At 42.3% G+C, this 72,089-nt stretch overlaps 1 protein-coding gene and 1 pseudogene across 2 annotated transcripts; both read left to right on the forward strand.

Moving 5' to 3' along the window:
• The first annotated feature begins 44,883 nt into the window (after positions 1–44,883).
• LOC114268635 (acid phosphatase 1-like) lies at positions 44,884–52,593 on the forward strand (annotated as a pseudogene). Its single transcript, XR_014357319.1, has 3 exons — positions 44,884–45,261; positions 50,604–50,799; positions 52,298–52,593. The product of XR_014357319.1 is annotated as an acid phosphatase 1-like (transcript).
• LOC145813798 (uncharacterized) lies at positions 45,276–46,610 on the forward strand. The gene is made up of 3 exons (XM_082909913.1): positions 45,276–45,291; positions 46,146–46,408; positions 46,452–46,610. Exons 1-3 carry the CDS (start codon positions 45,276–45,278, stop codon positions 46,608–46,610), a joined length of 438 nt encoding a protein of 145 aa, XP_082766039.1.
• Positions 52,594–72,089: the final 19,496 nt, after the last annotated feature.

The raw sequence follows: 72,089 nt of genomic DNA on the forward strand, positions 1-72,089 counted from the left end.
GATTGGGGCTGTCACTCCGAAGCGGTCCAACGGGCATGAGTACATTCTGGTAGCGATAGACTACTTCACGAAGTGGGTTGAGGCCCAATCTTACGCGGTGTTGAAGGCGTCTCACGTTGTTAAGTTTATCAGGAACAACATTATCTGTCGTTACGAGGTCCCGAATGAGATTATTTCGGATAATGGTTCCCACTTCAAGAAGGAGGTGATCGACTTGTTGGAGAAGTACAATGTGGCTTTTCATAAGTCATCTACAAATTGACCATAGACCAACGGTGCAGTTGAGGCCGCCAATAAGAACATCAAGCATATTCTGCAGAAGATAGTGGAAACCTACAGGGACTGGCCAGATAAACCGCCATTTGCTCTTTGGGGTTACCGGACTTCAATTCGAACTTCTACTAGGGCGACTCCGTATTCCTTGGTTTATGGAATGGAGGTTGTTCTGCCTATCGAAGTTGAGGTTCCGTCATTACGAGTATTGGCTGAGTGTCAGATAGCTAAAGTAGATTGGCAGCAAAGTAGGTTCGAAGAACTCATGCTCTTTGATGAAAGAAGGCTGAAAGCACTGTATCACGTTCAAGGTTATCAACGGAGAATTGCCAGGGCTTTCAACAAGAAAGTTAAGTCCAGGAATTTGAAGGAAAGGGATCTAGTGCTCAAAGACAACTGAGCTCCCATTCACGACCCTAGGGGCAAGTTCAGACCTAATTGGACTGGTCCCTACATCATCAAGTCTATCTGGTCGGGTGGAGCTGTCGTTCTGATGGACCTAGATGGCCTAGAGTTTTCCCAACCGATCAACATGGACAAGTTGAAGAAATATTATCCCTGAGTGCCTCGCTAGGCCAAAAACCCGAAAGGGCGACCTAGGCAAAAGTTAGAGCACAAAAAATTTGAAATAATAAAAACTGAGCTCGCAAGGTTGAAAAACCAGAAAGGGCGGCCTTGGCAAAAGTTAGAGCGCAAAAGGAGAGTGTTAATACACGAGTGAACTTGAGCCGAACTACGTAAGGCTTGATTCCCATCTTTGGGATACGTAGGCAACTTCATCCTGAAGTCCAGCCATAAACACTTCCCCAATCAACTTTGTCCATGTGATCTTGTCGGTCATCTTTGTCTATTCTGCATTCAAGAGCTCGGTTGTGATCTCCAGTGCAGTGCTATTCAGACTAGGGGCAACTTTCTAGTTGCTGAGGATCCGGGGGTTGTACATCTCAGTGATAGATCTTGGGCGTGTCCAGTTGTGATCCATATTGAAAATGGTTTTGAAAAGTTTTAATAAAAGTTGATTTTGCTCAAATTAATCTTTTTACGACTTAGACCATTTTTTAGTACCCACAACCTTCAATTACATTGATTTTAGTACAGAGTTCTCCTACTCTTGAATACAAATTGAACTTGCTTTTTATTACATTCATAAAGAAAACTTGAAAGTACTGATTAAAGCAAATAAACTCGGGGCATAGTCAGGTGTTCCTGCGCCCCCTCCCAAAGCTTGTCGAAGCCTCTGATGCTAAAGTAGGCCCAACCTACGCCTCTTCATCAAGCCAAGCTATGCATTCATTAGATAGGGTGAAACTGAAGGTGGGAGTGGGGGCCAGAAGCTCTCTCGTCCTCCATGTTGTGGCATACCGAGCTAGCTGTGTGCCTTAGATTGGAAATGCAGCAGGGTGCTCTATCCCCTCAGCTGGGCAAGTTTGATTATGTCCAAACTGATGCCAAAATCGGAATGGGAAGTAAAAGACACAGTGTTAGGCTGATCAACTGAATCCCGGGCTGGCGAGACATGCTGTAACTCATCACCGGCAGATTGAGCCAAGGGTAGCGCCAAGCAATACTGGTAGCGGATAGACTGCACATCCATTCGTACCACCATCCCTCATCAGGGGCATCGACTAGACGTTGCCGGAAGAAATAGCCGTGAGCTGAATATGCTGGGCATGAGTCCACAACCTTCAATTTATCCATCAACTATATATGGAGAGGGATGAAAGAAATGAAAAATTAAAGAATAGAGAGGTGTACGTTGAGAGAAAAGTGAAAAAAGGGTTTTGAGAGAAAAACTGAGCCTGAGGGCCAAGTGATGTGAGAAATATATGTGAGATAGGGTGAGAAACATTACCTGCAGCAGTAGTGGACTCCCCGCGAATCTAGTCGTCTCTCGACGATGAAAAGCATCCAAACCCATTAATGTCTCAGCCAGTGTCATGGCGATGCAGCTTTTTCCCTCTTTCAAACCTTGGGCAATCTCGATCAAACGGGCGCTAGATCCTCTGGAGCCTGAGGCAAGCAAGAAATGGGACAGCATGCACAAGAAAAGCGCATGTCGCTGAAAACCTTGCCAGTGATGGTTGCCGGGGTCACCGGCATCAGAAAACTGATAAACCAAGCTCGAGATGTCCAATTCCCCATCACAGATCAAAGACCGAGCATCATGCATAGTGAGCCCGCACATCCGTCCTATGGCTTGGATGTGGCCAAAGCGGAATTGCGGCAAAATCTCTTCCTCGCATTCGGACTCCATCAAATCTTGGAAATCTTCGAAAGTGGGACATACTTCTTGTCCGCCAAAGCTAAAAACATGTATTACCGGATTCCAAAACCTTGCCGCGGCATGAAGGAGCGGAAAACGCAGCGGGGTGCGGCCCAGCGTGAATAGTGCATTTATGCCGAAGCCCCGGAAGTTCAACTTTTCCGAGCCATCCAAGATAGCAATCCAATTTGTGAGATTTTCGACAAGAAACGCCTCCATTTTGGTGCAAAACTGAGTTAGAATGAGGGAACCCCGAAGTTGGAACCTTTATGAAGGATAAGGCACTGTTTGGAGGACAAGTGTCAGAAAACTGGAGGTCCCCAGGCCAAGTGGTCGGCTGACCACTTTTTCTGGTCAGCTAGCTAGTTCTTCTGGTCGGCCAGCTACTTTTTTGGTCTACAGGACAAAAAAAAAAAAAAACTGGTCAGCAAGCTCTAAAAGTGGTCGGCCATGTGCAAAAATGTGGTCTCCAGCTCTTTCTTGTCTCCAGAAGAGAGTCTTTAGCTTTCTTGAGAAGAGAGTCTTTAGCTTTCCTGTGTGTTGAGAGTACTGAAGGTCTGAGTTCGCCTATGTTTCGGATGCGTTCTGTCGCTTTGTTTGTCCAAAATGCATTTGCTTATCGAGTTGTTAAGTTTTGATTATCGAGTTGTTGCGATTTGTTTATGGAGTTGTTGCTTTTTGCTTATCAAGTTGGAAACTTGCTAAGGTTTTGTTGTTTCTTAGTGAGTTAAGTTGTTTAGTTGTTATGTTGGTTCACTACCTGACTTGGCAATATACGATGTTCAAATTCCATTCAATCTCATTTTTGTGCAAAATGGTGCGATGCGATGCATAGAATACAAATACAACACTTTTTGAACAAAAAGCTGTTTTCATTCCATCAGAGCTTCTTTTTACAACATTTAACACAAGGTACAAGTTTTGAAGAAAATAAAACTGCCTAATGCTGTACAATGTGCTACAACTACATGTAAAAAGGAAAATAAAGCAGGAACATCTGCGTCAGTGCTATCAAGCTCAAGATATCAAGCTCAAGATCGAGAGGCCCTCTTCACCCTCTTCAACTGAGCAGCCTCTGCACCACTGTTGCCGGCACCACCATCTAAATCGGAGTTTCCGTCCTCGGAATCCTCCTCGGCGTCACCTCCGCCCTCAAAACCAGAACCAGAGTCATTATCTCTGCCTGCAGATGTCTCCGACTGAGGATGCGAAGACTCCTCCTCCACACTGGACTTGTCATCCTGTCTGGCAGGTGCTCTACGTCCTCCTCAGCTGTGAGTCGAGGCCCCTCTCCTAGCTGCTTGAGAAGGCCTCAATGGCCCGGACCGTGGCAGTGGAACCTGAAAAGGGCAGTTTGAATACATTAGCCAGAGTATGTATATTAGATGCAGATACAAGTATGATGCATGGAGTGTGTGCATGCAGATATAGTATATGAATGTGATGTGTTAGATGTGCTCTACACATGCAGTCAATCAATGCAGTGAAATATTTAGTTTCGGCATGTCATCAGAAGTATGGTAAAAACAAGGAAATTGAAAAGTACCAGAATGTCGGAGACGTACAGCAGCGTCTCCCTCCGCAAGACCATGCTCTCGAGTGAGGCCACCACTCTGAGCAACCCCTCAGTATACTCTCTGGGAGGCTGTGGATACAAGTTCAAGTCATCAGTGAATGAATGAAGGTCTAAATATCTGAGTGATAAATGAAAACTGCGGAGCATACCGGTGGTGAGTCAAGGTCGCTGACGTATCGATGATCGGGCATTGGAGGCTCCAATGGAATCTGGTAAGAAGTCCCATACTGCCAGCCCGTCAGCTCGGTCGAAAGATCTGGCCACCCAGCATACTGGCAAGTCGGAGGCATCCCTCTACCTCTACCTCCTGAACTACTGGCCCTGCTGGTTGAGGGAACGTCTGTGGCTCGAGCATGGCTTGATGATGGCATATCATCAACTCTCCTCGCAGGGGTGCGAACATCTGTCAGAGGGGGCATCGGGAATGTGTGGACTTATGTCGCGTACTCCTCCTACTCCAAGAAACGGACTGAGTCGGCACCCATCTGTAGACACCCCATTTTTGACCGTCCTCAAGACTTGGACGTCACCGTTTGAACACTCGGTGATTATCCATGTTTGTGTTCGTTTGGAGTCCCCGGAGGTCTTGGCTCGCGCGCCTTGCCTCAGGATCCCCGAACTTGACCGTTTAGTGTCTGATTTCACACCAAACACTTTTGTCTTGCCTTTGAGAGGCAGGGTAGGGCTTGTAGACCATCCCCACCCATCACCGGCAGTGGCTAGAGGCCACCGGCTGGTTTTTGCTGCCACCGGCAATATAGTTTGCCGGCCGGCACCTTTTGTTGCCGGTCAGCACTATTTTGTGCCGGTCGGCACTCTTTTTGGCCAAGATGGCATTTTTGGCCGGCCGATTGCTGTTCATCTGCTTTTGCAGATATTTTTAGACAGCTGTATTGCTTTTGCTCCCCTCCATACACGTGTATGGAGGGATCTCCCTCTTGTAAAGCTTGTCTTGTAAGCTTTACAAGACAATATAGAGAGAAGCTCTCTCTTGGAAGAAAAAGGGGAGACTTGGTTAGAGACTTAGGATATTTTGAGAGCAAGAACAGCCATTGTTAGGGTTTGAGTTCTAGGGTTAGAGTTAGATACATTTTCTATCTCTCTTTCCCTCTCATTTGTGCTCTAGGTGTTTTGTGTCTTACTATTGCACACAAACACCTAGTGTTTCACCTTTGTCTAGCTTTTGAGGTTCTAAGGGACTGTTTTTGAAGTTTTGGTGTTGGATTCAAGCCAAGGAGGACCATTGGAGCATCTTTGTTGAAGAAGGCTTCAAGGGTAAGAAACTTACACCATTATTCCCCTTTTTTGCATTGATTTTCTACTTATCTTAGAGCTGTTTTTGTGCTTATTGTATAATACAAAAAAGTTCTGTTTTTAAGCCCTCTTTATTGTTTATTAAGAGTGTTTTATTGTTTGAGGGTGGTTGACCCCCCTTTAGGCCTTAAAAGGCCTCATTTTGAGCCATTTTGTGCTAGCTCCGGGATTTTGGTGTTGGGGTCTCTTCACCACTGAAATCTTGAGGGATTTCAGTGGTGAAGATGATGCCTTGAAGTCCCAAGAAGGAGAGGGCCACCCCCTCTCCTTGTTGTCCTTGAAAAGGGCATGTTTTGGCCTCTTGAGAGAGCATTATGCTTGAGTGTGTGTTGAGCATGTTTAGGTTGTTTTTCATGCTTATATATCCATAATATAACATGATTTTAAGTTGGTTTTGGTACTCCATGCATGCTTAGCATAGTTGCCATGTAATGCCTTGTTTATGCCTTAATGTGCCTTAGGTTGTTAGCCTTTGTGGGAGCATGTTTTAGGCTTAGTCTTGTGAAGATTATGTGCTTATTTTGCCATGTTCTAGGTCTGTCCTAGGTTGCTTGGGTCGAATTTGGCATGCATCATATATTTCCTTTGTATTTAGGCTTGTTGGCCTTGAGCATTTGAATGTATAGCATGGCATCTTTGCATTGTTTTGGTGATTTGGGACCACCCTACACGCTATTTCAGTCCCATTTTCATGCTTGTTTGATTGCCTTGCATGTCTCTTTAATGCTTTGGAAGCATGTGTTGCATGCTCCATGTTTTGGTCATTGTGTATGCCTTTGTATTTGAGTCACTTAGATGCCATCTAAGGAGTCCTTTGGCCTTGTTTTTTGACATGCTAAAAATCTGTTTTTAGTAGTTTAATGCATGCCATGTTTGTTGTGATAAACGTGCTTCAAAGCTTCATGACTTGCTTCAAGTACTTGGACCATGCTTGCATGCACTTGCTTGTCTTGTTTAATATGATTTGGCATCATTTTATAACATGATTTTAGAGCTCATGTTGCATGCTAATTGTTCATGATTGTCCCTTTCAAGTGTGCTTGAGGGTTGTCTAATTTGTGCCTAAGTGTTGGGCCTTAATCATGTGTATGTGTGCATGTGTTTTGGCTTCTTGTTTTGGTCATTATGGCCACCGTTTTAGGCCTTATTAGAGCTGCCTAATTCATGCATAAGACCACCTTAGCATTAGTTTGCATCGCCATATGTATGCTTGTATGCTTGCATAAGTTTGTTGCCATGCCATGTTGCATCCTTAGCTTGTATGCCTAGGTTGCATTGCATCTTGCATGCATGCTTTGTTCCTTGAATTGGTGATAGGAATTGGGCCTTGTTTGGTTTGATTGGTTTGCATTGCATTTGAAATCAAAGTTGCATACTTGGTTCTTTGGGCCATCACGCATGGAAATGCGTGATTGGTGGTCCAAGAATCGAGGCACATGCCCCTTTGAGTCATTATCATGATAAGGGACATGGTTGGTGCATATATGCCTTGAATTGTGTTGCCATGCTTTGCCTTGCCCTCTGCTGCTGTGAGTTGCAGGTTCTGCAGGAATTTACTGCCGGCCGGCAGTATTTAGTGCCGACCGGCAGCCAATCGATGGCCGGTGGATCTATTTTGTGCCGGTGACTAAATGCTACTGCCGGTGGAAATTCTGATCAGCCGATGATATCCCCCAGTGTCCTGAGAGGCATCCCTGAGACTTTGGCAGTTTTCAGAGGAGCAAAGCAGGGAAAACAGAGGCAAACTATGCATGGCAGTGCGATTCCGAGCCAGTCCCGAGCATGTGTTGCATCTGGCCCTCGCCCCGAGGCGGTTTACTGTTTTTTCTTTAGTTTATTTAATTTGTTAATTAAATTAATTAATTTGTAATTATTAATTAGCTTGCGTAGTTAATTAATCTGTAATATTTATTTGGTCCCTCCGAGCGAGGGCAAATCTGTAATAAGTGTGTGTGGGTGGTGTGTATGTCTTCCAACCTCACTTCTTTCTTCCCTTTTTATTTACCTGCTTACGATGGTAGATTAGGGCACGTTTAAATTAGCATACCTTATGCTATGCATGCGTGCATTCATGCATTTGTGCTACATGTATTAGGCTCGGTACATCACGCTAACTGCATTTGTACTTCAAATTCCAAATTGAATATGTAATAGTTGATCGCATTTCATATGCCATGCTTAGATTAGCCGAGCCTATCTAATCGCATCCTGTATGTGTTGCATTAGGCAATTTAACATGAACTAGGACACGCATGTCTGCTAACTAGTTTACTGTTTTGGCACGGAGTACGATGTAAGTATTTATGCTTTAGCATTTCGCATGCGTGTGAATGTTAACATGACAGTATGCTTGCCATGTGGCTAGATGCTTATGCGATAAACTGTTTTAATGCCTGTGGGTGGAGGTTGGATTGTTTGAGTTGGAAAAACTCGTTGAAATCCGCGTTTTAGCCTACTTGAGAGTAGCAAATTCCAAAGCATTTTCAAAACAAACGGATATGCAATGTTTATTTCCAAATTAGGCAATCTAGTCTATACTTGTTTGCTGCGCGCATAACATAGTAATTCTAGGCTAATAAATGGAATAAGAACACATAACGTTTTCAAAATCGGATATCATGGTTAGTAGAGGCCGGTCTTTGGACCGGGCGAAAGGGGGTGCTCATAGCTGACCTTCCCCGATCGTACTCGAGCTCCCGAGCCGAGACAACTCCGGTGATGACGGACACGTGGCCTTCGGCACCGAGTCAGGGTTTCCTAAATTTCCCCATTTTAAAATATTTAGGTGGCGACTCTGTATCTGGCAAAGCAGTCCATGTTTGGCACTACTTTTTTTCAAAAATCTGTTTTCTCAAACGATTTGCCAGATTTGGACTCTTTGGTTCAGATTAAGAACCGTGACAAAATCGAGTCCGAACTGTAGTAACCCCAAATGGACAGAACGGGACTTAACCCTCTCGGGAGCGTTCGGGGGACGTCTACACCATCATAAGGTCGTTAGTCTTCCGGGGGGTAGACTCCCTATGGACAGCATGTCCAGTAGAGGCATTGAAGGTATCTCCTGGGTCGGATTGCCCATCATCTGGCGCATGGAGCTCTCCTCGAGGAACTAGGCTCTGCCAACTAGTCCCTCATACAAAATCCTGTACCAGGAGGCGCCCCATGCCCTAGCGAATCGGAACAGGGAATACCCTGGCATGGCTATCCATGGCTACCAAGTAATCTGCGGATATCAAATGCATGAATTGATCAGCTGTCATAAATATGCAAGATGAATAAAAACTGAAAGCATGAAGAACTGAGAGTTCTGGTTTACCTCCGTCGCCCGTACAATGTCAAAGTACTGTCAGAGATATAGTAATGTCTCCCGGGGCTTGGACCGGCACCGATCATCGAATCTGTGTGAGTATGGTATCTCAAGCGGGGCCTCAACCTCCGGCTCAGGAGCGAGCGTCGGGAAGCAGGAGTAAACCCATAGCTGTGAAAGGTAAGACAATGGCTGTCAGAATACAGAATGTATAAAAAATGCAGAATGCTGAGTGTAGAATGCGAATACAGAATGTATAGAAAATGCAGAATGTTGAGTGCATAATGCGCTACAGAATATACAGAAAATACAGAATGTTGAGTGCGGAATGCAGAGTATAGAATGTAATGTGTATAATGTGTGCCGTGTGTAGTGTACAGATAATAAAACGCAGAAATGTAAATCAAGAGGGCAGAATGTACCTCCCAAGCTCTCCAGTAGCCACCTACTATGCCCCCGTGCCCATGGGAGGTCGCGCTCATGTAGCAGTAAAGGGTAGCGAGGCCAGCGCCGCCCCAATTATACTGACTGGCCTGTGATAGGTCTACCAGAGCGCTCTGCAGATATAGCCCAACTGTGTTCCCCCTGTCGGAGAACAATGTCGTCCCGAGTAGGAACATAAGGAACCCCTGGGCATACTGCTCTATCTCCTTAACAGTCTCAGGCATAGTCCTCCTGTACTACTTGGCAAACCAGGTGTACCTGACGCTACCTGATGATCTGTCGATCTGCGGATGTGCTCCGAGAAGATAGGTCCAAGCCGCCTCCCACTCACCCATATCCCCAGCGTATGAGATCGGCCGACCTCCTACGTCGAGGCCTGTCAACATGGAAAAGTCATACGGGGTCATCGTCATATCCCTGGTGGCTGAGAAATGAAAGGAGTTAGTGGTGTCCCACTATCTCTCTACTAGTGCGCCCAGAAGGGTCCTGCTCGCCGAAAGTCGCGATACCCCTATACAAAACGGGCCAAACCCGGCCTCATCTACAATATGCCGAACAGCATCCGGGAGCTCCATATACCACTCCCTAGCAATGACCGACCCGTAACCCCGTGTGAAACGGGAAGATACCTGCGTGTAGAATGAACAGATGTAATCAGTTTCAAAACAAACAGAATGCTGTGTTATGAACTGTGTGTTCAGATTGAGCAGTGTTATGAGCCGTGTGCAACTAAACCGAATACTGTGCTATGAACTGCGTGTTCAAATTGAACAGTGTGCTATGTTATAAGCTGCGTGCAAATAAACCGAATACTGTGTTATGAACTGTGTGTTCAGATTGAACAGTGACCTATGTTATGAGCTGCGTGCAAAATAAACCGAATACTGTGTTATGAACTGCGTGTTCAGATTGAACAGTGTGCTATGTTATGAGTTGCATACAAATAAACCGAATACTGTGTTATGAACTACGTGTTCAGATTGAACAGTGTGTTATGTTATGAGCAGCGTGCAAATAAACCAAATACTGCGTTATGAACTGCGTGTTCAGATTGAGCAAAATACTGTGTTATGAACTGCGTGTTCAAATTGAGCAAAATATTGCGTTATGAACTGTGTGTTCAGATTAAACCAAATACTGCGTTATGAACTGTGTGTTTAGATTGAGCAAAATACTGTGTTATGAACTGTGTGTTCAGATTGAGCAAAATACTGCGTTATGAACTGTGTGTTCAGATTGAGCAAATACTGCGTTCTGAACTGTGTGTTCAGATTGAGCAAAATACTGCGTTATGAACTGTGTGTTCAGATTGAGCAAAGTACTGCGTTATGAACTGTGTGTTCAGATTGAGCAGAATGTTGTGTTATGAACTGTGTGTTCAGATTGAGTAGTGTTATGGGCTGTGTGCCCAAAATGAGCTGTGTGCCCAAATGTGCTGTATGCCCAAAATGAGCAGTGTGCCCAAATGTGCTGTGTGCCTAAAATGAGCTGTGTGCCCAAAATGAGCTATGTGCCCAAATGTGCTATGTGCCCAAAATGAGCTGTGTGCCCAAATGTGCTGTGTGCCCAAATGTGTTGCGTGCCCAAAATGAACTGTGTGCCCAAAATGAGCTATGTGCCAAATTAACAGAGTGTTGTGTTGTAAGCTGTGTGCCAAGTCAGCATTGTGTTATGAATAAGCTGTGTGCCAAGTCAGTATTGTGCTATGTATGAATTGTGTGTTCAGAACGAGCAAAAATACTGTGTCTGAGAATGTGTTCAGAACGAGCAGATAGAATACATAGTAAAAGCATGAAGTGTGCAAGAAATGCAAAATGCATCGCAGAAAATGCAAAGACGAAGTATGCACCTCTCACGCATGATGAGATAGGTGAGAGTCAAGCTCCCGTAGCAGCAAGTCTACGGGTGCTCGCCGCGCAAAATCGGTGAAATAATGGAAGGTGCTAGGAGGAAGGATGTGCTCCTGCAGGTGGTACCCCTCCAGGTCAAATGGCCATATCCTCGGTGGCAACGGTATAATGTCGGGCTCATCCTCTACTCTCAGGGAGCCTTTGCCGTGCAGAATATCGTCGGCCATCTAAAGAAATATGCAAAAATGAGCGGAATGGGTCAAAATTGTAAAAAGTCAACAAAAGTCAACACACGGGAAAAGGTGCTAAACTTCGAGACAAACATACCTCAAGTCATGAAAATGGAGAAAGAAGCTTCGAAAAACAAATTCTAATTGGTTCAAAACGAAGAGAATCGAAAGTTTTTGCGAAACAATTTCGCGTGGGGCATTGGAAAATGTGTATAAAGTGCAGATCTGAGAGAGAAAAGGGTCTAGGAGCAAAGGAGAATGTGTTTCGGCCTTGTGTTTGTGAGAAAAAGTGATTTGGATGTGTATACTTAAAGATCCGGCCTTGCAAAGACCAATCTGTCCCTGTTTTGCTAAATTGGTTGCTGGTCAGCCAGCCAGTTTTTCTGGTCGGCCGACCACTTAAGTGGTCAACAACTGGTCGGCCATTGATGTAGGTGGTCGGTAGGCCTCCTGGATGGTCTCCAAGGTCCCATTGTTCTCCTTGTGTATTTTGGTGATGATTGGAGTCCTCGGCTCTCGAGAAAGTACAAGAAAAGTACACTTTTCGGCGCAAAATCGTCCCCGCGGGAACTTCAATTCAAGTCTGCGATGCGTAGCTCATCGTCACTCATCAAGAGCAAGGTGTATTTTTGAGTGCGTTATGATCCCTCCGAGAGGTAAATCGGAGGTTCCGGTTAAATTAGTCTTGTTAAGGCTTGTATTTCCTTATTCGGCATTTTGTTTCAAACGTACTATTGAAGTTACACTTTTCTCGCATTGTTATGCATGTCTCGTTGCATTGTTATGACACTAGTTGCTCGCATTGTTATGCGCACACTTAGGTTGTATTGTCATGCACCCCTCCATCCGCATTGTTATGTGCACACTTAGGTTGCATTGTCATGCACCCCTCCATCCGCATTGTTATGTGCACACTTAGGTTGCATTGTCATGCACCCCTCCATCCGCATTGTTATGCGCACACTTAGGTTGCATTGTCGTGCACTCCTCCACCCGCGTTGTCGCGCATACTTAGGTTGCATTGTCATGCACCTCTTCACCCGCGTTGTCGCGCATACTTGCATTGTTATGCACCCGCACTTTTCACTTGCATTGCTATGCACTTTTCACTTGCATTGCTATGCATGTTTCCATCGGCATTGTATATGCACGCGTTTATCTTGCATTGGAATTGTATCATGTTATAACGTTGAGCATGTGTTTCTAACTATATTGTACCTATTGAGTTTCTTTCTCTTGCAGGCACGATATTGTATGTACGGTTTATTTGAAGCTGGCATGACCAGACGGTATTGTATGTACGGTTCATTTGAACTTCTCTTCCTTCTCCGCGTGAGACGCAGTGAGACTTGTATAATTTTCTTACATCCTTTCTGCGTGAGATGTAGTTTGGTTTGTATTCATTCGCTTGTTTAAACTATTGCATTTATTTTGCACACTTGCTTCATTACAGCTTTCTTTGCATGATCATAAGTTATGTTCGGTATTGTGCATGTCATTTACATCTTGCCCCTGCCTGCGGGTGCATCTCTTTGTTGTCTTGCCTGTTTGTCTAAGTCTTCGGCCTTGTCAAAAATGGGTCGTCTCTGGGCTTTGACATTCACTCCCGTCACTTCTTGACTTCCAAGTTCTGTCAAAGAGGGGCAACTGTAGACACCCCATTTTTACCGACCTTAAGACTCAGACGTCATCGGTTGAGTGCTTGGTGATTGCGCATGTTGTGCTCGTTTCGAGGTTTTGGAGTTTTTGGTTGAGAGCCTTGCCTCCGGGGCTCTAAACTCTTTGTGCTTTGGCTCGGTTTGTGGACCGAACCTTGTTTTCTCCTCCTTGGAGGAAGGGAGAGGTCTTGTAGACCACCTTTTTGTGGTCGTAGACCATTTTTCATGGTCGTAGACCACGTTCCTCGTTTGGAGACCAGTTTCTAATTTTTGGAGTCCTCGACCGTGCGCCTTGTCTCGGGACCGCTTAATGTTCTCCGTTTGGCTTGGTTTTTGAACCATACCTTGTTGCCTCTGCCTAGAGGGACACTGTGGTCTTGGAGACCACTTTTGATGCCCGTAGACTAGTTTTCGAGGCTCCCGGCCGCGCGCCTTGCCTCCCGGACTCTTGTATTGCATCCTTTTTGGTTTGTTTTTGGTACAAACCTTGTTTTCCTTGTTTGGAAGGTGGTATAAGGGTGGGAGACCAATTCTTCCCCTTGGAGGCCACTTTCCTTCCTGCCATCCAGTTTTCTGGTCGGGCAACTGGTTTTCTTGGTCTTTGGACCACCTTTTCTGGTCGGCCACCACACCATTGCCTTGCTTTCAAGTTGCAGACCATCTCCCCCCAATGGCCGACCACTTTTTGCCCTGGCCGACCACTTCCACTGGTCGGCCGACCAGTAGAAGTAGCTGGCCGACCACTTCAAGTGGTCAGCAGCTTTCCATCACCTTTTTGGAGATATTTTGAGGCCAGCTATTACAGCTTGAAGGCACAGAAGCCATCCTCCATACACGTGTATGGAGGGATGGCTTTAGGCCAAAAGCTTGTCCAACAAGCTTGTTGCTTGTTCTCTATAAAAGAGAACCTCCCCCCTCCTCCTCCAGGTTCAGATTTTTGTGCTTGAGAGTTATACATACATCTTTGTATCTATCTTGCATCTTCTCTTCATTTTTGTGTTCAAAAGTGCCTTTTTATCACACTATTGCACACAAGCACACACTCAAACACCATCATTTTGTTGCTGAGGCTCTTAGAAGCTGGTTTTGGTGTTTTTGGAGAGGTTTGAGCTCAGAAAAGCTGCTGGAGTTGTAGCTTCAAAGTTGTTCTACAAGGGTGAGCTTCTAACCCTTAAATCCCTTGATTTTGCTTAAGCTTTTAGCCCTATTTTCATGGTGTTTTAGGCTTAACTTCCTACTGCAAAAAGTTCTATTTTTCAGTCCTTAACATGTTTGTTTAAGGTCATTTTTGTATTGGGGGTAGTCTACCCCCTCTTAGGCCTTGTTTGGCCTTGTTCCTGTGCCATCTTTTTAAGCTATTAGGACCACCTTGTTTTGACCTTCTCACCACTGAAACTCAGTGGAATTTCAGTGGTCGAAATGGTGTTTTAAGGTCCCAAGTAGGAGAGGGTCATCCCCTCTCCTCGTGTCTTGTGTGCTTGCTTCATTTGCCTCATGTTTGAGCGCGTTTGTTAAGCTTATGTTGGCCATATCTTAGCATGTATTTGGAGTTATTTCAGCATGGCATACCACTATTTTGAATTGGTTTTGTCATTCTTTGCATGCTTCATACACTTGTAGTGTATTTCTCACAAACTAGTCTTGTATGCTTCATGAAGTAGCATGCCTTTCTAACTTGTTTTGGGTCCATCTCAGCATGTTCTTGGTGATGTTTTGCCATGTCATACCTTTGTTAAGGTTTGGTTTGGTTGGCCCTTGCATGCTCCTTGCACTTGTAGTGCATTTCCATTCACTAGCCTAATGTGCATCATGTGTTTAGACCATCATTCTAGCATGTTTTGGCTTAACTCTAAGAAGATTTTGTCCATGCTTTAGCATGCTCTAGCTCTGATTTGTGTTGTTTTGGTCATGCATGCCATGCTTTGTATAGCTATAATGCATTCTAGCTTGTTAGCTTTGTGTATCGAGTTCACTAGCATGCATTGCTTGGACTATTTTCATGATTCGGCATCATTTGAAATGTGATTTCAGTACATGTAATGTTGCCATACCCTCACATCTTTCACTCTATCCATCCTTTGAAGGGTTGGTTCTTTATGCCTTAAACATGAGTCATTGCGTATGCCTTCATGCCTAAGCTTGCGAGCTATCATTTCAAAGTGTTTTTGGGTTTATTTTGCCATAATATGACTCTGATTTTTGTTGGCGAAGCCATCTCATGCTTGGTCTTGGTAGGTGTAGCGTAACCCTCCCTTTTGGCCTTGCATATTCCATGCTTCATGCCCTTCATGCTAGCTTGTTTTGGCTTCCTTCCATACATGTTTTAGCATCATTTTGACATGTTCTAGGACTGTTTTGGGTTGCCTTGACCATATGCTTCATGTTTTGCATAGTTGTAGTGCAATTGGCCTTGCTAGCTTCAAGTTTTGAGCACCATAGCATGCTTTATTTGTGTTGTGTACATGATTTGACATCATTTATCATGATATTTCAGAGCTTATAGCATTGCTATGTTCCCACTTTATTCACCCTTTGAGTGCCTCTAAGGGTTGTGCATTTGTTGCCTTATTTATGGCCTAGCATGTATGCCATCTTGCCTAGGTCCTTGAGCTCCCATCTCAGCATGTTTTGGTCTTCGTTTAGACCTATTTGAGCTCCGTCCGTGATTGGCTCATGCGTTTGTACCATGTATTGCATGCCCCCTTTGTAGTCCTCTTTGCTAGCTTTAATGCTTAAGGACCTTTGCATGCCATGCTTATGTTGTTTGAATGATTTGGCATCATTTCTTGCTTAATTTTAGTGCATTTAGTGTTGTTACACTTCCACATTTGTCACTTTTTGAGCACTCTTGAGGGTTGTGCTCTTAGGCCTAGTGGATAGGCCAATGCATGTGCATGCTTGTATATGCTTTTGTGCATTCCTTTTCTAGCATTATGGCCACTGATTTGGGCATGACTGAGGTCTGTCCATTTTGGTTTAGGTCCATCGAGCATGTTATGTGAATGTTGTTATATTGCCTCATGTTGTTGCATGCTTATGTTGCCTTGCATTGTGTATACATGCATTAGCCTTGACAGCATGCTCATGCATGCATTAGTATTGTTTGCATGTCATTAGTTTTGTTAAGTTGATCATGTCACATTGCATTGAGTATGCCATGTTATTCTTTGCATTGTGTACGCCATGTTATTCTTTGCATTGTGTTTTGCATGCCTTGCATTGCATGTTTGCATGCTTAAGTTGCATTGCATGTTTGCATGTTTGAGTTGCATTGCATTTGCTTGGATTAGGTGTTAGTCCAAACACGAGAAAAGAGGGACGTTTCATACTTGAAGTGATGAAACGTGCCTCAATTCTCGGTCGCCGACGCTCTTGATCATACATGATAGAGTTTAAGGCATTTATGTGTTTATGTGTGCATTCATTTTATATTGAATTGTGCAATTTGGCTTCTCGGCCATCATGCATCGAGATGCGTGATTGATGGCCCGAGGGTCAAGAACCACACTCACTTGAGCTTATGAAACGATAGGGAGGGTGGTTGTACACACATACCTTGCAAATACATTGCCATGCCCTTTCTTGCTCTCTGTTGCAGCAAACTGGAGAAGTGCAGCAGCAACTGGTCGGCCGACCAGAAAAACTAGCTGGCCGACCACTTTTTCTGGTCTGCAACAAAGAAAAGTGGTCGGTAGGTGGTTGGCAACTCTAGAAAGTGGTCGGCCATGTTCTTACAGGTTCCCATGGTGGAGTTGAAGCTTTGTGAAGCTTTGTGCAATGTTCTGAGGTCAAATGAAAAACAGAGGCAAATTGGGGCATCGCGTTAGATTTCCGAACGAGGCGACCGAGCATACATGCACTCCTCATTCCGAGGACCTCTCTTACTGCTTTCCTTAGCTAGTTTATGCTTTGGTTCTATATTTAAGTAGTTAATGTATTTAGCTGCTTATTTGTATTGTAATAACTAGTTAGTTAACTTGTTAGTTAATTAGCTTTGTTTTGTAATAATTAGTTTAATTAGCTTAGATTAGCTAGTTAACTTCTTATTCGGACCCTCCGTGAGGGCCAACTGTTATAATAAGCGTGCGTGTGTGTGATGCATGTCTTCCAACCTCCATTTCTTTCTCCCTTTTACTTAACCACTTACGATGGTTAGTTTAAGGGCATATTTCAATTAGCATACCTTATGCTTGCATGCGTGCATCATTCATCTGTTTTGCATACATTGGGCTCGGCGCATCATCCTAACTGCATTGCATTTCAATTCTAAGTTGAATACATGTATCAAATTGTCGTATTCACATGACATCTTAGAATAGCCGAGCCTATCTTAGCTGTATTTTGCATGTGTTGCATTAGCCATCTTAACATGAACTAGGATCATGCATGATTTCTAACTAGTTCTCTATTTTGGCTCGGAGTACACTGTGAGTGTTTACGCTTTAGCATACTGCATGTGTCTAAATACTGCCATGTTTAGCATGCTTGCCATAAGGCTAACTGCTTAAGTGATTAACTGCTTGAATGCCTGTGGGTGAAGGTTGAATTGCTTGAATTAGAACAATTCATCAAACTATACGTTTTAAGCCCACTTGAGGGTGGAAAAATCTATGACTTAGCCTACTTGCGAGTAGCAAACTTCAAATCATTTTCACAAACGAACATGCAATGTTTTGTTCCAACTTAGGCGATCTAGTCTATACTTGTATGCTGCGTGCATCACATAGTAATTCTAGGTTAATAACCGGAATAAGAACACATGTGTTTTAAAAAACATAATATCATGTTAGTAAAGGCCGATCTTTGATCGGGCGAGCGGGGGTGCTCATTGCATGACCTTCCCCTCTCGTACCCAAGTTCCCGAGCCGAGGCAACTTTGGTGATGACGGACACGTGGCCTTAGGCACGAGTCGGGGTTTCCTAAATTTTCCTAAAATAAAATATTTAGTTGGCGATTCTCTATTTGGCAAAGCAGTCCATGTTTGGAATTTCTTTATAAAAATCAGTTTTCCAAAACGATTTACCAGAATTAGACTCTTTGGTGATTTATCAGTCTCACATTGCACTTTGTGAGATTAGATTCAGAACCATGACACGAGTCTGAACTGTAGTAGCCTAAGAACAAAACGATTCGTGCCCTCACGGCGCGGAGAGCGGGAGTTCTTGGGGCGGTCTACAGCCACCTGCCGACCATCGTCTAATCTTACCATCCACAAATGTGGCTTGCCGACCACTCGTGAGAGTTTCGAGGCAGTTTTGTCCTTTCATGAGTGGGTCTTTAAGTATACACCTCCATGCTTCATTTCCTCGCACCCAAACCTCCAAAAATCCTCTCCCTTTCTCTCTAGGTGTATCTTCTCTCTAGATTTGTGCTTTACATGTGTTTTCCAACGCCCACGCAAACTTTTTTCATAAAACCCTCTTGATTCTCTACACTTTGAACCAATCAGATTTTGATTTCGTCGTTTTTTCTGCATATTCACCACCTTAGGCTTGTTCCCCTCGAGCTTCTCTCGGATTTCGTGTACTTTCCCAGATTTTGACTTTTTCTCCCATTTTTTCTCTCCTAAGGTTGACTTTTTTTTCCAAGTTTTCCCTCTCTTCTCCATTTTTCTTCATTTTCACCTACTTTTTACCCATTTTCCAGATGACGGACGATATGCCTCACGACGAAGCTCCTTTCGAGGTTCCACTTGTGTTTCTACCTATAGCCGAGGTAGAGGAGCCAGCAGTTGCCAAGGCCAGCGGGGCAGTAGAGGATATTGAGGCTGACCTTGAGGCAGAGTTCGCTCCAGAGCTCGAGCTAGAGCCATTACCACTGAGGGTGCGCCCATTTGATCCGATGACGTATCATCCCTGCACGCATATACTACCGTCTAGAGGCATCAGATGTTTCAGTGACTTTGCTCGTAGCGCGCTAGAGGACTTCCTACTAAGGGAGCCAGACTCCCATCTTTCTTCCAGCGCAATTGAGGTATGAACTCTGTTTTCATGCATTCCTGCCTTTCCTTTAATTATATTTCTTGCACTGCCAACTCCTTCCATCTCTTTGCTATCGGGGAGATGACGATGACTCCCTACGACTTCACCATGCTCACAGGCTTAGGAGTAGGGGGTGATCCGATCCCTTTTCAACACGGATATGGGCAAGTAAGAGGCTGCTTGGATCCACCAGCTGGGAGAGCACCCACCCCTATACCAGCCAGCCATGGTGAGATACAGTTGGTTCGCCGAGTAGTTCCGCAGGAGCAAGCCTGAGACACCAGAGGAGATAGAACAGTATGCATGGGATTTCTTCATATTTCTCCTCGGTACCACATTGTTTTCGAACCGATGAAACACCGTAGGTTTATACCTGCTAAGCGCCCTGGTGACACTGCCCCGGGTGCAATTTTATGATTTAGACAGAGCTAGCCTCGCCACCCTCTACGGCTATATGAGCTCTACTTCCCGGATGATGGAAGAGCGGATTGGAGGTTACTGGAGAGCCTGGGAGGTATATGCCACACCTTTCTATTTTGCACTTTATGTTCAATATCTGTTCAAAACTTATGCTTTCTGCTTTGTAGTTTCTATTTCATATCTGTTCATGCATTGTGCTTTCTGCTTTGCACTTTCTGTATTTGTTCATGCATTGATGCCACTGCGCTCTCCTTATAGTTGTGGGTTTTTGCCTATTTTCCAGCTCTAACTCCGGAGCCTACGAAGGAGATTGCCCCCATGGTATCATATTCACGACGGTATGATGGTAGGTGTTGGCATCAGAGCTGTAATGACACGACCTTTGTTTTCTTCTACTGTTACTTCGATACAGTGGCCGCTGACGAGGTAACCCAAAACTCACAGTCATTTTTGCTTTATTACTGCTCTGATTCATACTTTAGCAATTGACGACGACTAACAATCTGTACATTCTCTATTTGCAGATCACATGGCAGCCCTGGGTGACGATGCCAGCTGGTGTGAGAGACCAGTATGCGGGGGCCTTGGGCACATCTCGCTTTCTGATTTTGTTAGAGGGCCCAGTTTGCTGGGCCTGGTTTTGAGCAAGCAGTTTGTACGCCAGACTGCGGGTTCGCTCAATCCAGTTGTTCCGATGCCATCCCTAGTGTCTATGAGGATAGTAGATAACCTACTGGTTGATGCGATCATATAGTTCATGGTAGGCCTAGACGCTGACTTTTTCAGAGGAGAGGGCGACTACACGACATTCATTCAGACCCATCTTATGCCTTCTCTGATGGGCGTTCACACAGGCAAGGTGTGATATCCCTGTCCTGTAATATGTTAATTGGTCCTTAATATGAGTATGGTTATGTGTTTAACATGATTTTGTGTGCCATTATGTGGTTTTGAATTTCTATCTGTTCACCGTAGGAATATTTGTTTGATTATTTGTTTTGGGAATTAAATTGAAGGCCCTATCGGCCACCGAAACCAAAATTGATTACGCCATTGTGATTAGCGTAATTTTTAGAGCCTACGGTGAAATTTAATTAGAAATTGATTCGGATCAGATTAAATTGATTTAATTAGTGAATTAGTGCTCTATTATTATATATTAAAATAATATAACAGGAGGGGCTTTTATATGAGCACTACACACTCAATTTTTCTTCTTTAGCTTGACTTGGCTGATTATAAACTATAAGGAAAAGGAGAGGGTCGGCTAGAGAGAGAGAGGGTGAAGGAAATTGGAGTTTTAGCCTCAAAGCTTGGTGATCTTGAAGGCACACTCAAGAATTTATCATAAATTGTAAGGATTAGGCTCCTAGGTGAGTAATCACCCCTTGGTTCATAAGTTTGAACTTGTGATTTTGTGTACTCAAGCTAGTTGGGTGATCAAGAGTAAGAGTTAACACGATTTGAGTTGGTTTTGTTGATTTGGTAGTCTATATGCACATGCATGTGAGGAATTATTTTGAAATTGCATGTTTGAGCACAAAATGTATAATCCATGGGAGATTTTGATTAAAGCTCTTATTTTGACATTCTCTTCATCATCTAAGTTGAGAATGAGGGTAATTTGCCACATGCATGTACAATTCACAAGGGTGTAAGTGTTGAATGCATGAAATTATTATGTTGGTAATGAATTTGGTGTAATTGGGACATGCATGTGATTAATTTGTGAAATTGAGCTTCATAATGTTGTGATTTGGTGTTTATACCATGTTAGTACATGTATATGTGATGTTTGAGCCAAAAGCATGCATCTAGAACCTTTGAATGTTGAATTGAAGCTCAAGAACATGTTCTAGATTTTCCAGAATTTTGATTCCCGCTTGAGCGTGAAATTTGTGTTCCCAGTATTTTCTGCAGACATGGTGTCCGCTCGAGCGGAAAAGTTCACGCTCGAGCGGGGAGCCATGTAGAGAGGCCTTCTGCTCGAGTGCCAGAGTTCGCGATCGAGCGTAAATTTGACATATCCAGTACTTTTGCAGGCCTCAAGGGTCCGCTCGAGCGGGGAAGTCCACGCTCGAGTGGGGACCCTGTTTTCTGAAATTTTGAAAAGACATTCTGTGTTTCATTTCTGTTCTCTTTCACTTCCAAGTATTCTTAGGCATGCATTGAGCATTGTAATTGAGTTAAAGAGATAAGAATGAAGCCTAAAGAGGAAAATATGAATTTAGAACGGATCGAATTGTTTATGACCCTTTTGTGTTCATGGAATGTGTAAGGTCGAGCTCTAGGGCAAACCAACCAACCGATCACTGTGAGTAATATCTTAACAGAGATATCTGAAATATGTTGTTGTCTAGTTGCTTACTTCTATGTAAGTTTTATAAGTTCATTGATTCGATTGGTGGACAATGTTTGCTATACCAAATGAGTGGGCCACAGGCCAGTCTGATCTGAATAATAGAATGAATGGGCCAGAGGCTGTTTTGACATGAATGGATGGGCCAGAGGCTGTTTTGACATGAATGAATGGGCCAAAGGCCATTTTGGCATAAATGGATGGGCTAGAGGCCGTTTTAACATGAATGGATGGGCCAGAGGCCGTTTTGACATGAATGAATGGGCCGGAGGCCGTTTTGACATGAATGAATGGGCCGGAGGGCGTTTCGACATGAATGAATGGGCCAGAGACTGTTTCGACATGAACGAATGAATGGGCCAAAGGCCATTTTGTCATTTGAATGGGCCAAAGGCCGTTTTGACACAAATGAAAGTTTGAATGGGCCAAAGGCCAGTTGTTTGGAACCACAGTCACTTGACCTAAATTGTGTATATATGTTAAATAGAAATATGAATTTGGCCTAAGGCCGTTTGAAACATGTTGTTCTACATATCGTCTCTATAGCTTCTTTAATTGATATTATTCACTGGGTTTTCGCTCACGCTCATTCATGTGTTTGTAGGTAAGCCAAGAGAAGTCCAAACCCAGCCCCAATGAAGTCTATATGGAACAACAAAGGTTTTGGGAGAGTCAGCCCTTGTGTCTCACGCACGAGACCCGTCTTCGCCCCTTTGTTATGTATTTATGTTCTGTCATGTTGGTGAAGACTTTGCATCTGTTGTATATAGTCGTGATGGGTTGACTAGACTTATATAATCCTGTATGTACAGAACCTTATATAGTACATATTTTGTTGTGTGTTATTAATATGCATATGTATGGTTTGTTATGATGTGCCATGCAAGCACAGCTCTATGGACAAAGTTTTAAATTGCTTTCGTTTGGCCCCTATTAACTCTGTTAAAATACGTTTGGTTTGGTTCAAGGCCGTAGGTAATCTCTTGATTACTGGTCGGTTATGTCCTTAACCCACGGGGGCGGGTTCGGGTCATGACACGAGAGAGCAGGAGCTAGTGTGGTAGGTGAGGCAACTCGGGTGATCAGGGCCCATACTAGAGGAGCTCCCCCCGTTGGGCAGACTACTCGTTGGCCAGAGCTTCTCACTGCGCTCACATGTTGGCGGTTGATTGGGACTGCTTACCAGATTTCGATCGAGCCGGTAGAGGCAGGGCATGAGTATGTCGGAGTTCAAGGCACGTCTCATGTATGGACCACACTTTACAATTTGCACCTCATGTTTCCATTTCAGATATGTTTATTCCAGACATTGATCATCCAAATGCACTTACAGGCACCTATAGAGTATATAAAGAGCCCCCTCGAGCTGTTTGCTTCTCTGATGGGCATGGTGCAGAGGAGGGAGATGTTGCTTGGTCTCCATGGTATCCAGGTAATTTCTTTCAGTTCAGCATGCATTTCATTACTAGCTCTGTTGTGCACCACGTTATCATATTTTCACTGATACATTGTCACTTCAACTGTAGTCTTTCCCAAACTGCACTGATACACTGTATTGGCACACTGTACTCATACACTGTACTCATATTGTATCTGATTTCTGCATGACACTTATTCTGTATACTATGCCTATATTTGATACATACATTGTACCTGATATGTTGACAACTATTTTCCCAGATTCCATCTACACCGAGGGCACCAGTGGAAATAGCAGCACCAGCACCGGCAGCACCTCCTCCAACAGTAGGGAGGAGAGAGAGGCAGGCCCCAGCACGTGGCCGAGATGTGCACCACGGTTGAACAGCCTTTGGCCCAATCATTCATGTCAAACAGCCTTTGGCCCAATCATTCATGTCAAACTATCATTCACGTCAGACGACCTTTGGCCTAGTCATTCATGTCAAACAGCCTTTGGCCCAATCATTCATGTCAGACGGCCTTTGGCCCAGTCATTCACGTCAGACGGCCTTTGGCCCAATCGTTCATGTCAGACTATCATTCATGTTAGACGGCCTTTGGCCCAATCATTCATGTCAGACTATCATTCATGTCAGACAGATTTATGTGTGTTTCATACTCATGATCATGATCGTATTTGTATTCACTTAGTCTTAAGGAAAAGACTGACATTTAGAATACTCATTCTTAATTCAAACATACAAATCAGACTACGTCAAGAAGATCAACTGGGGAATCCCCATTTGCCATGGCTTATGGCACAGAAGCAGTCATCCTACTGGAAGTCGGCATCCCAGAGATCAGAACTCAAGGAGTAGAGAATGGGACTAATGAGGCATTCTTGGCCTAAGATCTAGACTTACTTGAGGAGAAAAGTGAGAGAGCAAAATTTGGCTGGAGGCATACCAGCAACAATTGGCTAGGGCTTATAATAAGAAGGTCAACCCCAGAGAGTTCAAAGTTAGAGACCTGGTGCTAAGGAAAGTGGTCGACAACAAGAAGGATCCTAGGGAGGGCAAGTTGGGCCCAAATTGGGAGGGGCCTTATAGAATTATCTTGGTCGTCGGCAATAGTGCATATTGGCTTGAAGATAGTGAGGGCAAAGAGTTGTCAAGATCCTGGAACACTTGCGACTTGAAGTTTTTTTATCATTAGATTTTTGTTTTTTTTTTTAATTTATGTCATTAGCCAAAGTAATAATATATATATATATATATATTTAGCTTGATTTTTGAAATTTGTGTAATAAGACTAACAAGTCCTTTGGTGATGTTTCCGATTAAAACATGACAAATAACTTAAACTTATTATATGGCAGAGTTGAATTATACTTGCATATAATAGAGTTGAACTAAGTTGAGCGATATTTCTGATTGAAACATGACGAATAACTTAGGCTTATTATATAACAGAGTTGAATTATACTTGCATATAATAGAGTTGAACTAAGTTGAGTGATGTTTCTGATTAAAGCATGACTTAGACTCATTATATGGCAGAGTTAAATTATACTTCCATATAATAGAGTTGAACTAAGTTGAATTGAAATTAGACTTGCAATGTCGGCAGAATTAATTAACAAAGAAACCAAGGTTGAGAACCTCGGCTAATCTTTGTTTGAATCTGACTTCAGCGAAAGATTATACGTGCTTAATGTGAACATAAGTGAAACTTATGTTCACATTAGGGGGCAGAGAGCTGGAGAATGATAGATGAGCTTAAAAATTTGAAGTGTTTTGGCTTAACACTTGTTGAAATTTCAGAAAAATTTACAAGTTGCAGTTAAGCCGAAGTAATATTGAAAAGAAATACCCGACGTACGTACTTGCTGAGGTGACAAAGTTGCCAAACTTGGGAAAGATAGAAGACAGTAAGTAAGAGTGAGGTGACAAAGTGTAAATAAACAACACTTATAAAAATATTTCATAATATTTTTAAGTGTTAAGCCAAGACCAAGATAAACAATCAGATATATCCGAGGTACTTTACTCCGAGGAGATTATACAATTAAAGGTATACTCTGAAGACATGAAAAATTATTCTAAGTATGAAAGTGGTAAACATACATAAGAGAAAAGAAGACATTCAAACACTTAGAAGAAAGGAGGAAACTTGCATTCAAAAGAAAATATGAAGCTAAACATTGTTCTGACAAAACAAAATAAAACTGAAAGAAGAAATAGTACAATGAAAAGATGACATATCCTAAGTACTAGGACTGATCTGTGATTTGTCAACCTAAGATGGCGGTGTTGCATTCTTTTCAGCAACTATCTCGGCGTCTATTTTTTGCAAAGTCTGATCCAGACTCCTTTCGGTGCACTGAACCTTGGCCTCAGAGGAGGTTGGTTTGGGAGAGATGCCCTTGGAGACCAAGTCATCCTCCTCATCTTGAGTTAAGTCTATCTGTTCGTTGAGAGTGGGAGACTTGGGATCAGTGGCAGCCTCTTCCTCCACTTCATCGACTCCACCATCCTCGGCATCATCTTCGTCGGCTTCATCGCCAGAGCCGTTAGGCTCTGGAGGGAAAGGCACTTGAAGCTAATTGATGTCTTAGAGGTCAGAGTCCATCTGCACAACTAACTTATTGAAATCCGCCGTCTAACCAAGGTAATAACCTCAGTTGCAAGCCAAGTTGACTTGTTGTTTGTATTGGTCACGGACGGCGGTCTGTCCCTTTTCAAATGCTTTTTCATCAGCCGCATTTACCTCGGCCTCCTTAGAGGCAAGGGCCTCTTGAAGCTTGGCCTCTAAGTCAGCTGCCTTGCCCTTGGCAGCTTCAAGGTCGGCTCTTGCGGTCTCGGCTTCGTCATTGGCCGTTTTGGCTTTTTCCTCGGCCAAATCTTGAGTAACTTTGGAAGCTTCAGCCTGATCTAACAGGGCTTGATTGTTGGCCCCAGCGTGATGGAGTGAGGATAGGAGTTTGGCAACTTCCTTGGTCTTCCTTGCCAACCTCTTCCTCATCATCTCGGTTTTGACAGCATAAGAGTGAGCATGCTGGATGGCCTGCAACAAGTAAAACAGGTTAGTAAAATTTGACTAAGTATAGAAAGACTACAAAAGAGTAAAGACTTACCAAGACCGAGTGTTGCATCATGAGGGCGAAGTTTTCGTATTCGTGCAAATCGGCTATGCGGTTCATATCTTTTGGGAGAAGAACAACCATTGGCAGGGCTACGCCGACTTCAAGATTCATTGTGTTGTCGCCCGCTGTCAAGGGTTTGTCATCTACCATAACCTCGGGGGCCCAGGTCATATTGCGAGAAAAACTTTGGCTACCCTTAGGTTGCTCAGACCTTGGCTTTTTGGATGGTTGGGAGTCAGATGCATCGACCTCGGCTGGCCTTTTCTCCGCAGTCATTCGGCTTTTCTCTGTCTCGACCAATTTGGAGATTGGCACAGTGTCCTTAGATTCAATCTGAGTCATTATGGCCTTGGCCTTCTTCATTCTTTTTGGCTTTGGCTTTGGCTTTGGCTTTGGCTTTGGCTTTGGTTAGGATGGGGAGGACGAGGATTGCACCGTCATAACCCCAGGGATGTTGGCGAGAAGGTCTTCAACAACTGCTAGTTTGCGGCCCATATCGTCGGCAGTGGAGGCAACTGTAACTTTAGTGCCAAAATGTATTGCTGGAAGGGCGGTAGGAAGATTGAATGGGTCAAACATTGGAGTGTCAGAACCTCGGCGTCTGCGGCTTCGAGTCCTCCCAGCTAAAGCATTGGTAGGAACTCGGCGACGGTGTTGGCGTTGATGTGGAGGAATCAATTGAGGAGCTGAGGTGGATGGTTGTTCCATAGGACCAAAGGTAGATCCCTGATCTGGCCTTAATGATGATTCAGCTTGTGGAGTTGTGGCAGAAAGAGGGAACTTACTCTTCTTGGGGACGTCGGGTAGTGCTGATTTGTAAGTCGAAATATAATTGAGCAGCAGGGGGGCTTTGCGCTGGTTAACTGGCAAGCCCAACAGCTTCTTAAAGTCTTTGCTGGGGAAGAAGGTTTTGTGAAAATCTTTTGATGGCTGAGGGAGAGCTGCAAGTACAAAATTCAGACGTTAGAACATATAAGGGGAATAAAATGATAAGACTTAAAAGCAGAAAAGTTGACACTTGGTTCTTACCATCACTCTCTTTAAACACTGTTCGGCTCAAAGGATAGAGATGGAGGTCATCATCAAGAGAGAGCTCCCAGTTGCCCGAGACGATGAAATAATCATCTCCAGCGCCTTTGTTGGAGTCTAGTAGGTCGGCTATGAGTTTATAGGCTGTGGATCTCAGCTTGAGGTAATAGACGTAGCTTTTTTTAGATTTCAGGCCACACATGATATAACAATATTGGATATCGGCTAGTGTTATTTTAGCATTTTCTCGGCTAGTTAGAGCAATTATACCATTGATGACTCTATAGGAGTTAATGGCCAGTTACATCGGGTTGAGCTTGTAATAATGAAGGATTTGTCAGAAAAGGATGTGTAGAGGGAACCGGAGTCCACACTCTATAAAAGCTACTATTGGGAAGGGCATGGAATCCTTATCAGACATGATGGAGTCCTCCTCCCCAGCCAACCGAAGATGGACGTTGGCTGGGATGCAAAACTCTCTCCTAAAGTACTCAAGTTTTTTTGGGGTATCTACCCTCCACCTGAATATACCTATGATGTCGACAAAAGGAAAAAGGGCAAGATTTCAGAAGAGAGTGGCTAGTGTGGGTTTGAAGGACCTCGACTAAACCCTAAACAAGAGCAAGGTCTAGGGTTTTTCAAGATCTAGGGGAATTTGTTTTAATTTTCCTAGATATAGTGATTTCTATCAAAACCGAAGGCTAAATCTATATGGAAATAAAGAATCAATGGCAATAATCTGAAAACAAGACAAAGAGAAATAGAAAAGAAAACATGATTCAGGCTCAAGAAATTCAAGAACACTGAGTAGGTGTGTGTAGATGTGCAAAAACTGAGAACAATGCTAAGATTCCTAGAATCTTAAGTGCATGAACAGTTTGTATATACAAACCCAGAGACAGATTGAAAAAAACTAAGTCGCAAACAGACACGTTTTTACACCCAAATGATGGAATTTAAAACACAAGCAAAGATTCAAGAACATGAAGTAGACTCACAATGGCAACAAACAACATATAAACATGCAATAGAGTTTGAAATAAATCAAAGACTGAAGAGGGGGGAGATAATGGCTTACCGAAGAGAATAACATCGAAATGAAGAGTGCCGGAGCCGGACGACCTAAATGATCACAAACAGGTGACGAAATGCTCGCCGGAGGAGATGATTGAAGCAGTTGCAGAGCTTGAAAGCTTGAACAATGGCAGTTCGAGAATGGGAGTATAGAGAGAGAATATTCGCAAGACGAGAGAGATTGTTTTTTGCAGAAGTGAAGAGACGGAGAGAGAGGGAAAAGTTTTGTTGAAATTGTGAAAAGACGGTAAACCATAATGAATATGCCTTGGACGACGTGTCTGTCAGGCGGTATATGTAGAAGCAACACGACCCGATAGCGCATGTTAGGTACGAATCACTGAGAAATGGATGCGTGGATAAAACGGTTGAGAAAAGCGCGCGTGACAGCTCATACGCAGATAGAACTCTTGAAGTTCTTGATTTAATGAAGCAAGAACCTCGGCTAGAGGAATGGTCCGGGTTAAGGAACTTGAAAAACTTGGTTCTTGGTTCAAGCCGATGTGTGATGATCTTGGTCATGAAGGATGGAGTAAGTCTTAGCCGACGTGCTATGTGGACAAACGATATAGGTTCCACCACCTCAGGATGTCGAGGTAATAGAACCTAGGGGGCAGTTGTGGGGACATATTTTGTGAATGACAACACGTGGCCAAGATGGCACCGGAGTGTCAGCCGAGATGCCACGTGTATTGGTCATGATGCTAAGGTGATCTCGGCTAGGCTGAGGTTATCTGCGGAGATATCAGAATCCAAGATGGGTGGATAAGGGACAAGAGTCCTAGAATGGGGGAGGACCTCAGTCTAGATAAAGATAAAGCTCTTAGGAAGTTTATCTCTATCTGGCTGGGAATCCAAGATGAGCATTGAGCTAGAGTCCATTAAAGTTAGGTTTCTATAGGGATCAGGTTAGTACTGGCTATAAAAGTAAGGCACCCTCGTGGGTCTAAGGTGTGCTTTTTGTATTCTAGCTTGTGAGTTAAGCACTATTTGTTATCTTTTAGAGATAACTGAGTACTGACTTGATCGTCGGAGTGCTCCCGAGTGGATGAACCACCGTTGGAGTCTTATCTTTCTGTGACAGGTTGTTCGGGCATGGTTTATTTTACCTGTGCTCTCCTACTGAGTTCCTATTTGGCAGTGTGGCCGGAAATCAGCACCCACAAAAACATATGCACATGAACAATGAAAAGACAATTTTATCTTTGAATTTTTTTTGAAAACAAGTGTAATCATTCAATTATCAGGGGTAATTTTGTCATTTCTTTTCACACATCATTTTTTTTTTGTTGAGAAAATCAACACAACAGTTACATAGAATTGGAAGATAAGCACCTAACAAGTCCCATAAGTGGTTGGGCAACCCAATTAGGGGATAAAGTATTTTGTAAACATATAGAAGAAACCCAGTGAGCTACCTTATTTCCATTTCTAGGAAACCATTTAAAAACCAGTTGCCTGCTCGTGGCCATGGATCTAACATCACTGAACACAACAAGCAGCTCCCACGGAGGGACCCCTTCTAATACACAGAGGTGAATAACTGACTTACAATCACTTTCAATTTCCATTTCAGCAAAATTGAGAGCAACGACCATAAGACACGCTTGTCGCTATGCACTTAATTCTCTTTGAGCTACTAACCTCAATCAAATCTTTTGAACCATTCCATCCACTAGGAGGCCCGTTTCATCCTGAAGAAGAACTGTCATAGCTCCTGTGCTTTGCTTCAAATCAACGGATACATCGCAATTAAATTTCCATTTGCCCCTTGTAGGAGGAACCCATCCAGACCCTCTGCTATCTACACCAGTTACTGCAGTCGAGAGGGTTGAGGGCACTTTGCATGTTGCCAAGAATTCGGCTCTTTCCTTCACTATTACCCCTGCTGGGTCAACCAGGCAATGATTAAATAGATGATCCTTTCTTTCCTTCCAAATGGTCTAGGCTACCCAAACCATTGAACAAATCACAGACTTTACCCAACTAGATACACCCATTCGAACCATTTTCCAAACCAATCTTTAGCCAAAAGTTTGTCAAGTTCGTCGCATATCAGACCAAGATCACACCCAAACCAAACTCTTTTTGACCATTCACATTCAAGCAATAGGTGCATGATAGATTCTGACGCTTTCAAACACACAGGGCAGCAGTCTGAATTGGCATAGTGTCTAGAATAAAGTTTATGTTGAGTTGCCAAAGCATTATGATAAATTCTCTATATGAAGTGCTTGAGTTTTGGAGGTAAGTTCAAACTCGACACAAACTGCCAATCTTTCTCAGATCAACCCAAAGAAGAAGATGGCAAATTTGACCCGAAGTGAGCTTGTTTCATTGCTTCTTGATACCCTGACTTAACCGTATAACAACCCTTTGAGTCATGATGCCACAGAAGAATATCATATTTGTCCTTTACTGAAACTAGAAGTGAGAGTATAGCATCGCAATCCGCTCAAGACATTAGGCTTCTAAGCTTCATATCATCCCATAGCTTGCCGTAAACCTCCTTCAAGAATTTCTCTCCCCTGAAGTAAGCTAAGCCAAGCCCATGAAGGTCGTGACTTGGGGGTAGTATATTCCTTTTATAATTTTAGCAAATAAGGAGTCCATGAATTTAATTAATCTCCAACCTTGATGAGCAAGGAAAGCTCTATTGAAAGCCAAAAGTCCCGAAAGCCCAAACCACTATTTCCTTTTGTCAAGCACAATTTACTCCAACTGGCCCAATGAATGCCTCTTCTTCGGATCACCTTTCCATCAAAATTCCTAATGTAGGAGCTCAATTAATCACACAGTTTGTTGGGAAACAAGAAACATGCCATTGCATAAGTAGGCATTGCCTGGGCAATCGATCTTCTCAAACACAAAAATTAAAAAAAATGCTCAGTGGCCTGAATATGTGTGGTTTGAATGGCTCGAATGTATTAAAACGACGTTGTTTTGACACATTCAAGTCATTCGAGCTATGTAAATTCGGGTCACCAAGCATTACTGAAAACTAAAATAGTCTATTAAAATAGATAAATAGTTAGAAAGTCAAAAAAGTAACCACTTTCCAAATGTTATTTTTGAATAAAATTTAGAATTCAATTTTTGAAACCGTAGCATTACTGATCAATTTAAATATGGAGAGAGAAAGAGTATGAAAAGAAAGTTTTGTTTGGGGTAGTATGTTTGGTTTGTCTGAATAAGGCTGATCTGAATATGTAACCATTGAGATCAATTGATCAATGGCATGTGATCGTTAAGACGTTCTCTTCTCTACATTTCAACCTCACTTGATTGATAATTCAAAAGCATATTCTTTGATAATGCTAAAATGGATATAAGCATTCATTTTTTTTTTAAATATAAATAAAAAAGAATAAAGCTTAAGACCTCCAGTGGGGGTGCTAGGGTCTCTCCTGATTGGCCAAGAAAACTGCTATTTTTTTTTTTTTTTTGGTTTCAGCCAGTGGCAGCCCCCCATGTAGAGGTAGGCGTGCTGGGGGTCGTGTTCTGTTGGAGTCTCCAGTAGAACTGAATAAAAAAATAGAAATATGACATGACTTAAAAAAAAGTTAAAAACTCAACTTTTTGTCTTTTTATTTTTTTTTGTTTTGTTTTTTTTTCTTTTTTCTTTTGATTCGTAATTACTTTGTCTTTTTAGTAATAGAAAAAGCTACATATGTATTTTAAACTTTATTTAAAAAATGAAATACACATGTCAATCTATGCCATCTAATAATATAGTTTTTAAAGTAATTCTATATTGTTATTGTTTAAAATACAATACGGGAAAGAAATAAACTTTCTCGTATAATCCTGTTGATCAAGATTGTGCTCTTCCGTACGACGTCGCTTTACTCCCTGAAAACACAAACGTGAGCTAGCCGGCAGGTGTGTGCCGGATACCTCTCCGATGCCTAAGTCAGACAAATAGACAAAAAGCTCTGTGTATTTGAGAATCAAAGTTGTGTCTTACCTCTCCATAGGTGATGTTGTGAGCTTTTATAGGTTCCGCGTGGCACAATCCTAGTAGGACTCTTACTCCTCCGTGTAGAGTCCTCCTAGGAGTCATTCTCTTGAAAGATAATGCTTATCCTTCAACATCCCCCTCACTGCTTAAACCAAGTGAGATGGTTTTTCCATGGTCAGACTCCACTATGACCGAGGTAAGCATAGCTATGCTAAGCCGCAGACTAGACTGAGATAACTCTACTTCGGTTCTTCCATTCACTGCTACCACGGTTTTCCCAATGTTGACCATAGTATTGTTAAGTCCGTGCTAACCATTAGCTAGGTCCGACAGAGTTAGCTGCGCTGTACCGTGACCGGACTAACTCTGAGTGTGGCATCCTGGCAACTGAGCTATCCGTAGTGCTCTCCTGGACCAAGATAACAATAAGCTTTATGGGTCTAGATTAACTTTAGGGTCGTCTGGGACCGGACTAACCTTCAAGGCTCTGGGATCGGACTAATCTTCAAGGCCTTTTTACTCTGCCCCCCGTATTGTGGCCCATAACAGCCCATTACCCAGCTCGGCCCAATTTATAAATATAAATTACCCTCTCAATTGCCCCTTAATTCCATCTGCGTAGCATGATAGGGATTACCTGTCACCAGCCGAGCTAAAAAATTTCAGAATTCCAACCGAGCTAAAACCATTTAGCCTTTCCAGCCGAGTTAAAAATCCTTTTAGCCTTTCCAGCCGGGCTAAAAACCCTTTTAGCCTTTCCAGCCGAGCTAAATTCACACCGGGCTATACTTGTCCGGTCAAAACGTCTCTTCAATCACAGCAACTGAAACGCCTCTCATTTCATGGACACGTGGCAAGCTCTTATTGGCTGAAGGCAGCCGTCACGCCACCCTCGTACCTCGCATTTTTTGAATAGTTCCCGCCTTTTTGTCCTTCCATCTACACAAAACAAACTCTTGCTATTTTGAATCACTACTCATCTCCTTTTCCCTCTCTTCTAACCTCCACTGTCCTTCAACCTTGCAACTGTGAAGCTCGTGTTTTGTTGCTGCCGTTTGCTCACATCCTCTAGGCTGTTTGATCTTCATCAGGTAAGCATTATAAATCTATTTTATTTTTCTTGTTTTCGTACTTGTTCAATCCACTGCATTTTGTTTTGTGTGTTTTTGCAAAACACACTCTTTTCCATTTTTGCTTTGCCTTGTGTCTTCTGAAAAAACTTATAAGAACCACTTGAATTTCATTACAACCTGCAGGACACTGTAGTTGATCCAAAATCACAATATAACCGAACTAATAAGTAGTTTGTAGTTGCTGTGAATCTTAGTCAGACTTATCCAACCGACCTAATACTTCATGCTATACCAGTAATCTCAAGAAATAAAACCTCCTTGTGATTCGACTAGCCGATCTTCTGAACCGTACTAGGTCTATGCAATACTATGTTCGAAAGCCTTTACCACGACAGAGCTATGACTGGGGCTAAACCAGCCTTCGTAGTTCAACTGAACTACAAGTGCTGCCTCTAGAGGCTCCACCGGGCTAACAAAACCCTTGCACGAACTGAGATAACGAACCCCTTGTATAAATCGAGATACAAAATCCCTAGTGCAAGCCGAGATAACCAAACCCATGCTCAAAACCGGGCTAAGACACGTAGCATTTCACATAGCCGAGCTAAGATTTGATATATCTTGCCTTTATTTCTCTTTAGCACGGTCTAACGGTCTGTGCTTAACACCTCTGTTTTTCACTTTGCAAACTTAGGTTGTCCAGGCACTTCTTTGAGCGCTTAACCGAGCTACTCAGCACCATTCTCCGACCGAGCTTAATCACAAGTATAATTTATTCATAACTTAAGACAAAATGGGTAGATATAGGTTTTTAGTAGAAACACCTGGTGGCCTGGCCGAATTCCGAAGGGAGTATAACATTCCTGATGACGTCCATCTCACCTTAGCCGAACAAGATATCATACCTTGGGGAAACCTTGGTTTTGTTCCCTTCACCCTCCTTTCCACTGTAGAAACCGGCCTGAGATTCCCTGTTCAGCCCTTACTTTGTGAATTCCTTAGGCAAACTAGGATATGCCCAACTCAGCTTTCCACAAACTCATACCGCATAATAAATGGTATAGCCAAGCTAAACTGCCGAGCTGGCATTAACGTGGGCTTAGCCGAACTCTTTCATCAATATTCAATAGGGTCAAAAGAAGATGGCTAGGTCTATTATCTAAGAATACGCCGTCGTCGAGAGAAAATAATAACGGACACATCGGATAAAGACTTGAACGATGATGATTTCTTCTGGGTTTCTGGGAACTTCGAAGACCAAGAAGCCCAGATTCCTGGTGACCGAATAAACTGGAATAAAGGGACCACCGGTATAATTACCTCGGCTCTATTGCATGCCTCTTTTTATTTCGGTTTCCTGTTCCTGAATCGAACTGACAGTTGTCTTCTTTATGCAGACTCAGCCCACCTTAAGTCACTGTACAGTTACCTAACCTAAACACACTTCGCGCCGCACTACGGTATCCTGAAAGAAGTTGGGCCAAGCTGCTCAATTTTGAACCAACATACAGATATAGCAGTCGACGAAAAGCCAGAGTAACAGATTTTTTGCTAGAGGCCTCTCCTGAACCGGACCCGACCTTGCCACAAATCAACCTAGTCCGTACTACTGCTGAAGAAGAAATGGTGAAGAGGAACAGAGTGAGGGTCCTCCTAACCGAAACACACCCAGCCGAAGTACCACCAACCACCCAGACTCAAGAGACCGTGGTGGCTCTTCCATCTCAACAACCCTCCTCATCTCGCCCCAGCAAGCGTGCCCGGACTACCCAAACCGAGCAACGCCTTGTTGATAAAGATGAAACCACTCTTCCACCGAGCCCTCCACCGCTCACTCAGCCGGAGCGTTCTGACCGGGCTAGCTCCTCCAAGTGGGCTCCAAAAATGTCTTTCCAAAACCACGCTATTCGTGATACGGACTCAGTGGTGGTTGACAAAGACCATATGCTAGCCTTCAATCTAGCTAAGAGTGTATGTCTGCCCCCTGATATGGAGCATCACAACCAGTTGACCGAGCTCAAGGCTATCCGGTCTGCAACGAAATTAATGATCCCGGTAAGTTGCCCATCTGGTCTCTCTAATTTTTCCAACTTTTTGCTCGGTTTTGTCATTAGTTTCTTTCCATGCTTCTTCAGGCCATGCAAAAGAGTCAAATTGCTCACAAGCGTGTGTTGGAGCTCTGAAGAACAGCAAGGCAAGCCATAGCCGAAGTAACTAAAAAAACTATCGAGCTAGAAGAGGCTAGGTAGCAGCTAGCCGAGCTAAAATCTGAGAACGGTCGTCTGGCCGGTCTTGTTAGCTCGATTGATGCAGAAAAACAAAAAACTACAACCGTGTTCAAAGACAAATATTTGCGCGAACTTGCTAAACTAGAAGAAAAGAAGAAAGCCGAAATTAAGGAGATGAAGAAGAAGTTGGAGGGTGCTGAGACCCGTGATTTTAAGGAAGGTGAAGCCTTTTATATTAAGCAATGTGAAGCGGCGAAGGACCTTTTTTTCAAGTGTGGTTGGAGGGCGGCCGTGACTCAGCTCGGTCATCAACCAGAGACCGAGGTCTACAATCCTCCACCATATTTCATACCGGGCTCAATGGCGGAGTATGCTGCGACCGTTCAACAATAATTTCTTGAAGAATCAGATGAGGAAGAAGAAACCGTGCCCAACGATACCTCAGTCGCCAATGACCCTGCCGATCAGTCAGCTCGGTTGGAGCCAGTGGTGGAAGACCTTATTGACAAGCTGCCTTCTGAAACAGTGCTCGCAACCGGGACTGTGCTACCAGCTGAAACCGGTCTTAGAGTTGATCTTGGCGCCGATCTAGACGCCGAAACAGATGATCTGTTTAACTGACTCAGTATTTTCTCTTCTTTTCTGCTTTTGGACAATTGTAACTCGGTTGAAGTAACATCCTTCTGTACTTGTGAACTTTCAATGAATGCTTCTTTTTTGTTCAAACTCTTATTTCGGTTGATCTTTATGCTTATACCATTACTTTCTAACTGATGTCTTGCATGAGGTACAATATTCTCTTGCCGAGATACTTTATCTTGGTCTTGATCTTGCAATCTAATTATAACTGCCAACCACTCTTCAGCCGAGATACTTACCTCGGCTGAAGAGTACTAACAGTTGGCTCAGTCCAGTCAACCATTCTTCAGCTGAAGAGTATTAAGAGTTGGTTTAATCCAGCCAACCTCTAAATTGGTTATTCTTGCCAATTTAGAAAAATATTTGGTTATTCCGACCAAACATCCTGCAGCCTGGATCCTTATCCTGGGCTTAGGAGGGGTGTTGGTTTAATCTAGCCAACCTCTAAGTTGGTTTTTTCCAGCCAACCTAGAGTAAAGTGTTTGGGTATTCTGACCAAACGTCCTGCAGCCTGGATCCTTATCCTGGACTTAGGAAGGGTGTTGGTTTTTCCAGCCAACCTCTAAGTTGATTTTTTCCAGCCAACCTAGAGAAAAAGTGTTTGGGTATTCTGACCAAACGTCTTGCAGCCTGGATCCTTATCCTGGGCTTAGGAAGGGTGTTGGTTTTTCCAGCCAACCATGTTTTCAATGCCCCTAACTTACTAAAACCATTTTTACAGAATAAAACACTTATGCTGAAAAAACTACTTGTTTTATTGGGGAAAAGAAAAATTACAAGTATTTTGAAGAAAAGCTAAAAATAAAATAGTTTGAGATTGGCAGTGTTCCATGGCCTGGGAATTGCTTTGCCGTCCTCATCTTCTAAGTGGTATGCCCCCTTGCCTGCTAATCCAACCACTTTGTAAGGTCCTTCCCAATTGGGCCCTAACTTGCCATATCCCGGAACCATGGTTTTTCCCATCACTTTGCGCAGTATCCGATCTCCGATCTTGAATTGCCTTGGATGCACTGTTTTGTTGTATTTCCTCGATAACTCTTGTTGGTATGAGGCAATGTGAACCAGTGCTTTTTTTTCTTTCTTTGGCGAGGTCGAGCTCTAATGCTATGGCTTCTCCATTTAAGTCTGGATCAAAATTTTCGCTTCTAATTGTGGGGAGGCCAACTTCCAGCGGGATTACTGCTTCCATGCTATAGGCTAAGGAGAATGGTGTTTCTCTTGTTGATCGTCGAGGTGTGGTGCGGTAAGCCCATAAAACAAGAGGAAGCTCGTCAGCCCATTTGCCTTTTGCTTTTTCTAACCTTTTCTTCAGTCCATCCAAGATGACCTTGTTTGACGCTTCCGCCTGGCCGTTGGCTTGGGGATATGCCGGTGTAGAATTATAGAACTCTATTTTGTATTCTTCACAAAAGCCTCTAAAGATTCTGCTATCAAACTGGGTGCCGTTGTCTGATATTAGGGCTTTAGGTATGCCGAATCGAGTAATGATATTCTGCCAGACGAACTTCTTCACATCTTTTTCCTTGATTGATGCCAATGCTTCTGCTTCCACCCACTTTGTGAAGTAGTCTGTTGCTGTGAGAAAGAACTTCCTGTTTCCGGGTGCTGTTGGAAGTGGTCCTACTATGTCCAAGCCCCACATTGCAAAGGGCCATGGGTTGGTTAATGGTAGGAGTTCTCTGGCCGGCTGATGTATTTGGTGTGCGAGCTTCTGACATTTCTCGCACTTCTTCACATACTTCTCCGAGTCTGCCTGCATGTATGGCCACCAGTATCCTTGTGAAATGGCTCTGTAAGCTAACGATCTTCCTCCTTGGTGGCTTCCGCACACCCCTTCGTGTATTTCGAACAAGAATGCTTCTACTTTGCTGGGGTGGACACACTTTAGATAAGGTCCTGAGAATGACTTTTTGTACAATGCCATAGATGGGGAGAGCCAAAATCGCTGCGACTTTGCTCTAATTTTGTTGGCTTCTTTCTTTTCTTCCGGTAAGACGCCGTTTTTTAAGAACAGTATGATGGGATCCATCCATGAGGGGCCTAATTCGGTGCAACACACCTCTTCTACTTCGAGGTCCTCAATGCTTGGTCTCGGTAGATAGTCAATTAGTAGTGGGTGAGGGATGGATGTATCTGCCATTGACGTAAAGCCTGCTAGTTCGTCTGCTCTGCTGTTTTCCACCCTGCCAATCTGTTCTATTCTTACTACTTCAAATTTCTTGATCTTTGTTCTGACCAATTCTTGGTACTTGGCCATCTTGTCATCCTTTGCTTCATAGTCACCAGAAATTTGGTTTACCACCAGCTGTGAGTCGCTGTAGACCATTAGTTCGGTGACCTTCGTGTAGAATGCTGATTTGAGTCCTGCAAGAAGTGCTTCATACTCCGCTTCATTGTTTGATGCTGGGAAGCCAAAGTTGATTGCTTGCTCCATAACCAGGTCGTCTGGTGAGATGAGGACTATGCCAAGTCCTACACCATGCCGGTTGGATGCTCCATCCACAAAGAGCTTCCACATCTCTCCAACGAACAACTTCCAGCAAGTGGAGGGGTCAGATGATGTCGTGGGGTCAAGAATGTTGCTGGTGTTTTCTTCAAGGTCCATGCTTGCTGTCTGCCCCTCGCTATCTGATTGTACCAAGTCTTTATTTGTTGGTGAGTCTTGGCTCGGTGTAGCTTGGCTCGCTTCTTCCTTGCTGTCTTTACTCTGGTCTGCCATGGGGTCTGACTGAGTATCCTGCACCAGGGGTTGCACTATTCCGACGTCAACTTCTATCCCTAGTTCGGTTGTGTCAATCAGGTCGACTGGGAAGATATGATGACTTCCTGAGGTAAATTCTGCGACAAAGTCTGCCAAAGCTTGGGCCTTTATCGCGGTTTTGGGTTGGAACTTGATGTCGAATTGTCCTAACTCTACTGCCCACTTCAAGATTCTCCCAGAAAAGTTCACCATTTCAAACAGAGCTTTTAATGGGAAAGCTGTGAGGACAACTATGGTGTGGGCGTGAAAGTAGTGCGACAACTTCCTTGATGCCATCATTAAGGCTAAGGCCAGTTTTTCTAGTGGCAAATACCTTGTTTCGGTACCCAGCAATGTCTTGTTGACATAATAGATGGGCAGATGTTGGATTCCTTCCGCATGGACCAACACTGCGCTAATTGCGTGCTGAGAGACTGCCAGGTACATGAAGAGTTCTTCTCCAGGTATTGGGGTGACAAGCAGTGGTGGAGAAGACATGTATTCTTTCAAGTTTTCCAGTGCGCGGTTGCATTCTTCATCCCACTCGAACTTGGCTTTTAATGCTTGAAAAAATGGTCATAGTCTGACTGACGACCGGCTAATAAAGCGGTTGATGCAGCTGCCATGCCGGTGAGATGCTGCACTTCTCTTACTGAGTTAGGCCTTTCCAGATCCTGAATAGCTTTGATCTGGGAGGGGTCTGCCTCTATACCCCGGTTAGTCACTAGGAAGCCCAGGAATTTGCCAGATCCTACACCGAACGTGCACTTAGATGCATTAAGGCACAACTTGTGCCTTTTTAGAATCTGGAACATCTCACCTAGGTCCCTTAGATGGTCGTTCTCATCCTTGCTCTTGACCACCATGTCGTCGATGTAAGCCTCCATTGTTCTGCCTAACAATGGTTCAAACATCTTGGTGACCATTCGTTGGAATGTTGCCCCTGCATTCTTTAGGCCAAAGGGCATGACCTTGTAGCAATACAGTCCTCTTGGAGTTGTAAAGGACGTGACCTCCTGGTCTGGTTCGTACATGGCGATCTGATGGTAGCCTCTGTACGCATCCAGAAAGCTAAGTCGGTTGTGCCCCGTCGTTAGGTCTACTAATTGATCTATCCGTGGTAGGGGCAAGCTGTCCTTTGGGCATGCTTTGTTGACTGTCTTATAGTCGACGCAGACACGCCATTTGTCATTCTTCTTTGGTACCACGACTATGTTGGAAATCCATCTGGGGTAGTGTACCTCTCTGATAGCTCCTGCCTCTAGCAGATTTCCTACTTCTTCGGCCACTATCTCGGCGTGGTGGAGTGCCGATCTGCGAGTGCGCTGAATAATTGGTCTGGCGGATGGGTGGACATTGAGTTGGTGACAGATGAAGTTTGGATCAATGCCTGGCATGTCGTATGGTGTCCAGGCGAACACTTTGATGTTAGAGGTCAAGAATTCCATGACCTCTAATCTCTCAGTGTTGGACAATGACGATCCGAGCAAAAAGAACTTATTCGGGTTCTTTTCATCTATTCTTACCTCTACCAAGTCTTCCACCGCTTTTTGATCAGCTGCTTTGCCGACATCTGCGAACAGTTCATTGCTCTTAGGTTCTTCCACCGAATGAACATATCCCTTGGCAACGCGGCTGCCATTAGCCGTGACAAAGTATTGCTTGGACACAATCTGGTCTCCAAAGACCTCTTCAATTACCCCGGCTTCGTTGGGGAACCGCATTACTTGATGGTAGGATGATGCTACTGATTTCATGGCATGGAGCCATGTTCTTCTCAAGATTATGTTGTAAGTGGAAGGGACCTTCAACACCGAAAATTCCACTTGTTTTATCACGCTTCCTGCCCTGACTGGCAGGATAATTTTGCCGACTGGCTATTCTGGCATTGAGTTGAATCCGATCAGGGGGGATACAGCCGGTGCCAGGTCTTTGTCCTCCAATTTCAGTTGTTTGAAGGTGTCGTAGTATATTATCTCACATGAGCTACCTTGGTCTATCAGAATTCGCTTGACGTCGTAGTCCTTGATGTGGAGGGTGACGACCAGTGCATCATTGCGAGGGCAATATATTCTCTCCAAGTCCTTGTCTGAAAAAGACATGACGTTCGTGGCCTCTGTTCTCCCCTTTTTGATGGTAGGTTGGGCACTTAGTACCTCCCTTAAGTGCTTAGCCTTCTTGATCGACCCTCTGAGCTCTCATACAAGCTCAGGTTCGAATACTCCATGTATCACATTGATCACACCTTGAGGTGGGGCGTCAATTGGCATTCTATTGGGGTTATTGTGGTCCTGGGGGGCTGGTTGCGTCCCTCCTTCAATGTACTTATCCAGGTGACTGGCTGCCACCAACTCCTCCAGATGCTGTCTCAATGGCATGCAGTTTTTAGTGTGGTGCCCCTTTTCTTTGTGGAAGGTGCATCGCGATCTTTCGTCGTAGTCTTTCTGTGCTTTTAATAGCTTAGCTGGCCATCTGACGAAAGGCTCATCGCGTATTTCGCTCAGAATCCGGTAGATCGGTTTCTTGAATACCGTGGTTATGGCAGTGCAGACTCTCAACCATCTTTTATCCTGGTCCTCTCCGTTGTCTCACCTGCCGCGTTGACCTTTGCTGAGGCCTTTTTCTCTGGTATTGCAGTCGTGCCAGATTTTGTTTTGGCACGGGCGCTATCCTCTTCCACTCTGATATGCTAATGCACTCTTTCCATCAAGGCCTTCATGGTGAGGGGCGGTGTCATGGTAATTGAGTCCCTTAGTCTGTTCCCAACTGGAAGGCCTCTTTTGTACTGTGCAATGGCGAGATTGGTGGGGCAGTCCCCAATCTGGTTGAATGTCTCCCAGTAGTGACTATTGTAGGATCTTAGTGTCTCCTTTTCGCCCATGTCGATGGAGAGTAACTGGTCAATCTCCACCGGGGTTTTGGTGTTCGTTCTGAACCTTGTGATGAACGCCTCCGCCAATTGTGCCCAGGAGGCTATGTTGCCTTCTGGAAGTTTTTCGAACCAAGTCAAGCCTAGGTCACCAAGGCTTGATGGGAAGAGGATGCACATCAAAGCCTCGTTTCGCCGATATACCGCCATAACCTGGCAGAAGTGGCTTAGGTGTATGTAGGGGTCCGTCTTCCCCTTGTACGTGGTGAATTTGGGCTGAAGGAAGCCTGAAGGTAGGGGCGCGTTTTCAATTGCCGGAACGAACGGCGAGGTCTGCAGCCTTGCTAATGCTTTGTCCGTTGGTTTGTAGGCAGGGCGTGGTAACGGCATTCCGACCTCGACGCTTTCATGCGTCCGAGGAGCCAACCGCTGAAGGGCAGATACCCTGCGAGGGTTGCGCGCCCTAGTATCCTCCTTCCATTGTGCCTTTTTTTCCAGCATGATCCGCAAATCGGATGATCTTGGCAACTCCGTCTGCCTGGATGATGTCTGGTGCGAGTGCGAGGGTCGATAAGTACTTTCCTCAGTGCAAGACCTCAATGATCTCGTTCTCTCAGACCTGGAGTAATGAGTTTTGGAGGTTCTGGATTGAGTATCGCCTGTCCTTAGGCTTCTACTCTCTGCTTCTGATAGGGTGGAATGCCTTCTACGGTCTTCTGAGCGGCGAGGGGGCGTTTTGCTTTTGCGCCCCTCTCCTATCGCCACTCCTTTTCCCTTCATCTGGCATTTCATAATCTCTATGTCAGCTGTCATCCGTCGTATTAATTCGTCCTACTCCTTTACACGGTCCTCAAAAATTTGAGGATCAATCCTCCGCTTTTGTTTGTCAGGACTTTGTGAATGAGAGTGACGGGGGCTGTTATTCCGCCTCCCCCTAGCATCCCTCCTGGGGTTATGTCCTTGGGGCTCCAAGTCCGCCGTGGGAGGGATAGGAGGCAAACCTTCGCGCCTCCCACCTCCTTCTGGTGTTTGTCCATCAATGGCGGACTGTGGTAAATCTTCGTTGTGCGCCATTGCTTCTAAAGAGGAAAAGCTTGATCAAGAGGTTTTGTTCTAGTCTGATTTTCCCACAGACGGCGCCAATTGTACGGGAAAGAAATAAACCTTCTCGTATAATCCTGTTGATCAAGATTGCGTTTCTCCATACGACGTCGCTTTACTCCCTGAAAACACAAACGTGAGCTAGTCGGCGGGTGTGTGCCGGATACCTCTCCGATGCCTAAGTCAGACAAATAGACAAAAAGCTCTGTGTATTCGAGAATCAAAGTTGTGTCTTACCTTTCCATAGGTGATGTTGTGAGCTTTTATAGGTTCCGTGTGGCACAATCCTAGTAGGACTCTTACTCCTCCGTGTAGAGTCCTCCTAGGAGTCACTCTCCTGAAAGATAATGCTTATCCTTCAACACCCCGCCCATTGCTTAAACCAAGTGAGATGGTTTTTCCATGGTCGGACTCCACTATGACCGAGGTAAGCATAGCTATGCTAAGCCGTAGACTAGACCGAGATAACTCTACTTCGGTTCTCCCATTCACTGTTACCACGGTTTTCCCAATACTGACTATAGTATTGTTAAGTCCGTGCTAACCATTAGCTAGGTCCGACAGAGCTAGCTGCGCTATACCGTGACCGGACTAACTCTGAGTGTGGCATCTTGGCGACCGAGCTATCCGTAGTGCTCTCCTGGACCGAGATAACAATAAGCTTTCTGGGTCCAGATTAACTTTAGGGCTGTCTGGGATCGGACTAACCTTCAAGGCTCTAGGATCGGACTAATCTTCAAGGCCTTTTTGCTCTGCCCCCTGTATTGTGGCCCATAACGGTCCATTACCCAGCTCGGCCCAACTTATAAATATAAATTATCCTCTCAATTAGTGATAGAGTTGTGGTCGCTTGTAAATTACTGTCTTCTTTAGTAATAGAAAAAGCTAAGTATGTATTTTAAACTTTATTTTGAAAATGAAATGCACATGTCAATTTATGCCATCTAATAATATAGTTTTTAAAGTAATTTTATGTTGTTATTGTTGTTAGTGATAGAGTCGTGGTCACTTTTGACAATTGAGTGGTAGATTATATGGACTTGATAATAAGATCTAAGATTTTTATTAGAGATTTATTTTATCGTTAATTTTAAAATTTTATGATTATTTGAGGTGCGTGTAAGTTAATTTGGACACTTAATTAGCAAAAAATCTATATATTTACAAACATAATAATAAGTTGTAGATAACAATTATTTAGTCGAGATGCGCCGCAGGCAAACTATTTCTGACGCTTGATTATAATTTTTTTTTATTTAAAATAACAGTAATTACTATTTGAAGGAGAGTTATTATTTCATATTAAGGTTATTCAGTTTTATTACAGATATTTTTTTAGTACAATCACATAAATTTATCACAATTTAAAAAAAAAGAAAGAAAGAGAGAGGATGTCACAACGTTTTTAAAACGCCACCTAAACTTCAAAGCTAACGGTCAGTTTTTAAAAAACAGATATGATGGCGTTTTGAAAAACGTCATTAAAATCATGGTATCATTTGGGAGGGACAGTTCGCGGCGTTTCTAAAAATGCCGCATATACTAATATCACGACATTTTTAAAACGTCATAAAGCTGTAGTGACGATCACATCTTCGACGTTTGGTATAAACGCCACAAAATGAATTAGTGACGTTTTGAATAGCTATAGCAGCGTTTTTTAAATGTCACTAAAAGTCCAATTTCCAGTAGTGTAACATGTGTAGATAACAATTATTTATTACCAAAATCCATGTTAAAAGTTAAAGAGCCAGCGAAATTGATTTGGACATATTTTATTCCAATTATAGCACATGTATTAAGTGACCTAGGGTGCAAGGGTAATTTAAGGCCAAAGTTAGGTCATTTCTACATGACATAGCTTATTTAAAGAACCAAAAATGTAAAATAAACTCACATCAAATTCACTGAGGTAACCACAAAAAAAAAAAAAATGAAGTTCACATTATTATTTTTCTTCCTAGCAACTATGCTTTCAACTTCCTATGCTTCGTCAATCCCCCACCAAATCCACCTCCTTCGGCCGCATTCTGGTGCGGCCGGCCACCACGTCCCAAGCATTTCATGTCTAAGTTGGCGGCTCGCAGTTGAAATGGATAACATCCGTGGATGGGACCTAGTTCCCGCAACATGCGAAACCTATGTGGGCCATTACATGCTCGGCCACCAATACCGAAAAGACTGCAATGCAGCGGCGTATGCCGCTTTGGTGTATGCAAAGAGTCTCAAGCTGGCCGGAGATGGGAAAGATGTTTGGATTTTTGATATTGATGAGACTGCACTCTCTAATTTGCCTTATTATGCTCGCCCTGACAATGCATTTGGGTAAGTTTTCCTTCATGTCCTCAAGTTGTGGTTTGTTGAGTGAGTTGTTCTTGTAGTCTTGTGTAACATATTGGTTTGCAGTATTGTCACAAGTATTTTCAACAATAAATTGAAGTCTTCATATATATATATATATATATATACTTCAATTGCTGTTTTGAAATTGTAATATGTGGTCCAATTTCAACTTTGATTTGATAGGATAAATTCTGTTTTTTTTTTCCCCCATGACATGAGTTCTTATTTCCTAGTGTTAAAACCTACCATCGCCTACTCCACCTACTACACCTACCACCACCTACTACACCTACTCCACCTACTCCACCTACTCCACTTCACCTACTCCACTACACTTACATCTCCTATATAAGGAGCCCCTTACCATTTGTAATATATATCAATCAATAATACATCAATTTTAACATGGTATCAAAGCAAAGTTAAGAGCTTAGTATTTTTCGCTTCACCGGCGGGCGGCAACCTCGCCTTGGCCCCCCGCCGGACCTCAACCTAGTCTGCTAAAATTTTCTACACATACCTTGAAATTTCCTTTCTTCAACCTGCTGAGTGCACAAACCACAGACAGCACACATAGACACATACAATTCTCTCTCTGTGTGGTTTGATCAAGTTAAGATATGGTTGACGAAACCCAGAAACCGGCGGCTCCGGAGACTTCGGTGCAAGTAACTGAGGAAGTAGTGGTTGTTTCTGACGTCCCTGTGGCCGAGAAAGAGCTTCCTCCCGCTCCAGAACCCGAACCCGAGGCTACTCCGGCGAACCCTTCTGCTGCTGCTGCTGCGGCAGAGGAAGAAGTGGTGGAGGCCGAGAAGTCGAAACCGTCGGCGGAGGAGGAGAAGATCCCTGAATCGGCTTCTTTTAAGGACAAAAGAAAGCCCTCAATGAATTGAAACAACTCGTTCCAGAAGCCCTCAACAAGCATGAATTCACCGCTCTACCGCCTCCGCCTCCGCCCCCTGCGGTGGTTGAGGAAGAAATGAAGGCCGAGGAGGCTGCTCCGGAGACCCCCGCTACTGAAGAACCCTCGAAACCCGAAGAAGTCCCTGCCGAGACTTCTGCTCCGGCGGAAGAAGTGGCGACGCCACCCAAGGAAGTGGTTGTTGCTGTTGCTGAAGTAGTTGAGAAAGTCACCGCCATCATCACCGACGATGGTGCCCAAACTGTCAAAGCCATCAAAAGGACACCCAGTTTGCTACAATGCTTATGGGGAGTTTCAGAACAAGGATTTGTATCCCCACACCTTTTTTGATAAAGAAAAGAGACAGAAGTTCCTCCGATGGAGGATTCAGTTCTTGGAGAATATAATATCACCCACTCACTTTTTATGATGAAAACATTTTTTTTTTTTTAATCAACCCACTCCCTCTCTCTCTGGTCCCTTTTTTTCTCTCCACCAGACCCACTTTAATCATATCCCTCATTTCTCTTAATTTATTCCACCCACTAGGAATGGCAACGGGGCGGGGCGGGGCCGGGGACCACACTCCCCGTCCCCGATCCCCGACAGTGAGAAATTCCCCGTCCCCGTCCCCGATCCCTGACGGGGACCCCATCGGCCCCCCTGCCCCTGTCCCCGATAGGGGATCGGGTTTCCCCGACCCCAAAAATCCCCGACCTGTTCATTTTTATTTTTTTTAACACAAAAACAACAACAAAAATAATTTCAATCCGTTGTATTCAGGATAACAAAGATGTGTTACAGTAGTTCAAAATTCATCAGATACAATGTAATAAATCAACATGAATTCAAGCAAAGAAAAGTTCGTAGAGAGAATTTGAATGATCAACTGATAGATGAAAAAAATAAATAAACAAACAGGTTGTAAAACACTAAGTCATATATACATACAGCGGACCAAAAAAAAAAAATGAACTTTGGCCAAACGTTGCAAGCATTTGAGTCTGGTAAGGTGAATGCCTATAGCGACGCTTTCTACCCCTTGAAGAACTTGATGATTCAAACTCTTCTGAAGACATGAATTCAACCATTGATATGTCTCTCTCTATGATCTGCTACAACAAAATGGTTACATATGAAAACATGTTACCAAAGATTTACTTTGAATTGATAAAAAAATCAATTCATTTAGAGAACAAACAGCACAGAAGAATGTAACCCGGATAGAGGCGGTGTTGCGAAGATGTTCAGATCTGCGGATCGCCGGACAAAGGCGGTGTTGTGAAGAGGTCGGACAGAGGCGGTAGTGGAGGAGGATCGCCAGACAGCGGAGGCCGGACAGAGGCAGTGACGAAGGCGGTGGTGGTGGAGGATCGGCGGATCTGTTCAGATTTGTTTAGATCTGATCCAGATGATGATGACGGAGGCAGGATCGGCAAATCTGTTTAGAGAGGGAGAGGGAGAGGGAGAGGGAGAGGGAGAGGGAGAGCAGCCTCGTGTTTGTTTGTGTGGTGATTGTATCAACAAGCCCTAAACACACATATATATACACAGGGGCATACTCGTAATATCACCTCGGGAAGATACGGGGACGGGGCCGGGGACGGGGACGGGCCGGGTCCGGGGCTGTGAATGTTATCCCCGTCCCCGGCCCGAAATGTTTCGGGGATTTAATTTCAAATATCATCCCCATCCCCACGGGGGTATTTTTCGGGGAAAAATCATTCTGATCGGGGTCGGGGGGTCGGGTCCCCGTCGGGCCGGGTTTAAATTGCCATCCCTACCACCCACGTTATTTCACACTTTTCTTTTATTTTAATATATATATATATATATATATATATTTATTCTAATATATTTCCCCTATCCCTACCATTGTTAGTGAGCATCACCCGTTTTCCATTATCTTATTATTATTTTTTTTATATTCCACCAAAAAAAAAAAAAAAAAAAATCACACTGATGTTTTTCATATCACCCATCCACAAATATTTTTATCTATTTTCTTTATCCATTGTTTTATTTTATTTTATTTTTATTATTAAACAAAACAACAACACAAAATAACACCAACAACATTCCACAACCTTGTCATTTTATTCATCTCGGGGATCAACCCCGAGCACAATTCTACAACAAAAAAAAAAAAAAAAAAAAACACCACACACACAACAACCTCCCTCCCACAGGAGGGATTTTCTTTTTCCTTCTCTACTCTACTGCAGGTCTCTTCTTCTTACTTTTATCTTGGGTGTCCCGTGCCAGTCCGGTCTCCGTGCTTCCTAATCCACCGAGCACGTTCACTCCCCCCTGCTCCTCCCCTACAGCATATGGCGGCCCTCCAAATCGGAACATCACGGTGGCCTTCCGCTTCAGCTCCTTATTTTCCGCATTTAGCACACTTATCTCTGCTCGCTCATCCTTATACATGCGCTAGAGCAGAGCCAGTTGGACGTTTAACTGCTGCACCTCATTTGTCCTACTCTGAAGCCGGTGCGACAAGTTTGTGACCGCCGTCATGGTTTCCACACATGACTTCAATGTATACTGATTGGCTTCAATATCCGTTTGCACTGCCATTTTTTGCTCCACAGACCGCATAGGAAAGTTCAACGGAGCAAACCCTGGGGCGCTTGGTTGAGGTTTAAGGGCCACCGCACTAGTTATCTCTCTTGTGGACTCGTTGAGGTCGGGAAAGAGAGTGAGCAGACCGCGGGACGACGAGGCCATATTATAGGTAGCTGAACGGGAAGAAGAGGCCATGTTATGGGTTGCAGAGTGTTTCAGAATGAAAATGTTCAGAGGTTTCAGACTGGTTTGGTTTACACAGCCTCCGCATTGGTTTATATTGCCAATGACGAAGAGGACGACACGCGCTCTGTCGATCACGTGCCTCGCCGCGTGTCTGGCGCGCCTTTTGATGGCTCGCCGTTCGATGCTTTCTGTCGGGCATGCCTTTTGATGCAGTGGGCACGCCTTTTGAGGGCGCGACTTTTGAGGGCTCGATATATATATCCATGTATATATATTTGGGCAGCCTATCTACACCATCATACAGTGTATTCTACAACGGTCCGGCATGACCACATAAAACTGTGCCGACATTGATTCCGGTTAGCTTTTCCAACGGTTCGACATGACCCCATAAACTGTCCCGACATTGATTCCGGTTAGCATCTCCAACGGTCCGGCATGACCACATAAAACTGTCCCGACATTGATTCCGGTTAGCTTTTCCAACGGTCCGGCATGACCACATAAAACTGTCCCGACATTGATTCCGGTTAGCTTTTCCAACGGTCTGGCATGATCCCATAAACTGTCCCGACATTGATTCCGGTTAGCTTCTCCATCGGTCTGGTGTGACCTCGTCAACTGTCCAGACATTATCTGCTACAACGGTCTGACACGACCATACAGTGTCTCCTATCCTCTTTTATTTTTATGTATTTTCTTATTTTGTTACTCTTTCCAAACTCAAGTTGATTTGTGTCTATCCTCCTTGAGTTTGCGGGGGGCTGTTAAAACCTACCATCACCTACTCCACCTACTACACCTACCACCACCTACTCCACCTACTACACCTACTCCACCTACTCCACCTCACCTACTCCACCACACCTACATCTCCTATATAAGGAGCCCCTCACCATTTGTAATATATATCAATCAATAATACATCAATTTTAACACCTAGCATTATTTTTTAAATAATTTTTTGATTGAATATGATATGTTTAGTTCCACATTCTTGTTAGCTCCTTGTCCAAATCATGAGATTAAGGAGTACTGGCTGATCCTCGTGGTTACGTTCTTGGGGTGGAAGCAAAAAGATTCTACCTAAAAAATGGTTTCAGTTATCCAAAAAAAAAAAAAAAAAAAAAAAAAAACTTGAATTGTGCTAAACTCTTTGTATTTAAAGTACATCGATTCTACTATGAAAACAAAAATAAATACTAAATGAAACATAATATATATATATATATATATATATATGAAACTCACTTTTAAAAATTTTTATCTATATAATATATTCTATAATTAATTTTTACATAATTTTATCTTTGGTGGGTAGAAATAATTTTTAAAAATTAAAAAATATTTTTTGATATTTATTTTTGTCAAATTAATTTATATTTTATCAAATTAACGATTTTACCCTTAAAATTAAGTAATAATATCTTCAATTGTCCTTATTTGGAACAAGATTTAAAATTCAAAATCAAATGTGTCACGAAAAGTCAAGAACCAAAGTGACACGCGTCCCAAACTATAAGAATTGCTAGTGTAATTCGTCCTAATTAATATTTTATATTATTTTGGAGAAATCACACTTTGGTGTTACTTTCATAAAATAATTACAGATTCATGATATTGTTTTTTTTCTTTAAAGCTTACATTGAATTGATTTCACTATTTCCAGGGCAAAGGAATTCAACGAGACGACATTTAATGAATGGATTGAAGCCGGAATATCACCTCCCGTGCCGGCGATTCTCTTTTTGTACAAAAAGCTGGTGGCTATGGGGTTTAAGATAGTGTTCATAAACTTACAGAAAAGTAAGGATTTCTAATCTTAAAGGAGCTGGTTACCATACTTGGGAGAAGCTCATACTCAAGTAAGCCTTTTTTTTTTTTTGGTTAAAAACAATTTTGCTACAAATCTCGATTTTTCTAATGAAATCTAAGGCCTCATTTGGCAGGGCTTGTAAGCCCAAGTTACTAAAATAACTGTCATTTGGCTACTTTTTGTTTTGAAAATACAAAAATAAGCTATATACAAAAATAAGTCCATTATTTATTTATTTATTTTTTTGTCTTTTTGGACTGTTTCTGTTTTTTTAAAAAAAATTCAGTTTGTCTTGTCAAAAAGAAACTAAAAATCTAAAGTTTTTTGAAATCTTTTTAAAAAAGTTCACTAAAAATGACAATAAGCCAACAAAAAAGCAAATCCAAACACACACTGAAAAATCTATTTAAGTCACTTACGTTGCGTTTGGTTGGGAGATTTAGAGAGAAATTTAGAAAAGAAAAGAGAAAAGGTGTGTGAAACTAAGTGAAATATAGGTATGTTTTATTCACATTTCACCTACCTTTTTCATTTTCCTTTCCAAATCCCTTCTCAAATCTCCCAACTAAACACGGCATTAAAAAAGTAATCACTTGGGGTTGATTTTGAGTCCAAAATTAAGGTCCAAAATATTTTCCAAATTGATAGAATACAAAAAAAAAGGGTGGGTCCCAAACTTTTCTCTATGATGCAATTTTTTATCTATCCATTTTTTTATAGTAATAATATACAAAAAAATTAAAATTAAAATTAAAATTTTATACAGAATAATGTGGTATAATTTCAATTTTTCACTTTAAAATAAAACACTCATAACAAAAATATTACAAAAATGACGTTATCATATCATTCTTGTGAAATTTTTTATATAAATTTTAGGAAAAATAACAAATACACCTCCTAAAATTTGTTTAAAATATGAATTGCCCTTGTAACCCTTTGAAATTTCTAATTTCATAACAAATAACTATTTTTATTAATAAATCATTAAGTCAATTAATAGTTTTTAATGATATTAGAAATATATTTCAATTAATAATTCAAGTAATTTTATTATTGTATAAGAAATCAGTTTGAAAATTTAATTATTTTAGTTAGTTTTGTCAAATAAAAAAATTCTAATAAAGAAAATTTGTAATTTTTCAAATAATAGAGGACAATTTGTATTTTAATCAAATCTCAGTAGATGTATTTATAATTTATCCTAAATTTTATGTATTAATAGAATTTTATTTTTATTTTTTTGGGTGTATTGTTGGTCCTGTTTGATTATGTTACGTTTTCTCCTTTCATAATTATTTTTAAACTTTTGCTCACTTTTCTAAACAATTGAGTTGAGTTTAAAAAAAAAAATATTAGAAATCTTAAAAATTTTATCAAAATTTTATTAAACGTCACACTCATATCAGACATTTGATAGAATTTTTAGAATTTTTAACATTACGTTAAAAAAAAAATCAAAAACATGTTTTGAGAAAAAGTTTGTGAAATAAAATCATTAATAGGGTGTAGATTGTGGGTAATTTATTGTGGTAATTTCGGTACAGGCAAACGTCGGAAAGTGGTACAACAGCAGTGGTGTACAAGTCGAAGAAGCGAAAACAGTTGGTAGACGCTGGATACCGAATCCTAGGAAACATGGGTGATCATTGGAGTGACTTACTCGGTACCTACGTCGGTAATCGCACTTTCAAGATTCCCGATCCTATGTATTACATAAGTTGAAAGCAATTCAACTTTTTTATTCTTTCCACTGTTCTGGTTTGTTCTATTCTGTTTTGTGCTCATATTTATACTAGTTGATAATAAAATCGAACATAATTCTTTCACATTGTTTCATTTTATGAGTCTTATTTCATGTGAAAGAGTTGTGTTTGCTAATGTAATTTGGTTTTGTATGCTTTTATAAATTGTGAGTCATCCGGATGATTGTGTGTACCCTACTCAAATATGTCAATGAAGACTTACTTTTGAACTTGACTTCTGTTTTGACTCGTTAAACCTTTGTTTAAAACAAGTCAATTTTAAATAATTTACATTGCAATTTCATATATACACACTATTGTTTATGTAAACAAATTAAATTTTAACACATTTGAAAAATTGTCAAGTTTTTTTTTTTTTTTTTTTGATCGGAAGAGAAATCCATTAAAGATGAGCCAAAACGGCACTTACAAAAGAGTCCATGCTTACAAGTAGAGCTTACCCAAATCAAGGAAAAATGAGCAAATAAATACATAAGCAAAGCTAAAAATAGTATCAAAGACATGATCATACATGATCTTAACTCGTACTGCAAAGCAGAAGCAATCATAAGAGATCAGCACTAGGGCTAGTCGGAGATACTACAAAAGCTTCACTCCAGAGAGTGTAAGCTAACAGATCACACCCATGGAACTCAAACACACAGAAAATAGAAATAAAATTAGATAAAAGCTAAAAAAAGAAAACCAAAGCTGAGATCTGAGGAAGAATCAGATCTGGTGGAAGGAAGGCCACGGCGTGGTGGTGGTGGTGGTGTCGGCAGCGAGAAGAGGCGATAGGCGGCAGATCCGTTGTATCATGGGTGTGGCGGCACAGAACAGCGGGAGGCAGCAGAGAAATGGCAGATCGAGCTCCAGTTCAGAGGTGGAGGAGGAAAAAAATTGTCAAGTTTTTATTTTATTTTATTTTATTTTCTGCAAAAATTGTCAAGTTTGTGAGTTATACTTGAATAAAATTATTATTTAAATCTACTCAACTTGTTTTCAGTGACTCAATGTTACTCATATACATGAGAGTTTGGGCAGTCAATTTGTACAAATTATGATAAATTATGCTAAGTATTTAATTTTTTAGTTATTTGAGTAAAATATAGTTCTTTTGTGGGTACATGAATTTTAATTACCTTCTGTGTGGGTGAAAATCTGACCACACTGCCCGTTTAGTGATCAGCTGGAGAGCACAAGCAGAATAGATGGCTTAAGTAACCTGAAACAGAAAGAAAAAGCTCCGGCGGTGGTTCTTCCACCCGGGGGCACTCCGACGATCAAGTCAGTATATCTCTCAAAGATAATCAAGTACTGAACTGAATACTCAAAGTATAAATTACATACCTTAGACCCACGGGGGTGCCTCTCTTTTATAATATACTCAATCCAAATCCCACTAGAAGTATGACTTCTATGGACTCTAATTTACTGTTTACTCTAGACTCTTCAAGAGATAAAGATAAACTCCCTAAGAGCTTTATCCTTATCTTGGTTAAGTCCCCTCTTTGCCTTAGGACTCTTGCCCCCTTATCTCGGATTCCGATATCTTCGGAGATGACCTCGGCTTCTCCGAGATTACCTCGGCTTAACTACCAAGGCACGTGGCACCTCGGCTGACACGTCGGCGTCACCATGCCACGTGTTGGTATTCAGAAAATATATCCCCACAACTGCCCCCTAGGTTCTATTACCTCGGCATTCTGAGGTGATGGAACCTATTCCGAAATTTTGTCACTTCTTTTCTGAGTAATGGCTCAAAAACTATCTAGCCAAGTTTATCTACTTTCAGCCGACGTGTTCTCTTCGGAGAACAAGGCTTCGGTCGTACTCTCCCACGCGCATGAGCTGTCATGCATATCTAACTGTTTCTTTTACGTGTTTCGTCTTTATTGGAGCGTGTGAGTGACGCGCCTGAAGCTGTCTGTTCATTTCGTCTGCGCCGTCTGACGCGTGCGTTACCCTAGGCGTAATGATTGCCCTAATTTTGCCGCCGTTTCACATTTTTGACAAAATTTTTCTTTTGCCTCTATTTTTTCTTCACTTTTTCATTCCGTCTTCTTGCTCTTTCTCTCTCTGAAAGCTCATTCTTCTTTGAATCTGCCATCGCTTCAATCTCTCTTCTGGGACTGCGCTTAATCCCTTATTCTTGCGAAGTCTTCTTTTGCTGTTGCAACTAATTTCTGGGTTCGGCGAGCATTGCCTTGGCTTCATTTGTCTGGTAAGACCCTTTCCTTTAATTCTTCCATTCTCTTTATGTGCTTTTGTCTGTCTGTTGCCATTACTGATCTTGCTCGAGGTCTTGGATTTATTCGTATCTTGAATTTGTGGCTATACCTTGGACTTCTATGCTTTTCCATTATTCTATTTACCGCTGTTCTTGATTTGTTTCTGTATCTCTATTGTTTCTGAGAACTATACCTCTGTTCTTGAATCTGAAACTTCGTCTTTGTTTTCTCTTTTTTGTATCTGCCCCAGATCTGTGCCCTTGATCTTTATCTTCATACCTCATAGATTTGGGATTTGTCTGTAGAACCCCTAATCTTTAGGGAAACTTGAAAAACGCCCATTTTCTGACACATATTCCTCGTAGTTTAAGCCAACATAATGGGTATGTGGAGGCATAGGGTAAATACCCCGACAAAACTTGAATACTTTAGGCAAGAATTCTCTATCCCAGCCGACGTTCATCTTAAGCTGGCTGGGGATAATGATACCATCGTGCCCACAGACCACACAATGCCTTTTCCAATAGTTGCTTTTACCGAATGTGGACTTCGGCTTCCACTTGATCCCCTTTTTCGTCAAGTTCTCCATTTCTATAAGCTGAACCCTATGCAACTTACTATCAATTCCTATAGGGTAATTAACGGTATTATAGCCTTAGCTAGGCAAGAAAACCTTAGAATCACCCTAGCCGACCTTCAATATTGTTATACCATGTGCCCTCTTGATCTGAAGGATAGGGGTTTTGTCTATTACCTTAAGCCGAGATCCACTCAGTACAAAATTATAGCCGACCTCCCAGACTCCAACAAGGGGGCTGGAGATGATTTTCTCATTGCTTCTGGAAATTGGGAATTTGGTCCAGATGAAGATGTCCACCTCTACCCTCTTCCTCGAACAATCACAGAGGGCAAGAGTAAGAGCCCTGAGTCAACACTTAGTTGTTTTTATTTAAGACTTTCATACTTTTTGTTTCTGACGTCTGTTTCTTTGCAGATCTTCATCAGCCACCGAAAAATTTTCGTCAATCCTTCTTCCCAGGAACAGATCTGAAAAAACTTCTTGGCCTTCCAATCCATAAACGAAAAGCCCCAGTATTACTAAACTTCATCCCTACATACAAATCGACTTTACCCGACGTCCCAAGAAAAAGGAAGAAGAGTCTTTCTCCACCCACAGCCACAACTTTAACTGCTTCTACATCCCGAACAGATCAAGAGTCCACATCTGACCCAGCCGATCTTCCATCAACTTCGGCCCCCTACTTAATACCAATTCCTGAACGTAAACGCCGACGAAAGCTCGTAAAGACTGCCGAAATGGTTCGTCCAAGGCCTGTTGTCCAAGACCTTCTTGCCGATCTCCCAACTGACACCGAAGCCGCACCAATGCAATCAATGCTCCCACCCAAACCAAAGAGAGTTAAAAAGGCTCAGCCTAAGGCCAAGGCCACAGATGCCGAGGCTGAGGATGCTTTGCCAATTTCGAAGCTAGCTGAAAGCAAAAAATCAGCCTCTACTTCAACCAAGAGGTCTGTTGAGGGCCAACCCTCAGGGTCTACACAAACAAAGAGGCCAAGGTCATCGTCTGCGACGACCTCGGCTTCGAAGAAACCCGACGTCCCCTGGGCCCCTGATCTATCCCTGGAGGATAGGCCCATTATGGCTAGTGAAAGTGCTGACGACATTAATGTTGCTGTCGCCCTTAGCACTGCTCTTCTTTTACCAAATGACTTGGAGCGAAATAGCAAGCTTAGTGAGTATGAAAATTACGCTCTTATGCTCCAACATTCCGCTCAAGTAAGTATTTCTGTTTGTACTTGTGATTTTTTCTTCCGTTCTTCACTGAGAGTACTGTCTCACATTTCTGTTTTTCTGCAGGCCATTCAGCATGCCCACTCATTTTCTATGCAATCCTTTGAAAATCGTCAAAGGTTGGTCGATATGAAAAGGGAAGCATCTTCTATGAAGAGAGAGATTAAGTCTCTTGAAGCAAAAATGAAAAAATTGGAGGATCAAGCCGAGGCTGCAACTAAAGTTCAAACTTTAGCTCTTGAGAAGGCCGAAGCTGCTGAGGCCGTTAGAAAAGTTGCTGAGGCCGAGAAAAGAGAGGCCGAGGTTCAGAAGGCCCAAGCGGAGAAAGAACTCCAACAAGCTCTGGCCACTAAAGAGGCCGAAATCAAAGAGGCCGATGAAAAGGCCTATGCTCAAGGTATGGCCGACGTCGCAGAAGACTACAAGCTTCAAGTCAGGCAGGCATGCAACAGGGGATTCTCCCTTGGTTGGATGTCCTTGATAAAGAAGCTTGACCTTCCTGCTGACTCGCCATTGCGTCAGGCCGACGCTATTCCGTTACCATTTCCTCTACTTCCTCCTGAAGGTGAATCAGAGTCTGAGGCCGAGGCCGTGGATGAAGATGAAGAAAAAGAGGATGGTGAGGCCTTGGTGAGAAAACCCAAGGATGCTGCCAAAGCCAAGTCCCCTCCTCCTGTTGAGCAGGTTATGGACTTAACTTTGGATGAGGAGGGTGGTGAGGTTGAGGGGGCACCCAAGGAGACTGCCACTGGGCAATTATCGTCCAATCTTCTCTTGGTAGAAAGAAGTGTTGAGTCAACAATCGCTGAGATTGATGCCGAGATAGAAGCGGAGAAAGTGGCCGACGAGGTACCACCAGAGTCGTCCGAGATCCCAATCCCCGCAGTGGCTAATACTGAAGAATCTTGAAAAAATTGTCCTTTGTACTTTTTTCCTTCTTTTTCTGTACTTTGCACTTTGTACTTTTTTGCTTTCTGGATAATGTAAAACTCTTTCTTTTGGCCGACGTGGTTTCTTCAATGTGTAACTGCAACAGTTCTTCCTCTGGATGTTTTAACCTTGTGATATTCTGTTGACTACTTCTGCATAGTCTTGTACTTAGAAAAAATCCTTTGTATGTTGCTTCCTTTGTGCAATCTTCTCGGGGTTACATACCTCGGGTATAACCATAAAACTTTTACTTCGGCAAGAAACTGTCCTGCAATCTTTTCATAAATTTCAACAAGTATAGAACATATAATTCGGAATGTAAACTTTTGCAAGCTTCTTCTTAAGTTTCAACAACTTTTAAACGGTTATCTTAGTCTTACCTACTTGTAAATTGCTACAAATTTCAACAAGTAATGAACAATATACTTAGCCTTTATTTTAACCTGTAACTTTCTGTGTACCTCAGCGGGTGATCGTATGTCGGCTTAACATAAACTTGTAAATTACTACAAATTTCAACAAGTGTTAAGCATCTTCCCTTGGGTTTAAACAACCCACATATTGCTATGAAAACTTAATCAATAACCTCGGCCTATCTTCGACTTGTAAATTGCTACAAATTTCAACAAGTGAAGATAAGGAATCAGCTTAATTCCAACTTGTAAATTGCTACAAATTTCAACAAGTGAATTAAGGAATAACATCATCTTAACTTCTACTTGTAAATTGCTACAAATTTCAACAAGTGAAGATAAGGAATCAGCTTAATTCCAACTTGTAAATTGCTACAAATTTCAACAAGTGAATTAAGGAATAACATCGGCTTAACTTCAACTTGTAAATTGCTACAAATTTCAACAAGTGAAGATAAGGAATCAGCTTAATTCCAACTTGTAAATTGCTACAAATTTCAACAAGTGGATTAAGGAATAACATCGGCTTAACTTCAACTTGTAAATTGCTACAAATTTCAACAAGTGAAGATAAGGAATCAGCTTAATTCCAACTTGTAAATTGCTACAAATTTCAACAAGTGGATTAAGGAATAACATCGGCTTAACTTCAACTTGTAAATTGCTACAAATTTCAAAAAGTGAAGATAAGGAATCAGCTTGGCCTGGCTTAGCCTGAGTTTGATATGTCTTCAATATGCAAAACATGTTGAAAGGATTCAGAAAAATACTTTATTGATGATATCGGCCAAACATTGATGTTTTATCTAATGATAGAAAAATTTCAAATTACAAGTATTCTAAGGTCTGGGCAATGCTTTGCCCTCATTGTCCTCAAGCCGATATGCTCCATTGCCTAGTACTGAAGTAACTCTGTAGGGTCCTTCCCAGTTTGGGCCAAGCTTGCCCTCCCTGGGATTCTTCTTGTTCCCGACGACTTTTCTTAGGACTAGGTCGCCAACTTGAAAATCTCTTGGATTAACCTTCTTGTTGTAAGCTCTGGCAAGCTGTTGCTGGTATACTGCGAGCTGAATTGCAGCTTTTTCTCTTCGTTCTTCCAATAAATCCAGGTCTCGGGCTAAGAGTATGTCATTGGTGCCATTCTCTACTCCCTGGGTTCTGATCCCTGGGATGCCGATCTCTAATGGGATGACTGCTTCTGTGCCATAGGCCATGGCAAAGGGCGATTCTCCTGTTGATCTTCTTGGTGTAGTCCGATATGCCCAAAGTACGTTGGGCAATTCGTCCACCCACTTTCCTTTTGCTGCCTGCAGCCTCTTCTTTATTCCATCCAGGATTACTTTGTTGGATGCTTCTGCTTGCCCATTGCTTTGAGGAAAACTTGGTGTTGAGAAATAATTCTTGATCTTGAATTTTGCACAAAAGTTTTTGATGAGTTTGCTGTCGAACTGTGTCCCGTTGTCGGCAACAATTGCTCTTGGAATCCCAAATCTGGTGATTATGTTTCTCCAAATAAAATTCTTGACGTCCACATCTCGAATTTTGGCGAGAGGTTCTGCCTCTATCCATTTTGTAAAGTAGTCTGTTGCTACCAGCAAGTATTTTCTCTGCCCAGTTGCCTGGGGAAGTTGTCCGACCAGATCCATGCCCCATTGGGCAAACGGCCAAGGGCTGGATACTGGGTTTAGGTCGGCAGCTGGCTGATGTATCAAAGGTGCAAACTTTTGACATTGTTCACACTTCTTTACATAAGCTTCGGCATCCTTTTGCATGTAGGGCCACCAATACCCCTGGGTAATGGCCCTGTGGGCTAACGATCTGCCCCCAGTATGGCTTCCACAGATTCCTTCATGAATCTCGTACAGAAAATCTTCAACCTGCAAAGGGTGTACGCACCTTAAGAGTGGTCCAGTGAACGACCTCCTGTAGAGATGACCTTCCGCTGTTAGACTGAATCTGGCTGATTTCAGCCTTATTTTATGTGCTTCTTTATGGTCTTCTGGCAGCTTCCCTTCTTTTAGGAATGCAATGATTGCATCCATCTAGCTTGGTCCAAAGCCCACGCACATTGCTTCTTGTTCGGTGCTCTGTTTATTTATGCTCGGGGCCGACATGTAGTCGATCATAATTGTCCTTGTTTTTCCAGTTTGAATTGAGCTGGCCAAGTTGGCTAACGCGTCGGCGTGGGTGTTGTCATCTCGGCTTACTTGGAGTAATCTGCAGTTCTGGAATAGGGCTGCCAGTCGGATGACTTCCTTTGCATATGCCGACATTCTTTCGTCTCTGGCTGCAAATTCTCCTGTTGACTGGTTAACAATCAATTGTGAATCACAAAAAACAATTACCTCGTCTGCCTCTGCTGCTGCTGCTAGTTTTAGCCCTGCAATTAATGCTTCATATTCTGCTTCATTATTGGAGGCTTTGAACCCCAGACGGATAGACTGTTCCACAATTTCTCCATCTGGAGATATCAGCAGTACTCCTGCTCCTGCTCCCTGGCGGTTTGAACTTCCATCGACGAATAGTCTGAATGAATCGCCGATGTAGATGCTGCATGGTCTGAGCTTTTCTTTCTCTTGCTTTTTTGTCTTTGACTGGGATTCTTCTTGCTTGTCGGGCCGATGCTCATCTTGACTCGACGGAGCCCGAGGTGTGATGGCTTCAGGTGTGAGTTCTGCGACGAAGTCGGCCAAAACTTGGCCCTTTATTGCTGTTCTTGGCCTAAATTCTAGGTCAAACTGGCCTAGAGTTACTGCCCATTTTGCTATCCTTCCTGTTAAGTCTCCTTGATGTAATAAGGACTTCAGCGGGTGCTCTGTTAGGACCACGATTTTGTGTGCCTGAAAGTAATGGCTTAATTTCTTTGAAGCCATTACCAAGGCTAGCATTAATTTTTCCAGTGGTAGGTACCTTGTTTCCGCGTTAGCCAGAGTCTTGCTTACATAATAGACAGCCTTCTGCTCCCCTTTTTCCTCTCGGATTAGCACTGCACTGACTGCGTGTTCAGAGACTGCTAAGTACAAAAACAATTCCTCCCCTGGGATTGGGTTGGAAAGGACCGGGGTTATGGTCAAGTACTTTTTTAGGTCGGCTAAGGCAACTTCACATTCTTCCGTCCATAGGAAGTCTGTGGCTTTTTTCACCAGGTTAAAGAAGGGTCTGCACTTTTCTGAGCTTCTGCTGATGAATCGGTTTAGGGCTGCGGCCCTTCCAGTGAGCACTTGAACTTGCTTTTCCGATGTTGGACTCTGTAGTTCCAGGATGGCCTTGATTTGGTCTGGGCTGGCTTCAATGCCCTTTCTTGTTACCAGATATCCTAGAAATTTACCTGACCCAACTCTGAAGGCGCACTTTGAGGCGTTGAGTCGGAGCCGATATCTTTTGAGTATGTCAAAGACCTCTTTTAGGTCGGCAAGATGACCTTTTGATTCCTTGGTCTTTACGACCATATCATCGATGTAAACTTCTACCGTTTTGCCAATCAGGTGTTTAAACATCTTTGTCACTAACCTCTGATAGGTTGCTCCGGCGTTTTTCAGCCCAAAAGGCATTACCCTGTAACAGTACAGGCCTTTCGGGGTGATGAACGCGGTCTTCTCCTCGTCTGGAGGGTACATAGCAATCTGGTGGTACCCTTTGTATGCATCTAAAAAACTCATCCTTTCATGTCCCGAGGTGGCGTCTACCAGTTGGTCGATTTTGGGCAGAGGAAAGCTGTCTTTCGGGCAAGCTTTGTTGAGGTTGGTGAAGTCTACACAAACCCTCCACTTGCCATTCTTCTTTTTTACTACTACTGTGTTGGACAGCCACGTTGGGTACTGGACTTCTCGGATGGCCCTGGCTTCAAGGAGTCTGTCTACCTCTTCCTCGACTGCTTCGACGTGCATTAACGTCGGCCTTCTGGCTCGTTGAATCACAGGTTTTGCCGATCTGTCGACATTGAGACTGTGGCAAGTGACCTCGGGATCAATGCCAGGCATTTCATAAGGTGTCCAGGCGAACGCCTCTATGTTTGCCCTTAAAAAATCTTCCAGTTCTTTTTCTTCTTCTCTAGCTAAGCCTGAGCCGAGAAAAAAAAATCGTTCTTCGTCGCCCTCCTGGACGAGGATTTTCTTTAGCGCCTCTTCGCTTTTCTCGGCTGGTTCTTTCCCGACGTCTTCTAGGACTTCCATGTCCTCATCTTCATATTCTGCTTTCTTTGGCTCCCGTATACTACAGGTGGACTTTATTGCTGCCATGGAGCAATTTTTGGCTTGTAGTTGATCCCCTCTGACTTCTTCAATCCCATGCTCTGTTGGGAACCGGAGTAGTTGATGCAACGTCGAGGGAACTGCCCCCATTGCATGCAACCACGGTCTTCCCAGGATGATGTTGTATGGTGAGGGTGTGTCAATTACCAGGAATTCCGTCCTGATCTTCTTAGTGCCGGCTTGTACCTCCAAGCTTGTTGCACCCAGTGGCCATGTCGGCGTTCCATTAAAGCCGACCATCGGGCCGCTGGATTGTTCTAGGTCATCGGGGTGAAGGCCTAGCTCTTTGTAACATCTGACATACATGATGTCACAGGAGCTGCCTTGGTCTATTAGGATGCGTTTTACTTGGCACTCCCCAACCTGGAGGGATACTACCAAGGCATCATTATGCGGATGTTGGACCAGTTCTAGGTCGGCTTCAGTAAAAGCTATCATTGGCCCTTGGCATTCTTCTGGCCGATGTCTCTTTTCCCCGACTTGGTAGATATGCTGTAAATGTCTTACCCTCTGGGTTTCTCCTCTGACTTCGTTTTCGTTGACCCTTGAGTGGATCACATTAACCACCCTCGGTTCTCCTGCTTGTGGTAGCTGTGCTGGGGGAGGAGGTGCCGCTCGTGCTTGAGGCAACCTTGCCTGTTCTTCCCTTGTTCTGGCCTCATCGACCAGGTCCCTCAGAAGGCCTTGTCTTACTAGGTCTTCCAAGTGTGCTTTTAAGGCTCTGCAACCTTGAGTTGGATGCCCTTCTTCATTGTGGTAGGCACAACGTCTACCAACGTTCCTTCCCATGAATTCCCCTGGTGCTCTTGCTGGAGCCCTGAAATAAGGTTGATTTCGAATCCGATCTAGGATTTTATGGATTGGGATCCGGAATACTGTGGTTACCGCCTGTTTATTTCTTAATTCTATTTCTTGTTTGGTCGGCCCATTGTTGACTCGGCCCCGCTTTGGCGAGCCGTTTCCCTTTTCTTGTTTCACCTCTTTGTTTCCCGATGTATCTTCTTCGGCCCTGGCGTATTTCTCAATTCTTGCCATGAGTTCTTCCATACTTTTTGGCAATGTTTTTGCCAAGGACTTCCGTAGTGGGCAGTCATCTTTCAGGCCGTTCTTAAAGGACACGACTGCTACTTCCTGGTTGCATTCGGGTATTCGGTTGAACACCTCGTAGTACCTCTTCGCATAGGCCCTGAGGCCCTCTTCCTTGGTGATTCGTAGAGCCATCAAAGCATCAACCCTCAGGGGTTGCAGCTTGTTGGTCACAAATCTGGCCACAAATATCTCGGCCAAGCCTTCCCATGTCTTTATGCTTCCTTTTGGTAACTTATGGAACCAATCAGATGCAATTTCCCCAAAGGATGAGGGGAATACTTTACAGAGCAACGGCTCGTTCCCGCTATATAACGCCATTGAATTCAGTAATAAGAAAAAAAAAAAAAGAGTATTTCATTTACCTGAGTAATTCCTTTGGCCCTGTCTAATTTTTGAGTTGTGGGAAGTGATTATTGTTTTGTCTATTTTAATCTTCATAGTGATTGTTGTATTCCATTGGAAATGCCAATATAGTTTTTTATTATTTTTATTTTTTTTATCAACTCTTTGGTGCCATAAAATTACCGCAATTCCTTTTTTTTTTTTTTTTTTTTTTCATGGTTTCAGAGGATAAACAATTTATTTGATCAAGATCACTCTGTTCATAAAACACTAGTCACTCATGCTTGCAATAATATTATATCTTGTTTGTAAACTTATAACCTTTATTTTATTTTATTTTTTATTTTGAAAGTCTGCCACTTGTTTGTTGTAGTTCCTGTATACAATTATGGATTTGGATCTTCTTCAGCAATTTTTTCTTTCAACTATCATCCAGTATTTGATATAAAGGTTATATTTCAACCGCTAGTTATTATCAAAATTTATGACTTTTAAATTAACTGTTAGATGATAACCAGAGAAAGAGAAATTGTTAGAGGGGATCTTCTTCCATAATTTATGACTCAAAATAATCTGAAAAAAAAAGTGATTTATAAAAAAAAATTAATGGAAAACACATTCAGATTGATGTATCAAAAGCATTTTTGTAATTATGAAGACAATGTTGAGTGTCCTGATTGAAAATAAAGGGCACTATAAGAAGCCATATTATTTTGTATTAAAATTTTGTACAAAAATCTAAATAAAAGGTCGCGCTCCTCTAAAGTAAATGTCGACTTTGAACTATTTATTTTGTATAATCTGTTTAGAAAAATATTCATACAAAAAATTAAGTTGGTCAAATATTAGTAACTAGATGATCGGTTTAAGTTTGTCTTATAAAAAATAATGATTCATATCAAAATTATAATTGTCATCCAATTTAACAAGACAAATGTGATCTCAAGCATGTGATTACTGATAACTGATAATAGTAATGATCTAGAGATTAAGTAGTGTAGCAACAAATATACTATTAGACATAAGACTTGCATGTGTAGTCTATCACTTAACATGATACATACTTAACATTCACTACAAAAATTTCAATTTTTTGGGACGGCAAAATGCCGTCGCAAATACTCATCATGCCGTTTTAAAAAAATTTTAGCAACGACAAATTACTTTTAGCGACGGCAAATGGAGATTCACAATAGAGGGCATTGCAAAAAAATTTTAGCAACGGCATCATGCCGTCGCCTTTTTTTTGCGACGGCATATGCTACTATTTACGACGACATTTTATTGTCGTCAATAATGTGTAAAAATAGAGACCTTTTGCGACGGCTCTGTTTTACCGTTGTCAAAAGTTTTATTTGAGACGGTAGAAATTGCCCTCGCAAATTTTTTTTTTTTTTTTTGCGACGGCATATTTTCTTTTTGCGACGACATTAAATATGTTGCCAAAAAAAGGTTTTGATTTTTTGCGACAGTGCAGTGCCGTCGCAAAAAATGCAATATTTATTAAAAATAAAAAATACCTGTTTTTTGTGACAGTTAGGTGCCGTCGCAAAAAAAAGAAAAAAGAAAAAAAAAACCCTGCTGTAAATTAATTAAAAATATTAAAATTATTCAATGAAAAATAATTTAAAAAGAAGCCAATAATTGCATAATAATATAAAAATTCCTATATAGAAATAACAATTTCTCCATAATAGACATATTCTTGCATTCATAACTATACATCAACAAAATAACCCCAGTATATAATGTTCCATAATACATATATAATGTTTAAATACATAATGTTATTCATAATTCAAAATAACATAAACCAAAATTAAAATTTTCCTCAACATTCTCCGTGCTACAAAAACAAAAATTAGTGATATTCTTCACAGGCATGAAATCCACAAGAAGCAAACTCCTACTCCGGAAATATCTACAAAAAAAAAAAATAATAATAATTAATGACAATATAATTATGTTTAATATGTTAATTACGAAAAAAACATAAAAATTCAACTACTATACAATTACAAAGATAATTAAGTAAATAATTGTGCCGAGACCAAAATCCGACTCTAACTCTCAAACCGGGAACCCGATTCGAGTCCCGTCTTTTCCCATAAGTCTCTCGTGCCAAGGCAGTCTTGTGTGCCAAGCCTCGTGTAATCCGACGCTGTTTGGTGATTTTGGGGTGTTAACATCTCGGATTCTAAGTTTTTTAAAGAACTAGTTCACCTAAAGTGAAATCTGGCTCTAACTCTCAAATTGGGAATCAAATTCGAGTCCCGTTTTCTCCCACAAGTCTCACGTGCCAAGGCGGTCGTGTGAGCCAAGTTTCGTGCTAATCCGACGCCGTTTGGTGATTTTAGGGTGTCAACACCTCAAATTCTAAGTTTTTTAAAAAACTAGTTTGCCTAGAGTGAAATCCGATTCTAACTCCCAAACCGGTAATCCAATTCGAGTCCGATCTTCTCCCGCAAGTCTCTCGTGCCAAGGCGGTCGTGTGTGCCAAGTTTCGTGCTAATCCGACGCTGTTTGATAATTTTGGAGCGTTAACACCTCGAATTCTAAGTTTCTTAAGAAACTAGTTTGTCTAGAGTGAAATCCGACTCTAACTCCCAAACGTGAAACCTGTTTCGAGTCCCGTCTTCTCCTATAAGTCTCTCATGCCTAGGCAGTCGTGTGTGCCAAGTTTCGTGCTACTCTGACACCGTTTGGTGATTTTGGGGTATTAACACTAGGGGTGGGCGCGGGTCGGTTACGGCCACGAAACCTCCAATCCGCCATCGGTCCGCCAATCCGGCGGATGTGGATTGAGCGGATTGGCGGTTTGGCGGATGGATGCGAATTGATTTGGCAGTTTAAGATTTTATAAATTTTCAACATAATTCAACTTGTGCACTTCCTCAAAAAAAAAAAAAAAAGTATTACAGTCAACGACTTAAAAAACTATTACAATCACTATATGTCTCATCCAAAAAAAGAAAGTTTGAAACTTTAGAATATCACAATCACTGCATGGCTCATCCATATATTACAATAACAGCATGATTCATCCACATAACGTATTACAATCTGTGATTCTTAAAATATAATAACAATTCAAACCATCAAAACCATGTACAAGGCAGTAGTAGAGATTGTATGTCTCTGTATTGTTACATCTATATATGTTTTTGAAAATAAAAACCAACCAACATATATCATATTTTTTATTTATTATTTTTAGAGTTAAATTTAAAAACCAAAAAATATAGATAAACAATACATTTATTTTTTCAATTTAAAAAATATATTCAAGTTGAAAACTTTTTTTCAACTGAATATTTAAACTCTTTTTCAATTGAAAACACAAACAAAATATTTAAACAAATTGAAAACATAAAGTCTAATAAATTATTAGGGGCGTTCGCGGTTTGGCGGTTCGGTTGCGGCCAAAGGAATCTCAAATCCGTCATCCGTCTGCCAAATTGGCGGATTGGAGAAAATCAATCTGCAATCGTCCGCTCGTCATAACACATCCGTCCAAAATGTGGGGATCGGTTCGGTTCGGTCGGTTTTGGCGGATCGGTATATCCGCTGCTCACCCCTAATTAACACCTCGAATTCTAAGTTTCTTAAGAAACTAGTTTGCCTAGAGTGAAATCCGGCTCTAACTCCCAAACCGGGAATCCGTTTCGAGTCCCGTCTTCTCCCACAAGTCTCTCATGCCTAGGCGGTCGTGTGTCTCCGACGCCGTTTGGTGATTTTGGGGCATTAACACCTCGAATTCTAAGTTTCTTAAAAAATTAGTTTGCCTAGAGTGTAATTCGGCTCTAACTCTCAAATCGGGAATCCAATTCGAGTCTCGTCTTCTCCCACAAGTCTCTCGTGCCTAGGCGGTCGTGTGTGCCAAGTTTCGTGCTACTCCAACCCCATTTGGTGATTTTGGGAGATTAACACCTCGAGTTCTAAGTTTCTTAAGAAACTAATTTGTTTTTTAAGAGTGAAATCCGGTTTTAACTCCCAAACCGGAAACCTTATTTGAGTCCCGTCTTCTCCCACAAGCCTCTCGTGCCTAGGCGGTCATGTGTCCCAAGTTTCGTGCTACTCCGACACCGTTTGATGATTTTGGAATGTTAACACCTCAAATTCTAAGTTTCTTAAGAAACTAATTTGTTTCTTAAGAGTGAAATCCGACTCTAACTCCCAAATCGAGAACCTTATTTGAGCCCTGTCTTTTTCCACAAGTCTCTCGTGCCAAGGCGGTCGTGTGTGCCAAGTTTCGTGCTAATCCGACGCCGTTTGGTGATTTTGGGGAATTAACACCTCAAATTCTAAGTTTCTTAAGAAACTAGTTTGCCTAGAGTGAAATTCAGCTTTCACTCCCAAACTGGAAATCTGATTCGAGTCGGGTCTTCTCTCACAAGTCTCTCGTGCCTAGCTGGTCGTGTGTGCCAATTTTCATGCTACTCCAACGCCGTTTGGTGATTTTGGGGCATTAACACTTCGAATTCTAAGTTTCTTAAGAAACTAGTTTGCCTAGAGTGAAATCCAGCTCTAACTCCCAAACCGGGAATCTGATTCGAGTCCTATCTTCTCCCACAAATCTCTTATGCCTAGGCGGTCGTGTGTGGCTAGTTTCGTGCTACTCTGACGTTGTTTGGTGATTTTGGGATATTAACACTCGAATTCTAAGTTTCTTAAGAAACTAATTTGCCTAGAGTGAAATTCAGCTCTAACTCCCAAATCGGGAATCCGATTCGAGTCCCGTCTTCTCCCACAAGTCTCTCGTGCCTAGGCGGTCGTGTGTGGAAATTTTCGTGCTACTCCGACGCTGTTTGATGATTTGGGGGCATTAACACCTCGAATTTTAAGTTTCTTAAGAAATTAGTTTGTTTTTTAAGAGTGAAATCCAGCTCTAACTCCCAAACCGGGAATTCGATTTGAGTCTCGTCTTTTTCCACAAGTCTCTCATGCTTAGGCGGTCGTGTGTGCCAAGTTTCGTGCTACTCTGATACTGTTTGGTGATTTTGGGACGTTAACACCTCGAATTCTAAGTTTCTTAAGACACTAGTTTGTTTCTTAAGAGTGAAATCTGGCTCTAGCAAATTTAGTTACATTAAGTAGAAAAAAAAGTCCTAATCTATGTATTGTTTTATGATAAAATACTAATTACTAAAGTAAGTCAACAAAATCGACGAAAAATGAAGAAGAAAACATTCACAATAAGTCAAGAGAAAATGAGTTGCCACCAATAAAACAAACAAAAGACCAAATGCTCTCAACATCTCAACTAAATGTCACCTTACCAAACAGAAAACTTGGATTGAATTGGTAATAGACAAACTTTGTACTATGGAGAGTAGGCTTTGAGCATAAATAAGCTACAAGAAGTAAACTAATGCCTGTGTTTCTGGAAAGCAAACTAAAAATCCACTGCTTTCCCGGACCTACCACTGATGAGGTATTGCTGGTTATTCTCAAATATTACATAAACAAAGTCAGGAAGTGGGTTGCCTACTCTTTAATGTTCAAAACAATTTTAACTTTGCATAGAAGGTGTAAAACATAAATAAGAAGAAATAAACTGCATACTGTTTATATTGGTTGGTCCCAGATTGCTCAGATTCTGAGGCCATACCCACTAAACTAACTGAATTAACTAACTTGAGAGACATGGAATTGCTGTCAAATGATCCAAAGCTACCTGAAGATGCAGTTCTCTAAATAAAAGGGTAAAGAACTGTCAGATGATAGGTGAAGAAACACCATTAATAAAATGAACAAACACTACCTTATAACCAATAAAATAATAACTATGCAGCCTATGCATACACCACAATTTAACATATTCACAGTGATAAATATAGTGCTAAACAAAATTTACACTATCTTTGTATAGTTGCTTCCATCCATATGTCAGACAAAAACAATAAACATTTTGATCATCTAGTAATCTTTTCTACCACATTTTATCAATTTTTCCTTTGGACATAAATTCATGTTAAAACTAGAAGCATGCATGCAAAAGTTGTAAAATGTGTACATAATGTCCAATTGACGTTTAGGCTAATGTCTATCAATTGTGGCAGAGACCAAAAAAGGCACTAAATCAATGACTCAAAGAAGGCAAACATACAAGTAAGATATGAACAATTATTTGATTGAGGACTTGAACCATGAAAAATCAAATTTGAATTCAACAGATCAATAGGAAATATGAAAATAAGTTTTTTTTGCGAATCACTTCCACTTTAAAATTTTTGCGAAAATGGTCCAATCTTAAGTTGTTACTCCCATAGATGCATAAGCACCAGAGTATTGTATGTTCTTTGTCTTTAATCCTAAAAGAACAAAACCCAAAAATCATAAGGCACAAACAAAACAATTCAAATACAAAGATATCAACTTTGTATACATACAAATACATTGAAAGTATGGCTATATGAAATAGAATGAAGTAGAGAAGAAGAAGAAGAGTAATACATAAGTAGGAGCATCGGGATTGCAGAGAACGCGGGTTCTCTGGAGTTCGAGATGTGGAGGGAGCTTGCCTTTGGGCACGTCTACCGCCGCTCGTGTAACGCCCCGAAATAATTCAACATTTACCCAACAATAACAATAATCTGCCCATCTTTACATAATTAATAAAGGGTCTTTACAAAGGTTTTACATGCTGGTATATATTCATCAATACAAACATATGAATCTATAGCATGTAAAGCGTCCATTCTCAAAACAATACAATGCCCTTAAGGGCTTACATCTTCCAAGGCATAAGCCTGGTTACACAAAAAATGGTTTCTGCAACCCATACACATTAGCCCTTGGCTCAAAAGAATTACACAAAATAAAAGAGCTATGTACTCTTCTCAAAATATCCACGCCCTCAGTTCAGCGGGATCACCACATCTTTACCTGCACCAAATCCTATAGGAGTGAGCACAAAGCCCAGTAGAGAATTCTTACAAAGTATATACGGTTATGCATACTCTTAAAAACAAATGCAATTGTTAATGCCATGCCATGCATCCTTATAAGAAAGTCCATTTCATGTACATTTGTAAGTTTCTATCTTTCCAACAATCATTTGCCAACTCAACATTTTTCCCAACATTTCCAATCATTAATCAACAGGGGCGGTAAATACGACACTGGTAATTCATAGGCTGGTGTCTGCAAGTAGATTCTATGAGTACTATCAAACTGTCATTTTACCGGTATTAACCGGAAGACTCGACACCTATCCGCGCAGCTTTCAGGTCTTTCACCCTGGACACTCAGGCCAACTTATCAAATTCAACTACACCCCCTATCCGGACTTACCACGTATTTACCCGATTCACAATTCCATGATTCTCATTTCAACATAATCTTTTTCAAAGTAAACATTTTCCAATTCATTTCCATATGTGTAACAATGATAAAAAATCAAATGAGAACATGATGCAATACATAATATCTCATGACATTTCTCCATTTTCAATGTCTTCACAATAATGTCAACATTCACAATTTCCATTTCCCCTCTTCACTGTTCTTTTACAAAATCCCCATGAGCCATTAATACATAGCTACAATCATTATTCATGGTGCACAACAATTGTCATTCCACAACTATATACTATCATTTATTCAACAATAGTTCTTAAAGCAAACACCCATTTAATATGTCAAAAACTTTCCATATTTGCAAAGCACATTGTGAAATCAAGGCTAACTTATCTTTTTGTCAAAAGAAAAGAAAGTTCCAAGAAATTTTCCACATTTCATGGTGAAACCCACCCAAATCATATTCTTTGAATTAAATAAAGTGGAAACCCTTTAGGATTAGCAAAAGGGTTGAGATTTAAACTCCTATTTTTCAAAAACCCCTTTACATTTGGAGCAAAAATAAAACTCAACACAACAATCTCAACACTTTTAAGATCAACATTTAGATAGCAAAACATGTATATATAACTCAAGAAATCCCTACCTCAAATGGAGAGACTCAAAGGAGATGAAGGAGGAAACTCAAGATGCTCCAAATCTCAAAATTTTCGGATCAAAACGAAGCCCACGCAAAGCTCCACACTTTTTACAAAGGATATAGGGTAGAAACCCTCTAGATCAAGTGCTCTTGAAGAGAGAAGGGGTGTTTTAGAGAGAGAGTGTGTTGAATCTAGGGTTTGGAGAGAAATGGAGATGAAAAAGTGATGTTTTACCCGTTGCTGTGAACTGATATACTCGAGGCTCGCTCGAGCGAATGAGTGGTCGCTTGAGCGACCAGACACAAAAGATCGTCGCTCGAGCGTAATAAGCGTCGCTCGAGCGAACAATGGGAAGCTACAGGTCTGCAACCCAGAAGCACGCTTGAGTGAAGGACCGCTCGCTCGAGCTAAGAAACCCAAAACATAGACCTCGCTCGCTCGAGCGAAGGAAAGCTCGCTCGAGCCAAGAATGACAACCTTCAGGTCCAAAGGAGACGTAGACGCACGCTCAAGCGCAAGACCTATCACTTGAGCGAAGAGACCTATCACTCGAGCGAAGAGACACGCCACTCAAATCTCGCTCA

Source organism: Camellia sinensis, chromosome 15, assembly GCF_055761805.1.
Source record: "Camellia sinensis isolate YWXY chromosome 15, ASM5576180v1, whole genome shotgun sequence".
Lineage (NCBI taxonomy): Eukaryota > Viridiplantae > Streptophyta > Magnoliopsida > Ericales > Theaceae > Camellia > Camellia sinensis.

Coding starts and splice junctions, on each gene's coding strand:
- LOC145813798 (XM_082909913.1), top strand. Junction 46,409..46,451: donor TTGCTGAAGTAGTTGAGAAA/GTCACCGCCATC, acceptor AAACTGTCAAAG/CCATCAAAAGGACACCCAGT.